The following is a 66,513-nucleotide window of genomic DNA, read 5'->3' as shown; positions in this document are numbered from 1 at the left end:
ATATCCACCCTAGGAGCCATGCTTGGTCTGAAAAGCATGATCTGAGCCTAATCAATTCCTTAAGAAATAGATCTTTCTCCTGAGGAGAAGAGGGACCATAAACCATCATTAAGAAAAATCATTTATTTGTCCCAATGCAATGAAACATCCCTAAAATATTGTGGTGTACTCCGACCCAATCTTGGAACACCATAGAGGAAGGGTTCCATAGAACAACAATCTCGCTAGACACCCCAATTTCATTTATTGCCATGACCTCAATATATTTCCAATAGTGGCAGCATACCTCCTGGAGCTTTTCTATTGCCATCATTGTTTCCTATAATAATACAATGTTTGGTTTGACCTTGTTGATTTTATTTTTCAGTGAACAAAGCTTTCCTTTATTATCCAAGCCCTGTATATTCCATGAGATCATTTTCATTGGTTAAGGGTAAGAGCACGAGGGAAATAATTCGTTAATTGACCCATTTTCCCTGAATTTAGCAGAAATTCTCCCCCTTCTTGGATTGCCTCCTTCGTCGTATTTCTCCCCTTGTTTCCTTTCTCTAAAGAACCCCAGTCTCGGATCAAGAGGGTGGACACGCCTCCTTCCTTACTCCAGCCTAGGGGTCTATGCTCTCCATCTGGTTTTTCCAATCGAGCACACCATTTCCCAAATAGATTCCTAAAGTGGATTAATTGATTGGAAGGGATGTCTTTGACATCAACTTTGATCCAAACCCAGAATAAGTCGAGCATTTTCCTTTCATTAGATCCCAATCTGTTATGATTTTCTTCAAATTCTGGGACCCTGCGTGTGTGGATGAGAACCTCTTTCAGTCTCCAATCTTCCTCTAGATCTTTAGGCGTTTTTCTTTCTAGCGTCGGCTTGTCTATGTTTTTTTATCCTAGTTTATCCACATCCATCACTTGAAGGGCCAATTGAGTGGCCAGTTCCACAGGTTCCTCATATGTTTCTAAGTTCTCTAGAGCCGCGAATGGATTATCATCCCTAGCTTTTGGTGGTTTGGCCTGTTGCTAGGAAGGAGGAGCGGAATCACGTAGCGGGGGGCTCGGATGAGCATTTAGCTAAGGAGGTTAAGGATAAAGCACACGATTACGCCTGTCTCCTATCGATTGGAAACCATATGCATCCTTCTTTGCCTCATTTTGTGCTTCTTCCACGATAATAAAGGGGGCATTCACAAAACATATGGCCATACTCATGGAACCTTCAACACTTGAATCACACACGCTCATAATCAAACAACTGGGTCCAGATGGAGTCTTGATACTCCAAATCTATTAATTCTAGGAGGGGCTGAGAGATATTCATGTGTACACAAATTAGGGCATACACAACATGTTGTCTCCTATTAATGCTTTCTGAGATCTTGACAAAATCACCTATGGCATTCCCAATCCATTCCAGAGTATTTGGCTCCCAAAATTCCTCCGGAAGAGAGAATAAACGAACCAAAACTGGGGTCACCTGAAATTGTTCTTTCTCTAGATTATAGCATTCCTCCCAATAGTGGATGAAGAGCCTAAATTTGTTCATAAAATATGGCCCATTCTCTAAAATTTGCTTTTTGTCTTCCATATCTACAAAGATGACCATAAAGAAACCCTTTCCTCTCAGTCTCAACTCCACCGGTCCTCTGGGGTTCCATTTGGCTTGGATCCATTAGACTATCTCTTGTTCCCTTGGTCAGATTCCCATGAACTTGTAGATCAATGCATGATCTTTCATATAGTGACGAGATTTCTCCAACTTGTTATTGGGGGTTACAAACTTCGGGTTCTTTGTGGCTTTTGGGAGACAGCGGTTGAGCCCTCGAACCTGCTATTGTGCACCCATCACTGGATTCTCTTCTACAGCCAGGCGTACTAATCCATGACCATTCGACACAGATCGAGATGTGCTTTCCCTATTGACGACGTCACGGAAGGAGGAGGGCCCCACCCCCTTGAGAGGGACCGCTCATGGAGCGACCACACCTAGAAACCAATCAAGCTCCTCTAACTTTTGATGACAAATTTCACCAATGATTGGCCTGCAGGGCAAGAACTGTGCAACGGATCTGACAACTCTCTGACAGCTTTCTGTCAAACCCTTGCAGAGTTGTAGAGTATTGTTGGCTTTAAAGTTTTTAATTAAATATATATATATATATATATATATATATAGTCTCATTGTTAAAGTACCTTTGTTATTGAAAAGTTACGGGTTCAATTCTCTCAACACCCTCAAGGTTAGGCTTGTGGTTGAGTCAATGGGAAATGATCCCATTGAGTGGATATGCCTTGTACAAATATTTTGTGGACATAACAGTCACTGATCAAGGTTCGTGAACCCCATATATATATATATATATATATATATATATATATATATAGGTCAAATGGGGTTGTCCAATTAGTTGGGAGGAAGGAATGGAATCCTCCCCCACACAAGTTCAATTCTCTCGACTTAAGATCGATCTACACTAGTTTATTTACTAGCCTAGATCCATCTTAATTTTGAATCTACCAAACGCCGAGAGGGATCAAATCTCTTGGGGTTAAGAGATTTGATCCCTCTCAGCGCTTAGTAGATCCAAAGTTAAGATGGGTCTAGGCTAATAATTGATCATTATAATTAATTTTATTTGTTTTATTTTCTTTTATTTTTATTTAATTTGGCCCTGTCAAAATATTTTAATTAATAGTTTTAATTATTATTTTTTATTTTTATATTTTATTTATTTTTTAAATTTTATTTTATTTTTATTTTTATCTAATTTGACAGAGTGAAAATGTTTACATAACATCACATCACATAACCTAACATAACATAACTTTACAATATCTCTTCCATACTAGGTTGGAGAGCGCCTCTTACCCTAAAAAAAATTGTTGTTAATTAGATTTACTTTGAATAGTTATAAGAAATCCCTCATGTGTTCATCATATAAAATATAAAAATATTTCTCATTTAAAAAATAATAATAAAAACTTTAGCATTATAAACCAAAATTTTATAACAAAAAACAAATAAAAAATTTAAAAAAATAAAAAGAAAAAAAAAAAACTGCCACTCAAACACAATAATTATTTCATAAAAGTAAAACAAAATATTATATTTCGAAAAATAAAACTTTAAAACAATTTAATTATTAAAAAAAAACATCTTTTTCATTACTTCAAATATAGCGTGCCAAAAATAAACGCAAATTGTTAACCAGTGTTTGAGTTCAAAACATCGACCAATTATAAACATAAAGATCCAACCATAAATTTGGAAAGAAGGGAAATAAGTCGTTGAAAATTATAGGCATGGAGAATATCGTGTCGCAGTTGGATTACCTCGACCTTAGCACCCACCAGCAACCGTAACTGTCGCGTACGCCTAATGATTTTTCGTCGAGAGAATTTTTCTTAATCACATTTACTTTCTAAAATAAAAATAACTAGCATTTGCATCGAAAGTTGCAAAGGAAACACCGTAAGTCGATAGTATATATGGAAAAAGAGAATAGCACATATAGAAGAAGAGAATAGATGAAGAAAGAAGTGATATGTTATGTAATCTAACTATAGCCCAATTTGAGTGAAAAATAATTGTTAATGCTAAATATAATACAATAAAACAAAAGAGGCATATGCAAGTATCCCACCTTGTCTATCTTTTACAAGTCAAACAATTTAAATTATTTTAAATTTGAGGGAAAATATCTAAGATGACAACAACCATGATATTGGCGATGACAATAACACAATGTTGATGATGACGATAACAATGTCAACCAGCATGATACAATTACAATGATTATAATAATAACAACAATGATTATAATAATAACAATTTTCAGCATATTACTTTATATTTTAAGAAATATCAATCCCACAAAATATTGTATTACTTGACTTTGGGAAAAAAGAAAAGAAGACTACACCTTTTTAAAATTATCACAAGTTTAATAAATTAAAACCATAAAATTATATATTAAAAAATATAATGATGCAATGTGGCTATGGAGATTGTGAATGGTGTGTGAGATTTGGTTTGCTTTATCATGGGTTCTAGATAAATGTTGTCTTATAAATAGAATGATTGATTTAAATGTTATCATGGAGAGATGCTGCAACTCTAAAGTCTCTCAAGACATGACTATTATACCACGTAGAAGATATTCTCACATGTCCAGATGGGATTCTTCAAGTTGACTATCCTATAGAGAAAGTCCTACTGCAACTGTTATACCACATAGAAGATATTCTCGCATGTCCAAGTGGGATTCTTACAGTTGACTATCTTGTAGAGAAGGTCTCTTACTACTTGTATGATTAAGCAAATTGCTTGATTTGAAATTCCACTACTTTTAATCACATACTATCTATATTTAATCATTTAACAACTTAAATGATTAACAATGTATACAATCACTCTTTATTCAAAAAACTCTTTATTTAAAACTTCATGAATTTATTTTTAATGCTTTATCATAAATGTTAATTAAGCATCATTTATAAAATTACAATATTACTAGGTACAAAATTAATCTAGACCTTTCATACATAATGAGGGAAATGAATTTAATTTGTCTTTTATTTATTTTTTTGGGTGGTTGAAGTAGATAGGATTAATTATGGATTTTGGACCAATAAATGTCCTCAAAATGCACCAATCATCAGTTAGATAAAAGTTACTTAAATTTATTTTATTGCTGAATTCTAATCAATAATATTTAAAAAAAAATAATAATAATAAATGTTCATAAAATTATAATACTATTCAAAGCCTGTAACTGTTGTGAGATGAAGCAAGAGTGGTTACTTTAGCTTTTTAGATACTTTTGAAGATTATCAGCTACATTGTATTTATATTCATTTATTATTGATCTTTAATATGCTCAATTTTTTAACAAATTTTCGAATATTATAAAAAATTTACACATTTAAAAATATGTTTTAAATGCCATAAAATACATTAGAAATTGCAGAATAATAGTAATGGTAGAATAACAATACTATTGAAATTCCAATCCAACCATCAATATGTGTCATTATTTCAAATTCCTCAGCAATATCATTCATATTGGTATGGAAGAATATATGCATTTATCGAGCCTTTGCTTTTACTACTGAGTAACTTTGGGACTCAACCTAACCTTGCCTTTACTACTGAACAACTCTGGGACTCAACCACCAGATTTGTAGAAAGCTATGGGTTTTAAGTAATAGGATTGGGTTTTAAGTAATAGGATTTGATTGGAACGGAAATAATAAATACTATTAAAATACATTAATAGAATGACAATATTACTAATAAACCTTTGAAGTTGTGAGTTGTGAAATGAGGAAAGAGTGGTTAGAGTACTTTCCAAGAATATCAAATATATTGTATTCCGAATCATTTATTATTAGTTTTAGAATGGATGATTTAAAAAAATATTATAAATTATTTATACATTTAAAAATATATTCTAAGCACTATAATTAAAATAAAATTACTGCTTCAATAATTTACAAAATAATAGTAATGGTTGAATAACAATACTGTATTCTTGGCACTATAATTAAAAAATTAAAATAAAATTACTGCTTCAATAATTTACAGAATAATAATAATGGTTGAGTAACAACACTGGGCACTATAATTAAAATAAAATTACTGCTTCAATAATTTACAGAATAATAGTAATGGTTGAATAACAATACTGTTAAATTTTTCAATCCAACCATCAATACTTGTGTGTCATTACTTCAAATTCCTCCTCACTGATCATTCATATGGAGAAATTTATATATGGAAAAAAACGTGCAACCATGATTCTGGACTACATGAAAATAATACGTACCCATAATAATAAGCAGGCTACCAATTAATGAAATGGGGACGTTTTTTCTGATAGTTCCTTCTCACCCCACTGTGCATCATAATAACAGGAAAGAAAATGAAAGTTTCAAGGAGCAATTACGTTAAACATGAGTTAAGTCATGAACGGAGAATTATTTTCATGTTGAGTCATGCACGGAGAATTATTTTCATTTAGGCCATACGAGTTACAATGTTTAGCACATATATGATTTGACTTAGCCATTAACCTTCTGTATATAACACATGTATATGATTTGACGTAGCCATTAACCTTCAGTGTATAACACCTACCAATGGAGGCTTCTAAGTTTGTTTCCACCCACAAACACTTGGCATTGTTCTCAGGATTGACCCTCCGTCTCGAACACCATTCTCTCCAATTGTTGAGAGCATGCTACTGCTCTCTGCCAAAGTCATGACAGAGAAACCACTGGTTCTTGCTCGGATTCAGATCGATGCTTTTCCCACCAGAACCCCAGAACTGACTTCCAGTTATGCGTGGTTCTCCTCTCGACCTTCTCTGCACAGGTGCTCTCATCTGTCACAGGAGGGCCGCACCATCGGATGGTTTCCTTTAGCAATACATGCACCCAGATAAAACGAGGGTTTGATGTAAGGGACGTTTCCGGCTCCTACAGCCTTGGTTTTTATGAGCATTTTCTTGTGTGTTTGCCGGTAAAGTTACAACTCGCGGCACTATGGTGGTAAAATCACAGGGATACTCCTGTAGCATCTTACCCACTATTCGAGTGTTAGTTTTGTTCCTCTCTGTTAAAACTATTTTGACTATCGATTTTTTTGTAACAGGTACCTCTATTTCCCTTGGCTACAACAATGAGGAAAAGGGGTCTGGTTAAGGCTTTGTTTCTTAACAGGGTTTGCCTCTGCTTCCACGTATTTACTCCGGCATCCTCAAGGAGTTAAACTACTTATTTATTCTTGGATTGTTCTATTAGTTTGAGAATGGATGATTTTAAAAAAATGATTATAAATTATTTATACATTTAAAAATATATCCTGTGCACTATAATTAAAATAAAATTGTTGCTTAGAATAATAGTAATTGTTGAATAACAATACTGTTAAATTTTTCAATCCAACCATCAATACTTGTGTGTCATGACTTCAAATTCCTCTTCACTGATCATTCATATCCAGAATTTTATATATGGAAAGCAACTTGCAGCCATGATTCTGAACTACATGAAAATAATACGTACCCATAAGCAGGCTATTAACCAACTAATGAAATGGGGACGTTTTTTAATAGTTCCTTCTCACCCCACCCCACTGTGCATCATAATAACAGTAAAGAAAATGAAAGTTTCAAGGAGATAACAGGAAAGAAAATGAAAGTTTCAAGGAGCAATTACGTTAAACATGAGTTACATCTAGCAATAGTTGCCTGCACAACAGTACAAATGCAAATGCAAGCAGTGACGGTAGCAATCATGAAAATTACATCTATTTGTTTTGTATATTTTTTTAATTGAAAAAATAGCATTTTGTATATTTTTTTTAATCGAAGAAATCGCATTTGAAAGGCATATATAGTCTTGCATTTATAATTTTTAACAAAATTAGACCACAAGATTTTTAAAACCAAACCTCACCACAATTTCAAAATACATATTAAAAAAAAATTCAACCATGATTCTGAACTAGATGAGAACAATATATATTGTCTACAAGAATACAGGCTATATTGACCAACTGATAAAATGGGTCATTTTATGATAGTTCATTCTCGCCCCCATCGTGCATTGTAATAACATGAAAGAAAATGATAATCTCAAATTATGTCTAATAGTCGTTGCACCATTTGCAGCAACATTCCAAATTCTGGCAATTATCCCAGCAATGTGGAAGATTACAACTATGTTGGCAGAATTGACTTCCAGCGAGCAGAACCAAGGTATGAGTGGTTCTCCTCTTGACTATACGTATGAGTGGTTCTCCTCTTGACCATACCCGACTTACTCGCTCTCAGTTTTGGGTTGTGGTTTTTCTGTTTAACTTCTAATTCGACCTTCTCTACACAGGTGCTCTCATCTGTCACCGAAGGGTCCCGCACCATCGGATGGCTGCCTTCAGCAGTACGTGCACCCATATAAAATGTGGGTTTGATGTGAGGGACGTTTCCAGCACTTACAGTCTTGGTTTTTTTGAGCATTTTCTTGTCTGTTTGCAGGTGAAGTGCCAAACTTGCGGCACTATGGTGGTTAAATCACAGGTATACCCTGTAGCATCTTACCCTATATTTCAGAGTTAGTTTTGTTCCTCTGGCTACAACAATGAGGAAAAGGGGTCTGGTTAAGGCCCTGTTTCTTAACAGGGTTTGCCTCTGCTTCCAGGTATTTACTCCAGCACTATGGTTGTGCTTCCAGGTATTTACTCCGGCACTATGGTGGTAAAATCACAGGTATACTCCTGTAGCATCTTACCCTCTTTTCCAGTGTTAGTTTTGTTCCTCTGGTTACAACAATGAGGAAAGGGGGTCTGGTTAAGGCCCTGTTTCCTAACAGGGTTTGCCTCTACTTCCAGGTATTTACTCCGGCGTCCTCACCTCACGATGTAGCTGTACTGTTATAGTTTTCTTGTATAATTGACTCTGTCCACAGACAAGAGAACAATTTATTTCCTATTTATGAGAACAAAGTCTGTTTAATTATCTATGGGACTAGATCTGCACTTTCAAGGTTAATGGTTATACGCTTTTATTGTTATGATAAAGTCCATGTTATATCTGTGTGTTGCAGCATAGTTCCTTTCAAAGATTATTCATTTTTTGGTTATAAGTTATAATATGATCTTCATTGGGTTCTGTTAATAGGATTTGTAATTTCAATAATACAACTGATTCCTCTTGCATGAAACTGTTTGGTATCCAGTCTTATTTGTATGGAAATTAATACTAAGCTCCTTATATGTTGCATGCAGAGTGTTATTCTCTTGAAAATGGAAAACCGCCCATAACTAGGAAAGAATTAGGTTGGAAAAATCTCTTTTCATGCTCTCATTTTATTACTGCACAATATTTTTAATTATAACAATATTTTTGTTATTAAAATTCTCTTTCATGCATCCATTTCATTTCCACATGAAAAAACTTATACAGAAAAAATTTCGTGCATACATTTTATTTTGGCAAGAACAGATTTAAAGAAAATTTTACGCTAATTTAGCTAAATAAAGTTCATAAATTCACCATTTTCTGATCGTTCACTGATGCTGAGGGCTTAAAACAAATATTTTATTTTAGCAAGAACAAATTTAAAGAAAAAATTAGGCTAATTTAACTAAATAAAGTTCTTAAATTCACCATTTCGTGATCGGTTATTGATGCTGAGAGCATAAAACAAAGATTTTATTTTAGCAATAACAGATCTAAAGAAAAATTTAGGCTAATTTAGCGACATAAAATTCATAAATTCACCATTTCGTGATCAGTGACTGATTCTGAGAGCTTACGATTTCTTTTACCTTTATGCCATTACCGTCATTCAACCGCATCGATGATTGTCCTGCAGGTCGATGATTGTCAAATGAATTGCAGGTCAATAATTACATAGCTCCAAGGATCTTGCCACAAAAAAGAAACTCGTTACAACGTAATCAAATATGGAATTGGGTGTTCTGTTTTGTATGCGAAAAGGGAAAATGGGGAACCGAGATGAGATGAGGGCATGAAAATGCCAGCGTAACTAATGGAATACCATGGTGGAGATGTCAAATGAGACATTCCCTGGACAGGAAATCCTCTTTGGCAGGGATACGCAGGAAACTTGCTAGACAGGGACGGAACAACAAGAGGTTTCATGGATGGATAAGATAGAGGAGGACGATATTCTGCGAGGCAAGCCATGGCCATCTACCTTCTCTCAATCATTTGCTACTCCAAGAGGGTTCGCCGCTCCAAGAAAAGGATCATTCGCTGCTCCAAGAGGGTTCGCCCCTCCAAGAAAAGGATCATTCACTGCCCCAAGAAACGGATGAATTTTTTACTGTTATTTTTAATTATAACAATATTTTTTATTAATGGTGGAAAACAGTTTAATCGTCTAACATAAGATCGGATGGATCATGGTAAGACACGTAAGACAAGAGGAGAGTCGATTTCAGAGGGAATGCCTTATGGCGTAATAAAAGTTAGAAGTGGCAATGAGTCATTTATTTATTGGTTATTAGTTTTATTTTTTTAATTTTCCATTTTCAATATAATAAACATTTAAATAATATTTTTATAATAATTAAAATAAACAAATTTTCGTCTTTTTAGACATAGTGGTTTTTTTATATGCGTTATAGCTTGGTTTTCTTAGTTTCCTCGGTTTTTAATTTTACAATATTACGTTGAAAATGTCTATATATTCTATAGAATTTCTTTAAAAATTGTTCATATCTACATAACATATTACATTATTGACTAATTCACTTCAGAAGGGTCAAGGTCTAACTTGTTCTCAGGTGTCACCTATTTGTCACGAGTTGCTCCATTATTTCCCTCCACGCCTGCATCTACAATATCCTGCAAAGACAAAATGGGTTCTAGGGAACCTTGTTTTCCTTCATCCTCTGAGCTCCAAGTCGTCTCTCTCTACCTAGTCCTTAGTAGCATAGTTTTTGTCTCCATGCGAAATCATGCGCTCCATTCGAGCATGCGTCCAATGCAATTTATTGTCCAACATCTTTGCACAATCGTCCCTCTTTCTCCGTCAAATCCAATCTCTTGTTCGACAATTCATACATTCTAATTAAATTCTTAAAGAGCTTCCCTACTACATTCTTCCAGTGACCGAAATCCCTGGGAGCGTTGCAATTCTTCATCACTATTAGAGGCCAATTCTCCATAAGAGGATTCTGTAATATTCCTAGTTAGCCATGGCTAATTGGAATATTCGATTTTGCCCAATTTTTGCCTTCTATAGTTATTTATAAATAAAAAAGTGAGGACGGGGGACATAATTCACTTTAAGAATAAAAAGTTACTTCCTAATAGCACAACGTTGTGACTTAAGGAGGAGCCAAGGGGGGCAAACGGGGACGCAGAAATGGGGCCCATGCAAACACATGGAGAGATTGCGCAGGAGGGAAAGAACACATGGCAAGAGGGGAATCACGCAAGAGGAGGTGAGCATAAGGATTGTGAGAGGCAGCAGCTATAAAATACAGAGGAGCCCCCTCATTTTGGATCATTCAGTTATGTGCATTTTGAGTTAGTCGTTTCGACTTCTAAGCATGCTGGCTGTTTAGCTGGTCTGCAGCACTGTTTAGTGCTATCTCCATTTCGGAGATCTCACCCTTAGCCCCAGGGGACTTCGAGTGCCTGCTCAGGCAAGGTATTTCCTTTGGTATTTCAGCAGTAGTTTTATCATCATTTCAGTAGCAGTTTCATCAGCATTTTGGAGGACTGTGCAGCACTTGGAGAGGGACGCAGTTCTTTTTGGTTGTAGTGCTGGATTGGGGTTTTGTAGGTGGAGTTATGCTAGGAGATTGAGCAGGGGTCCAACTCTTGTCTCATTTGAAGGATTGTTGGTAGGGTTTCAGGCAGCGTTTTAGGCAAAGGTTAGAGGGGTTTTCTATAGTGGCAATGTGGGGCATTGAGGAACTGCGTAGAACCCCAAGAGGGTTTTTTTCGAGGGTCGGCCATTCCAGGAAAGCTTTCTAGGTTTTTCTGGGTTTATTGAGTAGAGCCTGAATCCAAAGTTTTATCTTTTTCTGAGGAGGGGAGCATCCCCAAATCATCATTTGTTTTCTAGAAGCAGCAGCAGCACAGTAGCAACATCCACGTAGAGAGGCCATTCTTGTCATTCTAAGAGTATTTCTTCACTTGCCTTGTGCAAGTCGAGGTGCCATCTGTCTAATCACCTCTTGTACTTATTTTATTACTCAGTATAATAAAATGGCTTAGCATTTCTCGCTGCATTTCTTGTGTATCTGCTTATATTTCCGGTTTACATTGTTATATGCTATTCCACTATTATTTTATCACTTCTGGGTTATTATATCATTTGCACATATTTGGTTGGAGTTTTTGTTGGGGTTTGAGGAATATTCTGGGTTAGGAATATTATAGTGGTATCAGAGCATAGATCTGACTCAGCCTGTGGAGCTAGCAATCTATGACACCAGGGGAAAAACCCTACATTTGTTACAGAGGTAGGAGGTACATAGACACTGGACGTAGGTTGGAGAATACCTACAAGGAGGGAGACTGTGTTCCTGTGGTGGACGCAAAACAGGTAGAGCCTGTGGTAGACGCAGAACAGAGAGAGCCAATAGTGGACGCAGAACAAATGGTCGACAAGGACGGGAAGAGATTTGTGGATATGCTCCTCAAATCAATGCAGGATCTGTCGAGGCAGATTGAGGTGATGGGACAAAGATTCATGACAGTAGAGGCCAAACAGCATGAGAGCCCACGAGTTTTTCAGATTGGTGAGGGATCAGGTGCATCAAATCACTTGCCAGAGCAGCGTGATACTGCGCAGCAAGTGGCATCACATGCCCCTACACGCTCTACCATGCCCACTTTCTTAGGAGCAGACACGAGGGCTGTAACCTAGCAGGAGGAAAAGCCCGGACATATGGGCGATTATTTTGCAGAGTACCAGGACTATGGGCAGGAGTTCAGGGAAGCCCTCTCATTCAGAGATTTTGTTCAGCTCCGGTGGGATAGCAGACCCCGCGACCATCACAGAGGTACCGGCATTACCATGATGGCGACACCCACCGGGCAGCGAGTAGATTCCACTTGCCTACGTTTGATGGTTCATCAAACAACTCAGCAAAGTCTTGGGTGGAGAAGTTGGACATTTATTTCCAGCTTAACCAGATGTCGGAGACAGAGGCCATCAAGGTGGCAACATTGCATTTGGACAGTGAGGCCCAGGATTGGTGGTTTCATGGGATGGTTACACTTGGGCACTCTATAGTGACGACATATGCTGAGTTTACTAGGAGATTGATGGAGCGATTTGACCGGAGGGATCTAGAGCAGCATTTTGTTGAGTTGACGAGGCTCAAACAGACAGGGAGCCCAGAGACCTACATTGCAGATTTCTTGAGGGTCTCCGTGATGGTGCCAGACCTATCCACGACACGGAGGGTCTATATGTATGTTGAGGGGTTAGCAGAGCCACTTCAGGGTTTAGTCCGATTCACTAAACCAACCACACTCCAAGACGCTATCTACAGGACCTGGGACCTACAGGATGTCTTACCTAGGACCTGGACACCTTACCCCCAGAGACAGACTTTCCAATCTAAGGGGAAGGATGTGAGGATTCCACCTCAAAAGGGGAATCCAGGACGAGTGCAGATTGACGATGATGTCAAGAGGGAGCTGAAGAAGAAGCAATTGTGCTTCACATGTCAGGAGCCATGGACACCAGGGCATAGATATGCTGCTGGCAAGGCACATTTCATTGAGGTCTTCTCCGAGAGTAGTGGAGAAGAGGATGACAAGGAGGATGTGGAGGTAGGAGATAGCCATGCCATATAGGGACCTTTGCCACCTCCACCACCAACAGCAGGTGGTGCATATTTTGCACCCACCGGAGGGGCCCTTGCAGCGTTGCGAGGAGTTCCCAAGTATCTGACGCTACGCGTACGAGGGATAGTATGTGGCCAGCGCGTATCAATTTTGGTTGACAGTGGGGCAACCCACAACTTCATCGATGCACAGATGGTTGAGCGGAGAGGTATTCAGACAAAGAGCTTCGATGGGTTTTCAATATTGGTCCTAGGAGATCAAACCATGACATGTGCTCGTTATGTCCCAGAGCTTTCAGTGACGATGGGCACCTACACATTGACTGACCACTTTTTCGTGGTCAATATTCTGGACACCAACATGATACTGGGTGTTCAATGGCTTATTACTCTAGGGAAGGTTACGACAGATTAGGAGACCCTAGAGATGGAGTGGGATGATGAGAAGATAGGGAGGCATGAGAAGATACGAGGACAGCACACATATCCACCTCAGACTGTGTCGGCCCATCGGATGGAGGCAGTCTTCTGGAAGGGAGACATAGAGTGGGTAGTGGAGCTGCGTGCATCAGAGGCAGGGACTACAGGGCAGACGGTACTTCCAGAGATCCATTCCATCCTTGATTGGTATGCCATAGTGTTTGGAGTGATTCCACCAGGACAGCCACCGGATCGGGGGTTTGAGCACACTATCGAGCTTGAGCAAGGCATCCAGGCAGTGATCACCATCCCCTATAGGCATCCCAAGGCCTATCGGGACGAGATAGAGCGGGCCATTCAAGAGTTGTTGGCTCTTGGGCACATCCGACCGAGCACAAGTCCTTTTGCTTCTTCTGTGGTGTTGGTGAAGAAGAAGGACGATACATTGAGGATGTGCATTGACTACAGGGCCCTGAACAAGAGGACACTGAAGAACAGGTACCCCATACCTAGGATCGATGAGTTGATGGATGAGTTGAGAGGAGCACGGTTCTTCTCAAAGATTGATTTGAGATCAGGGTACCACAGATTCGCGTGAGGGAATAGGACATTCCCATGACCGACTTTAGATGTCATTATGGGCACTTTGAGTTTTTGATGATGCCCTTCGGGCTAACCAATGCCCCAGCTACATTCTAGTCTTGCATGAATCACATCTTCTGTAGTCACCTGAGGAAGTTTGTGTTGGTGTTCTTTGATGATATACTCATTTACAGCAGGACGTGGGAGGATCATCTCCAGTGTATTGAGACAGTGTTATGCATCTTGGAGGAGCAGCAGTTCTATGCCAAGCTCTCCAAATGTGAGTTCGGGTTGACGGAGATGTTATACTTGGGACACATCATTGAAGTGGATGGAGTGAGGGTCCACGAGGAGAAGATTAGGGCCATCAGAGATTGGCCGGAGCCGAGAAACGTGACAGAACTTTGAGGATTCATTGGCATTTGTACTTACTACTGGAAGTTCGTCAAAGATTCTCACAGCTTGCTGCACCCTTGACAGATTTGACGAGGAAGGGGGCATTCAGTTGGTCGGATACAGCGTAGCGAGCCTTTGACAAGCTCAAGGAGGTTATGAGCAGGTACCCAGTGCTTGCATTGCCAGCTTTTACGCGACCATGGAGTGTGATGCGTCAGGAGAGGGGATCGACGCAGTATTGATGTAGGGAGGTCACCCTATAGCCTTTGAGAGCCGGAAGCTCCTTCCGCATGAGAGGTTGTATTCTATATACGACAAGGAGATGCTGGCCATCATGCATGCATTGGCTAAGTACCGACAGTATTTGGTGGGGAATAGGTTTAGGGTGAGGATTGATCACAGCAACCTCAAGTTCTTTTTGGAGCAGAAGCAGTTGCAGGAGAGGCAGCAGAAGTGGATCAGTAAGATCCAAGCATATGACTTTGACATTGAGTATGTCAAGGGTAAGAACGACATGGTAGCAGATGCCCTTTCACGTAGACCAGCCACGTTGTCTCTTATGAGCTTGGATACAGACTGGATGGCTCGACTCTTAGTAGAGTACTCCAAAGACAGGTTTGCATGTGAGATTCTGGACGGACAGGTGGCAGATGATAGGGTCAGGGTGATCGATGAGATCATCTACTACAGGGATCAGATCTTCTTGACTGAGGGGTCTTAGCTCAAGAAGAAGATACTCCAGGCATCACATGATTCACCATTGGCAGGCCATTAGAGGTTTACCAAAACCTACAGGGCCATTAGAGAGAGGTTCTCCTGGAAGGGCCTCAAGGAGGACGTACTCTGGCATATCAGGGAGTGCGATGTTTGCCAGCAGAACAAGGGAGAGATGAGCCATCCCGCAGATTTATTGCAGCCGCTACCCATTCCGGAGGGGAAATGGGAGAGCATTTCGATGGACTTCATCATAGGATTGCCCACGGTACAGGGCAAGGATTGTATCTTTGTCGTCGTTGAACAACTGACAAAGTACGCGCATTTCTTTTCCATATCCGCACACTACACAGCAGCACAGGTGGCCGAGCTGTTCTTCAGGGAGATCTTTAGGCTACATGGTCTTCCTAAGACCATCTTCAGTGATAGGGACAGCTATTTTATGGGCGAGTTCTGGCAGGAGCTTTTCCGATTGGTGGGGACGGAGTTGACACCGATTACTAGTTATCACACATAGATGGATGGGCAGATAGAGATAGTTAACAAGTGGCTAGAGGGCTACTTGGGTAACTATGTCAGTGGGAAACAACGAGCATGGTTGAGGTGGCTGCATCTAGGGGAGTACTGCTACAATACTTCACATCACATGTCCAGTGGTATGTCACCATTCTATGCTTTATATGGGTATCATCCTTTATCTTTTGCTGACGTAATGTTTGGTGATAGCAAGGCTCCCAGAGCCAAGATATGGATCCAAGAGAGTCAGGATATTCTCTGAGCTCTCAAGGATAAAATGGCTACAACACCGAACTAGCAAAAGCTTTATGCCGACGGGGGTCGGGTGGAGAGATAGTTCGAGGTAGGGGACATGGTCTACCTACGGTTACATCCATACTGACAATCATCACTAAAGCAGAAGGGGGCTGAGAAGCTTAAGCCCCGCTTTTATGGGCCGTACAGGGTGATACATAGCGTTAGACAGGTTGCATATGAGTTGGAGCTGCCCCAAGGTAGCAAGATCCATAACGTTTTCCATGTATCATGCCTGAAAAAGGCATTGGGGCAGCAGGTGACAGTGACAGATGAGCTACCACCCATGGATGACGAGGGGCATTTGGTATTGCAGCCAGAGGTTATCATTGATACTAGGGAGAGGCAGCTACAGAGTAGGACGGTCCGTGAATTCTTGGTGAGGTGGAAGAATTTTCCGGATGAGGATGCCACTTGGGAGAGTGAGAAGATCTTGCAGCATACATCACTTCAGTTGCTTGAGGACAAGCAACATTTTGTCGGGGGAGACTGTAATATTCCTAATTAGCCATAGCTAATTGGAATATTCGATTTTTCCCAATTTTTGCCTTCTATAGTTATTTATAAATAAAAAAGTGAGGACGTGGACATAACTCACTTTAAGAATAAAAAGTCACTTCCTAGCAGCACAATGTTGTGACTTAAGGAGGAGCCAAGGGGGCCAAAGGGGGATGTAGAAATGGGGCCCACGCAGACACATGGAGGGACTGCACAGGAGGGAAAGAAAATCACGCAACAGGAGGTGAGCCTAGGGATTGTGAGAGGCAACGACTATAAAATATAGAGGAGCCCCCTCATTTTGGATCATTCAGTTATGTGCATTTTGAGCTAGTCGTTTCGACTTCTGAGCACGCTAGCTATTTAGCTGATCTGCAGCACTGTTTAGTGCATTGAGTGTCTCCATTCGGAGATCTCACCCTTAGCCCCGGGGGACTTCGAGTGCCTGCTCGGGCAAGTTATTTCGTTTGGTATTTCAGCAGTAGTTTTATCAGCGTTTCAGTAGCAGTTTCATCAGTAGTTTGGAGGACTGCGCAACACTTGGAGAGGGATGCAGTTCTTTTTGGTTGTAGTGCTGGATTGCGGTTTTGCAGGTGGAGTTATGCTAGGAGATTGAGCAGGGGTCTAGCTCTTGTCTCATTGGAGGATTGTTGGCAGGGTTTCAGGTAGTGTTTCAGGCAGAGTTTATAGGGGTTTTCTACAATGGTAGTGCAGGGCATTGAGGAACTGCACAAAACCCCAAGAGGGTGTTTTTCGGGGGTCGGCCATTCCAGGAAAGCTTTCTGGGTTTTTCTGGGTTTCTTGAGTAGAGCCTGAATCCATAGTTTCAGCTTTTTCCGAGGAGGGGAGCAGCCCCAAATCATCATTTGATTTCTAGCAGCAGCATCCATGCAAAGAGGCCATTCTTGTCATTCTGAGAGTATTTCTTCACTTGCCTTGTGCAAGTCGAGGTGCCATCTGTCTAATCACCTCTTGTACTCATTTTATTTCTCAGTGTAATAAAATGGCTTAGCATTTCTCGCTGCATTTCTTGTGTATCTGCTTATATTTCCGGTTTACATTGTTATATGTTGTTCCACTGTTATTTTATCACTTCTAGGTTATTATATCATTTGCACATATTTGGTTGTAGTTTTTGTTGGGGTTTGAGGAATATTCTGGGTTAGGAATATTACAGATTCAAACCAAGTAACAACCAAATATGCTCGTAATCTACATGGCTTCCCTTATTTATCACTCATCTAGAGATGGATTCTCCCCTTATGCTAGCATTAAATTCTCCTACAATTGAAACATCAAAGAATAATCTTTGGCCATGGGATCAATCCTCGCGCAAAGGGGACACATGATGGCATTAAATAGACTCTCCTCAAATGACTGCAGTTCCCACATCATCTGCGAATGAGAAGACCTTTATGTACTTAAAACAAGTTGCCCTTCTTCACAATTACTCCAAGTGTGAAGATCGTTATGCATGGAATGCAACATGGGTTGGGTATACCGAACTCCCATTTTTCCTCTCCCATCATCCATTCAATAGCGATGTGATTCCATCTGGCATCTAGTGTTTATTCTCCTTAGTTTGATTGACAGAGGGGTTGATTTGTTTGATATCCAAAATATTTTCATTTAATACCTTTAGTTACAAGATTGGCACAATTAAGTGTGCTTCATCCTGGAACACAATGACACCTTGTTCTAGTTGGGAACCCCGCTTGGCTAGGGAATATGCCTCCTCATTGAGGGGTCTGAGGACGTTATGAAGTGTGATTTCCTCAAATTTTGACGCCAACAATGTTATTTTATAGAGAATTGGAGGAAAACACGATGAATTTCCTGTTATCGCCTTAAATACTATTCTTATTACTAGCATTGAATCTTGCAAGATCCTCATTTTCTTGATTCCTTTGTCTCTGGCAATGCCTAGACCTTTTCCAAAGTTCCTAGTACTCAACTTGATTATTTGTTGTCATTCCTAGGCCCTAGGTATAGCTATATTCCTTTTGTTCTTCAGAGCAATGGCTTACCCTTCGTGCTCCTACCACCCCTTATTTTTTTAAATTAATAATAAGAATAATAATAATAAGAATAATAATTTAAAATACTAGTCCATAATGATGAGTGGAGTGTCCACCCGAAACGTCATATAGGAATAACTTCTATGTAATTCATATCTGAAAGATTCAGATAAAATTATAACTTAGTTATTTTATGATTATTTTCTATGTTGATATGTGTGTTTATTTTTAAAAAGAGTTTCAAAATATGAATTTAATTATCATTAATTATTAAGTAGATGATAGGGTTTTAACCTCCACATAAAATTCTAAAATATTCTTAAGAGAAGTCATTTTAAAAGTAGCTATGTTTTTTATCTCATTTAAATTAAATTAATTAATTAAAAAATGTCATATTAACATGAGTTACATTTTTTGGACATTTGGTATTAGTAAACTATATTATTGGCCCATAATATTGTAACAAAGCCTATTTACGGGTTTAAAATATTCATGGTAAAGTGGAGGTGAATCTCCATGGTTAAGAATCTTATTACTTGTTTTGTTAAATGTATATATGTTTAAATCATTCATTATTGTTATTTTTAATTAATAATAATATTATTAATTTAATATAAAGTTAGAATTTAGTTATTTTTATGATGTTTTTAACCTTGGAAATGTGACATGTATCACAAGGTAAATGTTTTCACCTTTATTGAATGTTTATCATCCATTTAATTTATGTGGTTGCACTAATTTTATTTTTCTTCCATGTTTTTTTTTTTTGGTAGGTAAGCATCCACGAGGGATTTGAACCAATGACCTATCGTAAGGAGTGCCTTAACAATGCACCCATTCACCGTCAATCCAAAACCCCGTGGGCTATTTTTCTTCCATGTTATTCATTTTAAATTTTGAAATATTATTGTTAGGTGAAAGCTATAGCTATAACTATATTATTAATAATATGGCATAAATTGATTTACTTAATTGCTTGAAACAAATTTCAATATTGTTGTCAAAACCATTATGTGGCATATAGGAAACATGGGACATGTTGCACTCATTATTACGGACACAATGCTTTCATTGATAGTTATGAGTGTAGGACTAAGAAATAAATAGTGAATAATTAATGAATAAATGAAGAATTCATTAAGAATTACTACTTAATTATAAGTATTTAGGGAGTTTAGATTATTAAGGTAGAAAGAGCATAAATGAGTTTATTAATAATATTATTAATTAATAATTAGGGAAATGTGTTTAAAAGAATATAATAAAGGAGTTTTAAATTTAAGGAGTTTAATATTAATTTATAAAATTATAACAAAGTAATGATAATAATATTATTAATATTATTAATAAAATTATAATAATTTTGAATTTCTCTTTGCAATAGAACCCTTAGTGTCTTTAGTCGTTGCTTTATTCTTGAAAGATTCTTTGCTTCATGACTATGTCATTTGTTGGAATCCTTCTCATTCTACTGCTCCTACTTCAAATCTGGTAAATAAGGGGAAATTTCTTTTGTCATAGGGTTTTTCCTGCGCCCAAGCTAGGGTCATTGCTCTAGATCTCCTACAATTTTTGGTCTTTGCCAAGTCATTCTTTGGTGGAACTTTCTACATTCATGTGAAATATGTTGATCTAGTATCTAAGCTCACTACTCAAATTTAAGATTGGACTAGAGCCCCTTCTAGCTTTATGTGGCTCCTTCATAGAGGTAAGCCCACTTCAGGAGGGACATTCACTCAATGATTATGGCATTGCCAAGGACTCTTTAATCTATCTCATTTCAATTTTAAATGGTGGTGCCATAGGTGGGAGTGCACCTTTTGCTTCTAAGTGTAAGTCATTTAAGGATGCCCTCAAGCCAAGGCACATTCATCCAAAACATAAAGATCGCTTAGGGCATGCCTTCATTGCGGATTAGGCAGAGGATATCCCAACTATCAAAGTGGATTGCCCTCACTCTTACGAATCTAGAATGGATTTTTTTGCAACATGTTGTTATTTTTCATTTTAATGGGTTTTGGACATCGACATCAATGCTTCAAGAATGGGTGAATCAAACTTGGATCTGAATGTAGATCTAGCTTTTTCTTCAAAGGGTTTCTTTGTGATAAAATTTAAGGATCTACAAGATTATGATCAGATTTTTGAAAAAGGATCCTGGACTTAGGACCGAGGTGAGCTTTGCATGAAGCCATGGTTTATGATGGTTTTAACCCTCTTCTATGGCATCTATCGCATGCCATTTTGGGTTAGGATCCTAAATATGCCCCTTCATCTGCTACATCCAGATATCTTAATTGAATTGAATAACTCACTTGGCCATTTCATTAAGGTAGACACAAACATGATTGAGAAGGGAATTGTTATATTTTCCCACATATGTGTTGAAATAAATCTCACTGGAGTGTTCCTAGATAAAATCCTCCTCCATTAGAAGGGTGTGATTTTTTTTGTAGTTGGTGGACTATGAAAATACAACTTTCTCTTGTAGTATTTTTCAATATCTTGGTCATCTTTAGGAAGTATACCCCTCTTCTCAAGGATGCTCTCCTACTCTAGATGCCAATAATAAGACCCAAGGATTGAAAAACCCAAAAATTTCAATGGAATCTAATAAATATACAACAAACGAGGCAGATAAACTCTTAGCACCAAAAAACATTTTCAAATAGATCGAGTCCTTCAACCTCATCTCAACCACATGAAATTTCATATCATCCTTGATACATTGGGGTCCACCCCTCGAATGGAGCTACAAGAGACACAACTATGGACTTAGCTTCATCAATAAGTGGGCACAAGCATTTCCATGAATCAGATCACTCATATAGTGATAAGGAAGTAGCTACAATTGCAAACCACCCGTAATTGGAATTGACTCAAGGAAACACAGTCATTGTACCCTCTCCATATATTCCTGACAACACCTTGGGGTGGATAGGTGTCTGCAAGAAAAAAGTAAAAAGGGATCTTCTGAAAGATCCATGATCATTCTCAGGTTCAATACCCAGGATAGAAGTAAATGTATCGGTTATGTCAATTTTTAGGGTTCTAGTCTTTGGGGTTTGGTTTTGATTGGTTTTATTAGGGACCAAACAATCCAAATCCATTAGTTTTTGTGTAATCTTAGGTTAGCTTATTTCTTTATTCTAGATCTGGTGAGTATCCTCTTGGAACTGATGAAGACAATTTCTCAGTTTGCTTGTACATAATTGATCACAAGTTAATACAATAAAGATAGGGGAGATAAGGATAGATTTAAAATAATAAAGTAAAGAGGATAGGAATATAAGGAAATTAATATTAAATAATATTATAAAAATGTAAGTAAAAGAGTAATAATAAATTAGATTTTAAATTACATTATAAACTGTTAAGGGTCAACAAAGAAATTTGTCAACAACAATATCTCAAATTGTGAAAATCGCTATATTCAAATTTCAATGTGTTGACATACACAACTCTAGTTGAAAATAGTTATACATTTGTCGCCTTTCCAAGCAAACACCACTTTTATGTTTTGGTATAGTCCTATATGCGCATAATTCGAAAAAACTAGTAGGTTCTTTTAATCCATATAAATGTGAAGTGTTATCCAACATGAATGAGTTTGTTTCTGTAGTAGTCTCTATCTACCTCCTAAAAGCTTGTTATAATCAATGCATCAATAATAAGTGTTGTCCAACTTGAATGAGTTTAGTTTTGAAACAACTTTTGTTCACCTCCTCAAATCATGTCATGATGAGTGCCACAATTGTTGGTAAGAAAGACCACATTATGATAAATGTCTCCATGATACTCTTAATTCATCTTTATCCTTATAAAAAAAATTGTTTTTTAAATAAGTAGCAATAAAATTAAATAGAATGGGAGCTTCAACTAATTTCCATTTATATTTTATAGTTGGCTAAAAACATGACCTATGAAGTTCTTCCATAGTTTGTTTAGGAAGGGAAATTATCCCATATAAATGGTTATTTGGTTAGCCTCTTAAAAGAAGTCACTACTATACTTATTTTATGCATGTGTAAGTTTCCTATGTTTAAGCGAAGAAAATTTAGGGGATCGTGTTGTTTCAATTTTTAGATGTGAAAGAAGCGTGTAGGTCGGTGAGATAATGTTCTCACAATAGATAATAGGAGATAAAATGTTAATTTTCACTCTATAAATAGGATATGGAACCACTAAATAGGTGTTGACTTTCTAGTGAGATAAACCTAAATTAGGGGAAATGGACTAAATCTATAAGGGATGTCTTTACCTATGCATATTAAACTAGGTGAAAGAAAGACATGATGAGTTTGGATATTTTGAAAGGATGATGAGAATTTCTAGTTGAATTTCTAATTTATGGAATATTTGATGTATGCTACCATTTGTTTATGAAGGAAGAAGCGACAAATAGTGGCTTTCAATAAATCCTGAAACAATATTAATGAACAAACCCTATTAACAAAGTGTGTGTGTTAATAAAGTCTTAAAATAAAATCAATGCATATGAGTGCATGCAACATGACATAGGTATTTTTATTATCATACCTATAGGTTTAGCAAAAACTATATGTGTCCATGGAGCCAAGCCTTTTGTTAGAAGAAGTAGAAGAAACAACACCCTGAGTCTTCATCTCTCAAATTGAACCATAAAACATACCTCTTTTCCTCTAAGAAAAGAACATCCATTCATGAAAGAAAAGGTAATATTAGTATCATCTACACCCAAAGTCCATGTCATGTGGCTAGAAATAGGTCTCATTTTAGTTATGGCTCTGTGTATAGTCCTAAAAATTCTATTGGTTATCTTACCTTATCTATCTCTACCACCTACACTTCTATGCCCTTTTCCTTTGATGGAATTGACTCAACCCTTACAAACTCTAAAGTGACATTTCCAACTCCTTATGAAGCACATCAATGTATTAATTATCATAGTTCGTTCTATGGTACATCTAATTATTCCCACCCATCCCTTCGTGGTGATGAGAATATGGCCATAAAGGAAAATCATAGAGGCCAATAGAGGCAAGTAGGAACTATGCCAATTTCAAAGCTACACAAAAATCCAAATCAAGAGCTAAATCAAATATCTCCATATCTCATTTGAAGAGAAAATCATGAAAATGTTGGAAGGACAACTAGTAAGTATAACCCATGGAACTATTTTGAAACAAGTTGCTATTTTAATATATAATAGTAATCTCATTTTCAAATTAGGGGAATTTTTAGGTTCAAAATGGACCACCTAAGAAAAATAAAAAAATAAAAAAATTGTAAAAAGATTAAAATAATAGATATAAATTTTAAAGGAAAAGAAAAAAATAACTATTTTTTATTATATTTTTTACTTATATCCTTACAAATTTACTCAAATTTCAATTGTGGCATTCCTTGGATGTGAAATTAGGTTTTGCATTCAAAAAATACCACTTTGCAATTTTTTCTACATGTATTTCATTGTTTTGGAATCCAATTAAAGATAGATGAAAAAAAATGTGTAGAAAAAGTGCAAAGTGGGTACTCATTGGATGTAATATCACTTTTCGAGAATAGAAGACCAACTGACTGATTTAATTATTTAATTTCATCTCTAAGGTGACATTGTGTAATTAAATTAATACAAAGTAATTATTAAGTGACATAAAATGAAATTAAAGAATAAACCTTATAAAAAGGTCACTATATTAAAAGAAGGAAAAGGACCCAAGGTTGTCAGAAGATTCATGGTATTCTGACAACTATCATAATAAAAGGAAGGTAGGGGGGTCAATTGAGGACATGAAGATTTGGTTTATTGTGTGTTGGAATTGGGAGCTCTTCTAGCTTACCGTGTGAGGGGAAAACCCTTGTATAGTTCCCAATTTTGGTGTTGAGAGACACACCCTAGCTGGTGGCGATTAGTTTTGGTGGTGAAAGATTCCACCCTAGCTAATCAAGAGGAAGAACCACTTCAGGTTCTTCAGTGGAGCTTAGTGAGATTTTGGAGTAACTATTAGAAGGCTGAAGTTGCATACATTACAAACGAAGGAGTTCAACCAAAGAAGAATTTTGAAGAAGACTGGGTTTCTCCAACTTATCCATCGCCAGTTTTGTTTTAGATGAATTTGATGTAATTCCCTCTCGGTAATAATAAATAAATAGTTGTGGTTTTTGTAGTTAAATTTGTCTATTTGTTTTAATTCTAATAAATTCTTGGCAAGAATTGTTATGCACATTTTTTCAATAATTTCAAAGAATAATTTCTGAGGAATTAAATAAAATTTGAATTAAGGGTTATTATAATGATATCAAAACTTATCTTTGTGCTAGCCTAAGGGTATGAAGAATAATATCATTGGAGCCAGAAATTCTAAGCGTGAATTGAAGGAATACAGGGGTTTAGATCTCCCAAGAGGGCTAAAATTTAGCATATACGAGGACGAATATTTGCAACCGAGTGGCAGGGCTAAAATCTGGTTGTTACATGGATTGAATCCGGGCCAAATTAGGAAGTAAGAAGTTGAAATCTTATTGAACCCCTAATTCCGATCAATAAAATCCAATTTAATTAGTAACTAGTTCGAGGGGAAATGATTGAATCTGAGGAGCCATGGCCAAATTTTATTAATTACTTGAATCCAAGATCTTTGTTCGAAGGGTCAAATGCATACATAATTTTTAGTATCTTTGTTGTGGTCAAATGTGTTAGCATCAGGTTTGCACCTTTCCCTAAAGGTCCAAAGGCTATTTTTATTAGTTCATTATGTAAAGTCATGGTTATGTAAAGGGCCTATAAAATTTCTTGTGTAAATTGTTATATAAGCTTAGGGACATGTCTAATCAATTCTTTTCACCTAACCCCAAGATTACCTAAGTTTTTCATAGAATAATTAGCCTACCACAAGCCTACAACTGGTGCTATGAAATATTTTTGTAGCGCAATGCTATGCCATATTTTCATAGCACAGCGCTATGAAATATTTTCGTAGCGCTCACCGAACATTTTAAAAGATAGGTTTTCGAGCTGCCAACCCCATCATTTCAAGTGCTTGAGCTTTTTCTCACAAATTCCTACCCCTTTCCATCCATGATGTGACAACTAGCTACATTGTAAAGCATAAGAAGGAAGTTTAAACTGAAACCCTAAATTTCCTAGTTTACCCTAAAACTGTAAATTCTAGGAAACCTAGAAATATGTTTACAGTGTGCATGAAAGCTCTAAAAGTGTTTGCAACATCCAACCAGGAGAATTCAAGACTGTAGATGGATTTGAAGTATTAGAGTTTTTGAAAATATCGGTTGATCTAGTCATGTGAAGAGGTTTATGTCAAAACCGTAGCTAACGAAACAAAGAGAGAACCTAGTAATATCCATGTTGAAGAGCATATTGAAAACCCTATAAAGGAAATATAGGTTAGGGTCTATGAGAGGATAATAAGAAGAAAACAAAACCTAATGTTGGAAGAAGAGGAGGCAAAGCATACAACAACAAAACAGAAAAGGGAAACAGAAAATGGAAACGGGGGATGAAGAAATAGAAACAGATTCTAGGGTTCATTACTTGAGAAAATGATTTATTGTTGAACGTTAGTTTTGTTGTGCTAATTTCTACTTCAGAATTAAAAACAATTACTTATCATTTTCTTCATGTGCACAGGTTTCCTTTATGGTGTTTGTGAATGAACAGGTAAATTTTGTCAAGTTTTATGTCAAATTCATGAGAAAAATAGCATGAAAGTAAAGTGTTGAACAACAACAAACAAATGTACAACAAACCATAAAAATGAACACTTAACACAGTGTTTTGATGAAGGAGTTCACCCCTCCTAGGCTACATCTCCTTGGTCCAGCTTCCATGGCTTGGGCCTCTGTATTATCTCAAAATGTAAAAAGTGTTGTTTATAATGCTCTATTGCTCCTAAAATCTACTTCAATGTGGTAAGAACATCAAAATCATCTAGGAATGCCTTTTTCTGAGCTCAATTTGGTCGAAAATTGCAAAAGTTATGGCCAAAATAGTTTCTCCTAGAAATTCTCCACTAAAATTGGAGGAACGCTAGTTAACTCCGCTAAATCTGGAGTTAGCGCCAAATATAGGGGACCGCCAAATCTTCAGCCAACTTAATCCCACATTAATTAGTGGATAAGTATGTGTTTAATTAACACTAATCTTGTATTTAGCGCTAAGCGAGTGATTATGGTTAGCATAAAATGTTGTAGTGGTCACATGGGAGATTCCTCGATGGTTAAGCTAGCATTATGGTTTGTGTTGGCCACCGGTTCTGAGTGTTTGGTCACATGGGAGGGGGTTGGCTCTCTCCTCCCCCCAACTGCCAACCATTATGAAAACAAATACAACATCAAACCATAGTCTTGGAAGAACTATTGGTGTGGTATAGTGGTAATTCGTTGGATCTGTTAGTTCCAATCTTCACAACCTGTCACCAGGGATCAACATGAGCTCTTACTATGTCTGGTTTTGTTAGATGTTTTGCACATGATGTTCAGCACAAAACATGTCACAAGTGTGTCCATCAGAAGAAGCTTGGAAAAATATTTCCAACGGTATATCACACTCCCATAACCGGCTCCCGGATTAGAAGATATGATCGAAATGAATGAGTGATTCTTGGTTATGCATGTTTTGAGGTCAATTGCTGCACACAATGAAAAGTTTAGTACAAAATCAGTTTCTGAAATAATGTTAAGGAATTTTTCAAAAGTGAAAGAGGTTTTGGTCCATCACATACCAAATAACAAAAACCTCCTTCATTTTATGCACAGCTGCTACTATGTTGGAGATATGCAGTGATATTTGGAGCCTACATTAAAACAAAGCAAAATTTTCATTTATTTTACTGTTTTAGTCATTTTATTGTGGTGCCATTTTACAACAAATGGAAAGTAATTTTGCAAAACTCAAGGAGGTTTTTGTTAACCATGAGCCATATAACAAAAACCTCTTTCATTTTATTCACAGGTGTCATGAATTGGGATATGTGACTAGATCTTTACAGCTCATTTTCATAGATTTAATTTTTTTATTGATTTTCTGTTTTAGAGATGATTTTGTGGCACAGATTTCGAGCAATTGGAAACGAATTTCCAAATTTTGAGAGAGGTTTTTCTCCAACATAACCTTATCTACAAAAACCACTTTCATTTTTGGAACAAGTGCTATGGTTTAAGAGATACGAGTTCATATTTAACACCTATTTTCAGAAATTCGGTCCAAGTTTAATGTAACTGATTCTATTTTGAAGAAAATGGTTGAGCTCAATTCCCTTGGTACAAGGATGAGAAAATGTATATATTTTATGAATTTCATAGTGTAGGAGTTGGAATTTGGCAGAAGGTTGGATTATTGTGGATGCATTGAGCACCATTGTACATCAATTCTGCAGTTTGGCAAGGAAATAAACTAGGGTTTTGCAGCATTTTGTGGGATTCTTGTCGTAATGTGCTTTAGCATTGTGTTCTTCTTTGTAATTAAGTTGATTTATGTTTATTTGTGCCATCATCTCTCTCTTTCTACATAACTAAATGAATCAAGTTTGAAAGGTGGAATTCATTGGTATTTCAGTGCTCTACCTTGGGGTTTGTTTAGTTCTATATGTTTTCTATTGCTTGAAGAGAACTCATGACACTTGCATGCCATCTCCAACTCCTCACTATTATTTAGACTCACCATTACACCCATTTCAAAGTGCTAAGACACTTGCCTGCCTCGCCCCACAAAAACCTTTGCAAATCTGTGTTCATTTCCCAGACCCAAAGCTGCTTTCCCCATCTGATCCAGCAACCAATCATTAAAATCAATCAAATTCCTCTGAGAAAGCATACCTAGCCTAAAATTATTTTTTATATCAGTCATATCAAGCATTTCTTTCCATATTTTCATTGAGATTGACAAAGAGAGAGCCCTCTCCCGACCTGGTAGGGCTAGCTACCAAGTTAAGCATGGTTTGATGTTACCCTAGACCTGCCTTTCTCAACCTAAGGTAGATTTAGGCCGCTAACATAGTGGTGACCATACTAGGGAAGAGGTGACAGATCTTCTCCAGGAAAGATCATTCAAGTTTCAAATCTGATTGCTGATGGTGGAAAACAGTCAGACACATATGAAGAAGGTTGAAACATTCACCTGGTGACTCCAACTCAATCCAGAGATTCCAGTGCTCACTGATCCATTCATGCACTAAAATAAAATGGTAGGGTATGTGGCAAATCTTTTGTTTTTTGAAGTTTTAAAAGAAGTTAGAGATCAGTTAGTGGATATTGAAATTGATGAAGTATTTTTCATTACCGTGCTTCAATGTTTGAGATCTTCGAAGTTTCCTCCTAAAGCTAAAACTGGTATCTTTGAGTTAGTTGTTGAAAAATTTTAGAAGGAGATTCAGTATTTAAATGATCAGATCCAATCATATGAATTCCGAGATCCCAAAAAGTTCTTGGAAACTCTCCCTCCTTCAAAACAAGAAACAATAGAGCTACCCGTGGATGTTTGCATTGATAGTTTGCAGTTGGAGGTCTGTGTTGAGGAGTTAGGGCAGCAAACAGAGTCTGGTTTCTTTGATCCTATTGTCACATATATGGAGTATTTTTTCAGTTTGAATGATAAGTCAGATTGTCTTTCACACAACCAAATTCAGTTTGTGCATGGATGGCTGTCAGCATTTCTAATTGTGTCCTGGTTCGAGCACTTCCAAGCAGCATCCTTGTCATAGTTATTTAATTGGTTGATCTGGCATTACAGCGTTACTTGATCTATCAATTTTGCAGCAAACTAGGTTAGATTTGTACATAAATAAGTTGCTTAAGCCAACATTTCAGTTTTCAGTACTTGTTTATGTACAGGTTGCAGTATGTATATGTTTTTGGATTGGTATGAGTTGTTTTGGGTTTGCAGTTGTTTGACCATCCATGCCCAATGGATGAGGCACTTGGTCTACTATGTTCTTGACACTTCCAAGGAGTTTCCATCCCCAATGGATTCGATGTTTGTTCCAGTCTTTGCAGCGTGTCACCAGGGATCAACATGAGCTCTTACTATGTCTGGTTTTGTTAGATGTTTTGCACATGATGTTCGGCACAAAACATGTCACAAGTGTGTCCATCATAAGAAGCTCGGAAAAATATTTCCAACAGTATATCACAATCCCGTAACCGGCCCCCGGATTAGAAGATATGATCGAAATGAATGAGTGATTCTTGGTTATGCATGTTTTGAGGTCAGTTGCTGCACACAATGACAAGTTTAGTACAAAATCAGTTTCTGAAATAATGGTAAGGAATTTTTCAAAAGTGAAAGAGGTTTTTGTCCATCACATAACAAATAACAAAAACCACCTTTATTTTATGCACAGGTGCTACTGTGTGGGAGATATGCAGTGATATTTGGAGCTTGCATTAAAACAAAGCAAAATTTTCATTTATTTTACAGTTTTAGTCATTTTAGTGCGGTGCCATTTTACAAAAGATGGGAAGTAATTTTACAAAACACAAGGAGGTTTTTGTTAACCATGATCCATATAACAAAAACCTCTTTCAGTTTATTCACGTGTCATGAATTGGGATATGTGACTAGATCTTTATAACTCATTTTCACATATTTAATTTTTTAATAATTTTTTGTTTTAGAGATGATTTTGTGGCACATATTGCGAGCAACTGGAAATGAATTTCCAAATTTTGAGAGATTTTTTTCTCCAAAATGACCTTATCTACAAAAAAAACTTTCATTTTTATAGCAGGTGCTATGGTTTAGGAGATATGAGTTCATCTTCAACACCTATTTTCAGAAATTCGGTCCAAGTTTAATGTAACTGATTCTATTTTGAAGAAAATGGTTAAGCTCAATTCCCTTGGTACAAGGATGAGAAAATGTATATATTTTATGAATTTCATAGTGTAGGGGTTGGAATTTTGCAGAAGGTTGGACTCTTATGGATGCATTAAGCACCATTGTACATCACTTCTGCAGTTTGGCAAGGAAATAAACCAGGGTTTTACAGCATTTTGTGGGATTCTTGTGGTAATGTGCTTTAGCATTGTGTTCTTCTTTGTAATTCAGTTGATTTATGTTTATGTGTGCCATCATCTCTCTCTTTCTGCATAACTAAATGAATCAAGTTTGAAAGGTGGAATTCGTTGGTATTTCAGTGCTCTACCTTAGGGTTTGTTTAGTTCTATATGTTTTCTACTGTTTGAAGAGGACTCATGACACTTGCATGCCCTCTCCAGCTCGTCACCAGTATTTAGACTCATCATTACACCCATTTCAAAGTGCTAAGACACTTGCCTACCCCACCCCACAAAAACCTCTGCAAATCTGTGTTCATTTCCCGGACTCGAAGCTGCCTTCCCCATCTAATCTAGCAACCAACCATTAAAATCAATCAAATTCCTCTGAGCAAGCATACCTAGCCTAAAATTAGTTTTTATATCAGTCATCTCAAGCATTTATTGCCATATTTTCATTGAGATTGACAAGGAGAGAGCCCTCTCCCGACCTAGTAGGGCTAGCTACTAGGTTAAGCATGGTTTGATGTTACCCTAGACCTGCCTTTCTTAGCCTGAGGTAGATTTAGGCTGCTAATAGGATTTGTGCAAGTGAGTTCGTGGGTTCGACTCCGCCGACCTGCCCATAAATTTTTCTAAAGCGCACTGATGCCAGTCCTTTGGGGAGGGACACGTGGCAACCTTTGGGCTTGCCACATGTCCCCTCTTCATTGGTCCTTCCTCCACCAATAAGAAACAATAAACTCACCACACTGCATACAAACCACAACACGCCACTTGGCAAGATCCCATTAGCCATTGACCAACCTTGACCTGCCCAGCCACCTACCACATCAGCAGTACAGACTGCTGACTATGTAGTGACTGTACCTTTTTTTTTTAATTCCTTTATTTGGTAAAGAGGATAGAACACAATATCTTCCTCAAACGAGCTCTGCTTTGAGTGAAATGAGTTGCGCTGGGATCGTATCACTGAGACGGACATGTTCATTCAAGTTTTGAGCAATTCTGAGCACTTTGATTTTTGAGTTAAATATTGATCACCTGATCATTCTTCCCCATTGGTATCTTTTGGTCCCCAAAAGATACTATAAATTGTTCAATAAGTGATGGTACAACTCCCTCACCTTCTCAATCTATAACCATTTGGCCTTAGAAGGATTTTTCCCCTTCAGTCCCACTCGAAGATATTCGACATTCCCTCTCTTTGAAGCTTTGGTTCTTCTGTCAAGTGTGAGATCTTGCTAAAGTTCATCAAGATATTCTCGAGATAAATAATCTGTTGATGGCATTGGAACATTCTCTCTTTGATCATCAATCAAAGGAGGCTCAAACAATCTCAAATTCTTAACATTAACAACAGAGTATATTTGCATATAAGGAGGCAAATCTAGCTTAAACGCATTGTTACCAATCTTTTCCAAAATTTTAAAAGGACCATAATAGATTGGCTTTAGATTTTTACCTTCCCCTTGAAGTATCTCTTTGCTAATATATAACCAAACTTCATCTCCAACTTGAAATTTATGATCGACACAGTGTTTTTCATGCCTTGCCTTATAGTTGCTTTCACTTTTTTCTAGTTGCTCTTGCATTGTGTGATGTATCAATTGAATTTGCTCAATGAACTTCCTTGCCTTATCAATTTCATTGTGACCATCGATGGCGACATATTTCTCAAAGATGAAGTCTAATGGCGATCTTGGAAAGTACCCAAAACATGCCTCAAATTGCGATGTGTTTGTGGAAGAATGCTTTGCCCTGTTGTATGCATGATGTATGTAATGCAACTGTTCATCCCACAACATGGGATGTTTGTTGGAATATCCTCTAAGAAGATGAATGATTGTCCTGTTGACCACCTCGGTTTTTCCATATGTTTGAGGATGAAAGGTTGTACTCTTCTTCAACTTAGTGTCCATCATATCCCACAAATTTGACCAAAAATTCCCAACAAATCAAGAATCTCGATCACTTATAATGGAAGTAGGAAGACCAAAATGAACCCAAATATTTTGAAAGAAAAGGTGAGTTGTTTGTTCAGTTGTAATTTTCTTTTAACATGGTGTTAGAATACAAATCTTGTTGAACCTGTCTACAACTACATACAAGTAATCATGACCTTTCCTTGACAATGGAAGACCTCCTACAAAATCCATTGAGATACTCTCCCATGGACGTGAAGGTACTGGAAGTGGAGTGTACAATCCTAGTTTCCTATTGCTAGGCTTACTTTTTGCACACAAAGAACATCCTCTAATGAAATGATATACATTATCAAACATGCATGGCCAATAAAAATACCTTTGGAGATTCGTTATTGTCTTACCTACATGAAAGTGTTCGGAAATAAATGAAGTGTGCGCCTCCCTCATGATATTGTTTCTTTCTCCCTATGGAATACATAACTTTCCCAAGTGATACAACAAACTATTATATACATGGTAATATAACTCTTCAATTTGGTTTCCTTGCCTTAAGCTTGCATACACATTTTGAAAGTCATTATCATATGCGTATTTCTCAATGTAAATTTCATGTAAAACAGAATTTTTCTTGAGTATAATAGATGTATTTATAATAGGCCTAGAAAGCAAATCAACTACCTTATTGTAGATTCCCTTTTTGTACTTGATAACCAAATGAAATTGTTGTAGAAAACCCATCCATCTGAAGTGTTGTGATTTCTGCAACTTTGAGTGTGACTGTAAGTACTGCAATGGTTGATGGTCAATATGGATAATGGTCTCCTTCCCAATCAATTAGTGTTTCCATTTTTTAACACTTTGTACCAATGCATAAAGTTATATGTCATAAGTGGGATAGTTATTCACAGCACCATTAAAAATTTCAGACTGAAATCAAATGGGCTTACCATGTTGCATAAGAACTGCTCCCATGGCGTAATCACTAGCATCCGTTTGAATCTCAAATGGCTATCTAAGATCCGGAAGAGCCAATATCGGTGTTGAACTGATCTTTTGTTTTAAAGCATCAAATTCTTTCTGTTGTACATCTCCCCAATGGAATACTTTCTTGACACTAGTCAATGCATGTAGTGGAGTTGCAATGTAAGAAAAATTAGCAACAAATTTCCTCCAATATTGTGCTACCCCAAGAAAGCTTCTTACCTCTATAACTGTATTGGGCTTGGGCCAATTCACAATGACCTCAACCTTAGAGGGGTCTATCTTCAGCTCACCTCCTCCGACAATGTGTCCTAAATACACTAAAAAAGTCTTGCCAAATTCACACTTTGACATCTTTAAAAACAATTGTTCTTTTCTCAAGACATCAAGTACTTTGTTCACATGCATGACATGTTCATCTATGGATTTGCTGAATGTGAGAATATAATCTAAGTAAACAATGACAAAATCATCTAGAAATGGTCTCAATACATCATTCATAACTCTCATGAAAGTAGTTGGAGCATTTGTAAGACTGAAAGGCATAACAAGCCACTCAAACAATCCTTTTTTAGTTTTAAATGAAATTTTCCAAATGTCCTCTTCACCTATTCTAACTTGATGATAACCACTTCGTTAGTCTGACTTAGTGAAATACTTTGCATACCTCAATTGATCAAGCAAATCATCAATTCTTGGGAGTGGATAATGATTCTTTACCATTATTTTATTCAGTGCACGAAAATCCACACACATATGCCAAGTCTCGTCCTTCTTTGGCACCAAGACAATCAGAGAACCACATGGAGAAGTAGATGGGTGTATGATACCTTTGTTTAGCAATTCCTGAATTTTCTTCTTTATTTCCATGCTCTCCGTGATCAACATGCGATACATGCCAATGTTTGGAAGTTGAAGATCCTGTTGTAGTTGTATCTCATGTTGAATTCCCCTCTTGGGAGGTAACCCCTTTGGTTCCTGAAACATCTCGCCATGCTTGTTTACCACATCAAACAAATCAGATTTTAACTTATCATCACAACCCTCAAAAGATTGATAATCAATATCATTCTTTTTCTTGATCATGAGAAGCACAAAATTTTTACTTGCATTTACTAGTCTCTTCATTTGCCCTGCATTAACCAAAGAAATGTTTAACTTTTTGCAAAGGGCTCTCACAATATATTCCACTCCATCCTTGAGAAATATATTTTCGTTCTCATGGCGATAAAATACCGCTTTCCTATAATACAAATATGGGCTTCCCAAAATTGTTCCTGAGATGTTAAGTGGAACTACATCTAACTCAACTTCATCAATGAATTTTTCAGCAATGGCAAACCTGAATAAGAATTTCCTTGTAACCTGTAAATTCGCATTATTGACTATCCAACCCAAGGGATATGGCTGATCCGGGTGGATATTGGTGGCCACCTGCCAAGTCCACCTGGACCCCCACCATTGTTTCTCTCAGCATTTTCAGTTTCCTTAATTGTAGCACAACTTACTATTTTTAGCAATTTTTCGAGTCCTGAACTTCCGGAGTCGTTTTGAGGCCCTAAACGACATTTTTTGGGAAATCTGGGGCAACATGGGTCCATGGATTGATGTTGCCTCCCAAAGTGGCAGTGCTCGGATAGATCTTTCTAACGAGCTATTGTACGCGTCAAACGGAGATCGTATGCCAAAGTTACGACCCGGGGAAGTTGGTGTACCAATTTACCCAAACGGGGCCCACAGTTTGGCGTTTCATCTTCTAGGGTTAGGTTTTGGAATGTTAAGGGTTTTCCATTGTTTCTCAATAATAAATAGGCCTTCGAGCCTCATTGTAACACAGTTCAGAGGCATGTAGCCACCACATCTCTCCTCAGAGATAAGCTACCATCGCCCTAGCTAGTTTATTTCCATTATCGTTTGTAAGCATATTTTAGTATTTTACATTAATGAAATGAAGTATTATTTCCACTGCATATCTGTGTTTATGGTTATCTCTGTAATTTGTTGCTTTCCTGTTTAAGTCCGGATCAATGGCTTATGATGAGGTACATTTTCAAGGTTAAGATTTTTTTATCAAGTCTTACGAAATTAATTTTGACTGTGACCCACTATCAAATAATGCATCAATCTTTGTATGATTTGAAATCACCCTTACATGGAACAACTCTATCCTTGATTATTTGTTTTGAGTGTTGTTGTGACTATGTGAGAAACTAGTCCTTGTAGTAGCTTATTTTCCTTTTATGATCATGGTTGAAATATTGGTCTCATCACCAGAATCAGATCCAATATCTTGTTGTGTGGTAGCGGTCGTCTTTTGTTTCCCCTTTTTGTTTGGTTTTTTAGGCCTTAGTTCGGGATGTAGTTTCCAAAAGTGGGTTTCATCATGCCCCGCTTTGGAACAATGTTGGCATACAATTTTCTCCCCTTCTTTCTTACACTTGCATTCTTTTCTCCTTTCCATTTTCCACCCTTCTCTTTCTCCTTACCCTTATATGGCTTCTTCTTACTACCCTCTTCCTGAATGTTCTTTCCTCTTACTTAAATGTGAGTGGCTTGCACACATACCTCAACTAAATTGCTTGGGTTGAACATAAGGGTAGTATGTTTTAAGTAGGAATGTAAACCCCCAATATATTTCAAAAGACTATCTTGGGAATTCAAGTTTACTCCTAACAACAAAACCATTTTTCTAAACTCCTTGGTATAGTCTTGAACTGTTTGGCCCATTAGTTGCCTAAAATTTTTCCAAATCATAATGGATTTTTGCATATAGGCTAAAGGATAAAACTACCTTTTAATTGAAGAAACAAATTCAACCCAGGAAATGGATATCTTACCATGAATTCACATTTCCTCTTGAGTATTTACTTCCCACCAAACTAGTGTTGCTCCTTCCTCAATGAAGCTAATTAGATTTTTATGTCATCTTCTTGAAGGTTCTGAATTCTACAATAAACCTCCAATTGTCTAACTTTTTTGCATTCACCTCACCATTGTACATAGGAAGTTCAAACTTAATGTCCAATTTGAGTAAGGGAATTTTTTCTTTTGGAGTTTTTGAATGAGTATGAACAATTTTTGTGGTGGAAGTGGAGGATGATGTTGTTTGTGATGACGAGGATGATGAAGATGGTGGAGATGGTGGAGATGGAGGAGGCTTTCCTCCATTACCATTTGAATCCTTCTTTTCATCTTTTTAATCTTCTAAGCTTCCCTCTCCATGTGGGGACTTAGAACTCTCTCCAGCTATTCTAGTATTCCTCTCTTCAAAGAGGACTCTAACCATGTCAGTTAATTCATAGCCATCTTTCTGTAATGCTTCCTCTTTTGAAAGACCTTCAGTCTCTTATGCTCCAGACATGATGGCTTTGGATTCAAGCTCAGATTTTGGTACTGCTTGTACCTCCTCAATCTCAATTGAAGGTAAAACTTGAGGTGCTTCAAGTGCAGTTTGGATTGAAACTTTGGGTTGATATTGTGGCCTTGTGGCTCTCCTTCTTCTGGGCATTACCTCGAGATTTGCAACCAATAGTTTTCTTCTCCTCTCTGCAACTTTAACCTTGTAAGCATCACAAATTTGCAACCATTAAAACCCTACTTGCATGAAACTCAAGAAATCAAGCAAATAACCTTTGCTCTGATACCAACTTGAACTGTTGTTGACTGTTAGTTTTGCTATGCTAATTTTAACTTCAGAATTAAAAAAAATTGCTTATCATTTGCTTCATGTGCATAGGTTTCCTTTATGGTGTTTGTGAATGAACAAGTAAATTTTGGCAAATTTTATGTTAAATTCATGAGAAAAATAGCATGAAAGTAAAGTGTTGAACATCAACAAGCAAATGTATAGCAAACCATCAAAATGAACACTTAACATAGTGTTTTGATGAAAGAGTTCACCCCTCCTGGGCTACATCTCCTTGGTCCAACTTCCATGGCTTGGGCCTCTGTATTAGTTCAAAATAGAAAAAGTGTTGTTTACAACGCTCTATTGCTCTTGAAACCTACTACAATGTGCTCATAACATCAAAGTCATCTAGGAATTCCTTTTCTTCAGCTCAATTTGGTTGAAAATTGCAAAAGTTATGGCCAAATAGTTTCTCCTAGGAATTTTCCACTAAAACTAGAGGAACTCCAGTTAACTCAGCTAAATATGGAGTTAGCGCCAAATTTAGGGGACCGCCAAATATTCTGCCAACTTAATCCCACATTAATTAGTGGATAAGTATGTGTTTAATTAACACTAATCTTGCAGTTAGTACTAAGTGCACGATTATGGTTAGCATAAAATGTTGTAGTGGTCACATGGGAGATTCCCCGATGATTAAGCTAGTGATTATGGTTTGTGCTGGCCGTCAGTTCTGAGTGTTTGGTCACATGGGAGGGATCTGGCCCACGGGGTTGGCTCCCTCCTCCCCACAACCGCCAACAATTATGAAAACAAATACAACATCAAACCATAGTCTTGTAAGAACTATTGGTGTGGTATAATGGTAAGTCGTTGGATCTGTGTAGGAGAGGTTGCGGGTTCGACTCCACTAACCTGCCCATAAATTTTGCCAAAGCGCACCTATGCTAGTCCTTTGGGGAGGGACACGTGACAGCCTTCGGGCTTGCCACATGTCCCCTCTTCATTGGTCCATCCTCCACCAATAAGAAACTACCAACTCACCACACTGTAGACCAACCACAATACGCCACTTGGTGAGATTCCATTAGCCATTTACCAACCTTGACCTAACCAGTCACCTACCACGTCAGTAATATAGACTGCTGACTATGCAGGGACTGTACCTTTTTTTTAAAATTCCTATGTTTCAAAAAGCAGACAGAACGCAATATCTTCCTCATACGAGCTCTGTTTTGAGTGAAACGAGTTGCGTTGGGATTGTATTTTGAGCTAAATACTGATCACCTGATCGGAAAACCTCACATTACAGATGCCAACAAGACAGGATAGGATTCAAAGTTAAATTCAATCCTAGTCTAAAAGAGCCAATAGTCATTGCTGAAGAGGAAGATGTAGTACCTTCTAGAGGTGAGAAGAAAGTTGCAAAAACAGGAAAACAGAATCTGAGAAAGAAAGAAACGACAAACCCTAAAAGTTAGAAAATACATTAAAAAAAGTGGAAAAAGGGTTACAAGCTAAAAAATAAACCAAGACAAGTTGAGCATGCTTGCTCAAGTTGCTGAAGACATGGAAGAATAAAAAAAACTACATTTTTGGTGAAGCAGTACTTTGAGCTATGAATAGGGGAGTTTATTTTGTTGTAAAAGCCCTAATTTTAACTAATATATTTCATGAAGTGTTTTTATAGTCTATCCAACATACTCCAAGGCCATATCTTGATTTTCACCAATGGTAATTGCAGTGAACTAAAGGAGTTAAAATGCATTTTTGATCTTTTTCTAAAAGCAACTGGAATGCAGATTAATTCTGGGAAATCACAAGCTTGTATGGCAGATTTTGAAAGAAGGGAAAGAAATCAAATGGCTGATCTATTTCCTTTCCCTAGTCAACCTCTGGAAGTTCCCTTCAAATATCTGGGTTTTTGGTTAAAGCCTGCTGCATACAAAAAAGAAGATTGGAACTGGCTCATAGCAAAGATAGAATCCAGAATATCACACTGGAGCTTTAGATGGCTGTCCAGAGCTGGTAGGTTGACCCTTATTAAATCAGTCTTGTTAGCCATCCCAGTTTACTGGGCCGCACTAACCTGGATTCCTAAAGGAGTAATGGAGAAAATCAGAAGAATCTGTTGCAGATTCCTATGGGCAGGAACAAAGGAATCCTCGGGTTTACCCTGGGTGGCTTGGGATAAAGTGGCAAGACCAAAAGAATGGGGAGGGTGGGGGATAAAAAGACTCCCTGAGTTCAGCAATTCATTAGCAGCAAAATCAAGATGGAGGCTAATAACCATGGAAAACCTGTGGACAAGGGTAGTGAAAAGGAAGTACATTGACCCAATGCCTTTGGAAGAATGGATCCGGAGTCAAAATAAGAAGGTAAAAAATTCTTCAGCAATCTGGAAGGCCACGGTGGATGCCTTCTCAGTGATCGAGCAAGGTTTAGCATGGAAAGTGGGAGATGGTAGACAGATCAGGATTGGTAGAGACCCATGGGTTGGATGCAATGAAGCTTTTGCTTTATCCCCAGGGCTTCTTCGACACCTTGATTCTAAAGGTATTATATCATTAAATCAGGTGGAAAGAGTTGGACAGTCTACTATCTGGGGACAGGCTTGGAAGGATGATGAAGAATTAGGGTTAAATGTAAGATGGAAGAATGAATGGGAGGGGTTCATCAAAGAACTACAACGATCCAATGTCAGGATAAAAGATGAACCTGATTGCTTGATGTGGGCACAAAGCAAATCTGGGGGGTACACCCCAAAAGATGGATATTGTTTTCTAATGGGAAAGAAAGGATGGGGAGCTCCGGAATGGTGGGCCAAAGATATATGGAAACTCAAATGCCCTGCCAAGTCCAGGCTCTTTCTCTGGTGCATTTTAAAAAGGAAGGTCCCAACATGGGAAACATTGCAGACAAGGTTTTTAGCTGGGCCAGGGCGATGCCCTTTGTGCAAATCTGATGAGGAAACCATCAATCATCTTTTCACCACCTGTGTTTTCTCAAGGAAGATATGGGAGGAGGTCACTGGTTTTCTCAAGGTTAAAGCTCAGTGGGGGCAAGACCCCTTGGATGCTGCTTGGAGGAAATGGTGGCAAACCTATCCGGAAGGGAATTTGAGGAACCTGCCCCTTATTTTCTGCTGGGGTGTATGGCTTGCTAGAAACAAGAGTCTGTTCCAAGATAAGGATACACCTTCTTCTGTTATTGCCACTAATATCACAGCCATATATTCTGCCTTGCCTCCACCTGAGGACAAAAAATCTAAAACAAAACAAAGACATATCAATATTCAGGAGGGCATTCCTTGTGGCTTCTTTGATGGGGCTTCCCAAAACAACAGGGCTGGAGTAAGCCTGTGCATACACATAAATTCGGAACATTCTTTAAAAGCTTCTGTCGGGTTGGGTACAGGCAAAAATAACTATGCTGAACTATCGGCCTTACGATACCTTTTATGCTGGCTCCATCACAGAAACATCAACTCTATACAGATTTATGGGGATTCACTAAATGTCATAAACTGGGTCAATGGAATTGCATCTTGTCAAAATCAGATTTTGAAGACAATTGTAGAAGAAATTTACTATCTGAAGACATTTTTTAACAGGTTTTCAATATGCCATATCTACAGGGATAGGAATGAGGAAGCAGATCAGCTATCTAAGGCTGGTCTTCAACAGGATCCGGGCAGCTGGGCAATAGAAGAGACCAGACAGGGGCAGTCTTACAGAACAGATCAGCCTCCATATGCTCAGCATTTTTGACCACAGTTTTTTTTTCTCCTTTTTTGACAGCACTTTTCTCAGATATATTTCTACAGTTTAGGTTTTGTATATAATTTCCTCACTAGTCTTTTTATCCAGCTTATAGATTACAGCTTACAGACTCTTATTATTATTTTTGTTATATTTCCACATGGTTTCAGACATATTATTTTGGTTGTATGGGGTTGTTTATCCTTCGTCGAAGGAGGCCCCAGGTTTCATTATGTTATTTTGAGTTGTGACTATGCATCCTCCCGGGAGGAAGACTATAACAGGTTCTTAAAACAGCAGAACAGCTCCCTGATGGTTGAGCAGATTGTGAACAGTTGAGCCAACAGTATGGCTTATGAACAATATGTATATAAACTTTTTATGGTTTCTTAATAAAAAGTTTTGCTTTTTTCCTCGGAAAAAAACATACTCCAAGGCCAAATGATGATATTATATAAAAAAATTGGATTGTAAGCGCACATATGAAATCCCTATGGTTTTGGTCAAATAGTCAACAAGAAGGAGAAATGGCAACACTCTGTTTTTCCCTGTTTTAGTCACCATCTTCAAACATAGTTTCTGAACAATTGAAAAGGAATTTTAAAAATCCAAAACATTTTCTTTTGGTAATGGGATGATTTAAAAGAAAAAAAAAAAAAAAAAAAACTCTTTCAATTTTTACCCATCTATCATGGTTTGGAAAATACAAAGGAATCTTTGAGGCCTGTTTTCCCAGATTTTGTAATTCTGTTTTTTCTTGTTTTAGCCATTATTTTCAAACGCAGTTTCGGAACAAGTGGTGATTAATTTTAAAAAACAAAAATATGTTTTTGTTTTGAACAAGATTATTTACGAAAACCTATTTCAGTTTTGAAACAAGCTTCATAGTTTGGAATATCCAAATGCATCATTGGACCCTATTGTTCAGGAATTCGCGAGATTTATTTTTCTAAAAATAAACTCATAAACAACTATTGATAAGCCACCTCATCAATTCTACTTGGGGATCAAATATAAACATCTCCTTGATTATTTCAAACAGTTTACTGAAGTTGGGTCAAGAGGTTTTTAGATCCATTTCTTTTGTATCTTGAGGATTATTGTAATTAATAATTTCCACAAATTGTGGATCTAAAACCTATGTAGTATTTATATAAATTAAATGTAAAGGAGGACCAAGGGTTGGTTTTTTTAAGAAAAGATAGATGTTTCCTATGAGCTTAAGACCTTATTCATTTACAATTTTCCAAGATCAATATATTTTGATCAATGATACAAAGATTCATGTGCTGGTATCTCTTAGTCTATATTTTCTATATGTTTCAGTATTTCCTCCTTTGTAATATCATTTGAATAAAATGTCTTCTGATATTTTAATGAAAATAAATCTTGGAGAATTCATCCTTGTTTTTTATGTTGTGTCTTATAGATTTAAATATTTGCGCTCATATCTTCTAAAGCTACTTTAGGATTCATTTAATATGCCCTACTATAGTGAATTGTTCTTCTATTTTCCTCTTTCAGCTGCAACGATGACAAATGTTTAGGATGTGCCATCTACCTTACCTTTGTCAATCCTGATCAAACAACCAGTCTCTTGGTAATTTGCAATAACCCCTATCCTATTGACTCCATTACCCAATATACTATCTCCCTCATGCTCAACTAAACCCTACATCAACACAACTCAACTGAAGATCTAGGCACTGTGTGAATGTACAGTTAGTTGTTAATTTAGTGATTAGACTGTCAGAGAGAGCCCTCTCTGGATTGAAGGGACTAGACTTCAATCTGTAAGATCGGTTTTGAATGGTTACCTTAGAAATTTCTCTCCTACAACCAAGAGGACATTTCTTAGTGATAACAGAATGAAATACTAAAGGGAAAACAATTTTACAGAGCTCATTGTCAAGTGGAAAATCAACATCAAGATAGAGACCAAGTCCACCAGTCAAAGGGAATTTCTATGGGCAAAGAAATTTCTCATATCAAAGGTTAAACTACTATCACTATCACTCAAGGCCTAATTTTGTAGTTGTTAATGAAGGAGTGGTTCAGTAATATCTGTAAGGGTTGTGTAATGCCTCCTCCCACTTTTACCCACTTTCACCAGTTTGCCTAGGATAAACATGAGTTGAGGGTAACTATGATAAGTCTCAACCTACTAAATGATCTTAAGGAAATGGAGTCAACCACTTAAGACCTTACTGACTTCCTTCAGGTGCTACAGGACCTCCAGGAGAAACCCAACCTCTATGGGAGTCCAATCCCTGAGATAACTCTCTTTTTCACTGATCTAAAGCCCCAGTCGCTCCCTTTCTAAGGCATATCAGCGATTATAGCCCTCTAGTCGCACTGATGAGCCTACCTGAGTGTGAGTGCAACCTTTTTTTTCCAGTGCTATTCCAGCTAATACAATATTTAAGGCTATTTTCTAGGGCCAGGACCCAGTCACTGCCCATAACTCATAAAAGACATGAAGAAAATGATTTTGATAAAAATCTTGATCAAGGATGTGACTGGATCTTCCTCAACCGGGACTGACATTATGTCAAACACTTGGTAAACATGCAACCTACAGGTCATGAATGCAAGTCTGAACATAAGGAGTTGAAAACTTATCTGAGGTTTAACAAGAAGGATCACTTCCTTCTCACATTAGTTGTCATAACATCAATTAGGTATTGCATTCATTATTCATTCAATTACAAGTAAAAACATGGAAAGAGCCATGACTAAGAGCTGTCAAATAACCATGCTTATAACCAGCATATAACTAGATAAATAACAATGAGAGAACATCCATTAAATCCACATAATAACAAGTACATTTACTCATCAAAATCAAGAGAAACTTAGCTCTTATTAAACATAGGAAAAATCCAACTAGATTCTGGACTTCCACTTACAACCTGACCATAGATTGGCTAAACCAAATCTTTCTTTCAGCCGATCACCCTCGTGCCATATTCCAAGTGTTATCACTTATAGAAAACCTTGGCTGCGGGAAAAAATCTAAGGTAATCTCAAACCTCTTTGAGATTGAAAGTTAGCCCTTCAACCTGGAGAAGGATCTCTCCCTAAATTCAACTACTCAAGGTCACAGTAGTATAAGGTTTAAAATTAATTCCTATGGCCAAATTTATTTAAGAATGACTAAGTTTGGTTGGACTAGTATGTGAAAATTCCACCATTTGGCATGGATTCTGACCCAATCAGGCTTATATAACAATAATTTTCAATGAGAAAAACACAAAATAATTGTAGTGACAATTCCTTTGACACTTTAAGGAGTTCGTAAGAAAAATTAAGGAAATCAGTGCAGTGGTTAAGTGAAAAAAACAATTGCTAAATTTCTGAATATAAATAAATAGGAGCATAAACATATGATTCCCAATTTCAAACACTCAGTATTTCATATATGAGGAAAATATTAAACCAAGAAGACAAACATGGAATCATTACAAAAGAATTTCTACAAACTGCTCATGAAAAATGCTTTCATTAAAATCTTATCAATAATAAACAAAAGATGTTAATTTTTCCAAAAGTTTCCAACCCTTTTTTCTTCTACAATCACTGCTTATATAGACAATAATTACTAAACAAGTTTGTCTCTAAAATTTAATTACAGTAATCCAAAAATAATAGTACATATATCTTAGATAGATGCATGTAAAAATATATTCTAAACATATATGATTTTAAATCAAAACAACTTGCTGAAATTGGTGCTAAATACAGGGTTGAGAAAATGTATCATTATTATGCCTCCTTCATTATAAAACAAGCCTTGTCATCCCTCGAAAATCGGTCTTCTTGTTGTGTAGCTCCTACCTTCTCGGATATCCATCTTGGAATTCGCTAATAATGTCGTTGTCAATCCTTTAGCCACTAGAATTGATGATTTAGCTAACGAGCCAATCGTTTTCATATTGTTCTCCAAAATGCATTGACAATTAAATTTCCAACGCTCTTCTATGCCTTTCTATGTTAAAATGTTGACAAACACTTTATCAGTGCCAGATCAAAATTTCACTTTGATAATGAAAATACCAAAAAAAAAACCAAAAAGATGGCAACCAACTCTAAGTTAACAATACTAGTTGCTTCCAACAGAACGTCCACCTGAGCCATCCTTTATCTTTTGCTTTGTCTAGTCTCCATGGGGATTTTCTTCTTGGTTGTTGATGAGCCTCCAAATTAGACATAAATTAAGGCCCATGTCTCTAAATTAGACATAAATTAAGGCTCATATGACCATCCTTTAGCACATTAAACCTCTATTTTTACATTAGATAATGTATTTTTAACTTTAATATGTTCATTAGGAAGTTTTATGGATAATTGCATATTTGTGCCTAATATTATTTATTTTTGTGGAATATTGTGAGAATATTGGGCACATTATGAAGATTTGGAGGAGGAGATAATTTAGGGACTTGCTCCCTACTACAGGAGGATCAATATTAAATAATAAATCAAGAAAATATTCTGGAATTATTGCACAGATTGTGGAGCTCCAATGATTGAGAAAATCTAGGAATTTGTTCCCTGCCATTTAATGCAGATTCCTAGTATTGGGAACTAGATCCACTAATCAAGGGATTTTGGTGTCAAAAGCTTCCTCCTTTCATGGGGAATGATTCCTAATCATTGTTTATAAGTAACAAGTCAAATTTTCCTCTAGTGGTGGATTTTATTAGTCTTCTTGTGGATTTTTATTGGCCTTCTTGTGGAGAGAACTCGTATTTTTGTAGCTCCATTGTCATTTCTTGTAGGGATGTAATTGTATTGCTGAAAATAATGAAGATTGGTGTCATGTTCAACTTCTAAACCTTGGTCTCCTTCATAGGACTCTGTGTTTCCTTGGGCTTGGTCGTCCCAGGAGCCCCAGAGCCCTTTTGTATCATTTGTTTTTCTTCTTTTCACTTCTTATTCACATGCATCTCCTATTCTTGTTGCTTTATATTTCTACATTTAGTATTAATGATTTCTTATTGTAGGATTAGGTTAAATAGTTGATGTAAGTTATTTTGTAGGATCAAAAATGTCATTTCATCCTTGGAAAATCTTTGGAAGTTCATATTAATCATTGAGCTACACGGATTAGTTTGCTTATTCCCAAATCTAGATTTCTTGAACCCCTTTGTGGCAAATAACAATAAATTCCTGCTATCTTTTAGAGCATCTTAACGAGCTTCAATCAAGTTGGTTCCACTTGCATTAGATCAAAAAACATTCTAGTTAATAAAAAAAATTACCCCATTGCATTTGCACTTGATTAGGTTAGGCATTTGATAGATTTACTAGCTCACAAGTTCTCGAATTTCTAGATTATAAACTAGTAACTTTCTGTCATTTTTTAGCATGGATTAACAGAGGTACTTTTGAGTGATTCTAATTAGAATGGAGACCTAAGACATCCTAGTCAATAAAAAAATTTATCCCATACAATTTGGATTTGATTTGGTTGTTCATTCGATGAATTATAACTCCCTATAGAAAATTTGTTGTTTCCTGTAGTAGTACTACAGGAAACCCTGTAGCAGTCTTTCAGCGTGTATATATTTGCCTAGATTCTCTCAAGAAGCTTGGTTATGATCCCTTAGGGTTGAATCAAAACCCCTAGCCTCTAAATTAATCATTATGGAAGACTAAATACCACTTAGAACTTGCCTCTTTACCCATGAAAAACATTTCAATGATTTGTGCTAATGGACATATTTATGGATTGGATAATACAATGATGATTTTCTTGATTTCCACCTCCAATGAAATCTGTTAATGGATCTAAACTCTTTGAAATGTAATGTTTTACATTTATTTCATGATATTTATGCAATTAGAATAGTTTTATTTCCTTGTAGTTTCTTCCTTGCAATAGGTTAAGGTTTCCATTTCGAGCATTTCATTTTCTGCAATTAGTTTAGGATATGACTTCAGTACATGCACTCCAATACATCATGACATCAAAGGTAGGATACATTGTATGTTGCACATATAGTGTTGATACCTTTTAATTTTGTACGAACCTCGGGTTGATAATTAAATTTTCTAGCCTTGGGAGTTGCAACATTCTTGTCGCAATATCGAGGCTCATCACTTTTTGGCGTTGTTGTTGGGGAGGTGTCAAATTATGCATTGTTTTCTTCCCTAGTTGATCCATATCTTTTAATTTTTTCAAAAACAAAAAATATTTTCATTAGGCATCTTTCATTTCAAAAACATAAAAGTGCATTGCAATAGTGTTTTCATTCAATCATAAAAACAAAAACAATTATCCAACTCCAACCCACCCCACCATTTGATCACATGGTGCAGTAAGAGCCACATCACCATCCACTTTTTCAGGTACAAGAAGAGATGGCAAAGAATGTAGAAGAAATGGATGGAGATGATGACAATGAGGAATATCCTCTCGAATTTCTCATTCAAGATATTGATGGTAGTATGCACATGAAGAACATCCCTTCATCTTTTCTTCCAAAATTTCATGGTCTAAGGTCAGAGGCTCCAGAAACCTTTCTCTTTGAATTTGAAATCCTATGTAGATCTTATGGTTACTTGTTAAACACTCAAAAATTGAGATTTTTTTTGGCAACATTGAAGGATAGAGTTCTTAAATGGTTCATTAGTTTAGGGACTAATTCAATAATATCATGGAGTAAGATGCAAAAGATATTTCTAGAAAAATATAAAGATCGTGATATTAAAGAAGAAATCTTTAGATTGAATCAAAAAGAAGATGAAAGCCTAGAGGATCTAATAGAGAGGTTCATGTATAATGTTAAGAGGGAAAAACTACATCATTTAGAATCTAACACACTAAAAACCCTCTTACTTAGGACAATTAGGGATGAGTGGATTGATATTCTTGATCTCATGCGTAGAGGTGATGTATACCCACTATCATTTGAACAAATTTGCGAAACATGCAAACACATATCAAGAGGAAGGGAAAGATTAAGTCAATCAGCATCAAGATCTGTAAGTCAATCTAAACTTGGAAGTTTGTTTCTTAAAACATAAATTCTTAGAAATCTAACCAAACAAGTAGAAATGTTAAGAAGACAAGATGAGGAAAAAGAAAATGATGATATTTTTGTTGTCCATGCAAAATCACATGCTATTAAATATTGCCCCTCATTACCAAGGTTGAAGGAAGTTTACTTAGAGGAAAATGGAGCAAGTCAATTGGTAATGTATCTATGTTATGTAGCTCCAAGAGGACCATGGAAACCTATTCAACCTAATATGATGCAAGAGCCTAATTCAAAATTTCAAGCTTATGCACATCCATCTCAAAGTAATTGAAACAAACCCTTTCCTTGACAACATTGGTCATCTCAACCCCAAAACCAATCTTGGCAAAGAACTTATGGGAGCCATCCGCAATATCCTCCATACCCAACTCCATGTTATCCCTACCTTTCACCTCCACCCCAACAAAAACTCCAACCACATCCATCTCAAATATCCACTCCCACTCAACTACCTATACCACAATTTCCAAACCCACACAATGAAGTAGCTCAACCCACTTACAATGTTGAGGTACAACACTTCCAACTATCTTCTCTTGATCTCAATGGTATTCATCTTAGCTCAAGAAGAATATTACAAAAAAGAGATTCGCTTAATGCCATTGAAGGACAACATGCAAAAAAATAAGATTCAAAACAGAAGAGCAAAGAATCATGGGTTGCACTTGATGAAGAGCATACATAAAAATCAAAGATTGAGAAAGCTCCCTCATGTTTACCACCAAATCCTCCATGTATTCAAGAGAATAATCAACAAAAAGAGGAAGATTTGAAGGTCATGGTAGAGGAATACATGAAGAATGATCCAAATAAGCAAGAAAACCAAGGGCATCAAATTTATATTGAGGTTTGGCTCCACAAAATCAACAAGATGGAGCATCACTCTCTTCTTCAACTATGCTTAGTATTGTCAAATTCAAAGCATTAGTCTCTGAAATCTAGGTACATGTCAAAGCATATATTTCAAGCCTACACATCATTTTATCTGTCATCTTGATGGGCACATGACTCCATTGGAAGTATTCTTATACTTGAAAGAGATGTGTTTTTCAAGTAGAGTAGGGTAAAAAAAAAATGAAAAGTAAGAGAAAAAATAAAAATCTCAAGTGAAAACCTCCTTTGTGGCACCTGAGATTGTCCCATTGATTTAAAACCTCCATGAGACAGTCAATGGGTTGGAAAAAAGAAAAAAGAAAAAAAGAAAAAGAAAAGATCTTACTTGAAAACCTCCTTTGAGGCGCCTAGGCATACCTACGAATTGAAAACCTCATTGAGGTGGCTACTAGGTCTAGAAAAAAAAAAAAAAAAATCTTCACTCCATGTATCTCGCTTATGAATGTAGGTGCTCTCCAACATCTGCGAGCAACAAAAACAAGTTGGCGCCAAAGAAAAGAAAAAAAATTGTCAAACTTCTATTCAAAGGAAGTCAAACTTGGACTTTCTCCTTCTTTGCTCAAACGCTCTAGAAGGACCAAAGCCATGAAAATCCATCACCCTCATCTATTTCCACCATCCACTCATCATTCCTAAGCTTTTACCACTCATTTTCCTTGTTGTCCTAAAATACTACAGGAATGCTCTGCTTTACTACAGGAAACAGAAATACATAGAGAAGAAAACTATTTTTATCATATCTTGAAAACCATGCATCCATTTTCCAATTTGTTTCAGGGGGAGATGCATATGGATGATGGTAACATGCTCAAGCGATTTCGGAAAATTCCAGTGCACAATTTTCGAGAAATCGACCTCCATCATCTACAACCATTTTTTAATTTTCTTGATATTCGTGCATCCATTTAAAAAGTTGTTTCATGGGGAGATGCATATGGATGATGGTAACATGCCCAAGTAAATTCAAAAAATTTGGTGCACATTTTTCGAGAAATTGACCTCCATCACCTACATCCATTTTTTAATTTTCTCAATATTCGTGCATCCATTTAAAAAGTTGTTCCTTGGGTTAGGGCCCAACCCTAGCAGCAAATGTTCCTCTTTTTATACATGTATGCTTAGTTTACATTCATAGTTAGCTGTTGAAGTGATTTTGGTTTTGTTAATTTGCAAGTATTTTGATGATTAATTAGTTTTCTTCCATTTGTGGATAGTTAGATCAGTGGTATCATAGTGACAAAAGATACTCTAGAAAAGCTGGTGATAGTGGCTTTCACCTCATCTCCCTTATGGGATCATGACTTGAGGGTTCCATTCATACAGCCCAAAAACAAATTTCTTGCTTTACTACATGAACTATGGTTTCTTGATGTGTAGGTCATTGTCTTTGAGTTTCTTAGGATGATTTACAATTGTCATTTTCGATCTCTTAATTTTTGCATTGGTTTCAAAGCACTTTCATTCATGAACTTAGCCACTAGATAGTAATAACTCATTTTTCTTCCGTTTAATAAATCTTTTCCATGCGTAGATGAATTTGTGCATCAATGAAGACAAGCATGTATGTTGTTGCAGGAGCTTTTAATTTGCAGGGAGACCTCATCTCAATTGCATCATCCAAGCCTTATCCACCTATGTTGCCAAAGCCCACTAAACCCTAAATATGAATTCTTGTTTTGTAAGAAAAATGGTCATTTCCATTGAGAAAATCCAACCATATTGAAGCATATGACTGAGCATTGGATAGTGTTCACCCCCTCCGTGCCTTATTTCTCCATAAGATAAATTTCCCACACTTCGTTCTACCTTCCCTACCATCTCCTAAGCTTTCGGCTTGTTTCCTGTAGTAAAATAGGGCATCCTATAGTAGAACTAGGACATCATGTAGTAGTACTATAGGAAACCCTATAGCAACCTATTTTAAGCCTGAATTTAGAAAAATTACCATATGAACTTGGATTAATCCTCTCCTTGGCTTCCATACCTTTGAGACTAGTCCATACCTCTCCCTCCATACATGTCTCCCCTGTCAAAGAACAAGTGAAGATTAGCATTTGCATTTATAAAATTAAAACATCAAAAAAGGTCTTTTTCTACAATTCCTAAATTAGCACATGCATGTGGAATTCATAATACTTCTTAGAGCATATTCCATGCTCAGTTAGTCTATATCATCACAGGTCATAAACAAAGTTAAACTAGGTTTATTTTGCAAGCAAAATGTGTTAATGAATAGCTAAGGGATTTCATGTCACTTTACAAGCATCTTCCAATTTAGTCTTTCATTCCTTAAAGTAGGTAGCATTTCTTTTCTTTCATTAAGGATAATTTTCCCTTCTCCATTTGGTAGTCAAGCTTCTTCTAGTCAATAGAATACTGGTTTGAGAAACCCTAGTAGTCTATCGACCCAGTTGAAAATTGAAAAGAGTAGACCATTATATATATTGTGTATACATCACTGTCACCTCCAAGTTTGTACAAATCCCGGGTTGATGAAGTAAATTTAGTAGCCCCAAGAGTTGCAGCATTCTTGCTGCAATATTGGCGCTCATCAATTCACCATCAAAATATAACTCAAACTACAGTGATGAAAAGAGGCTTCCAAGAGGTATCTAATCTCTTTCTAGCTTTTGTCCAAGGCCTAAAGATGTTATATAAATGGGAGAAAGGCATGAAAATCAAGTTGAGGGCCTACCCTAGGCTCAGACTATCATTTCTGCTCAAAACAGGTTTAAACAGGGTTTCCAGTAGTACTACAAGAACCACTATAGAGTTTCATGTATTACTACTACAGGAAACAATAGAATTACTACAAGATGTCCTAGTTCTCATCTAAAGGTGTTTTTGAGGTTTCAGAGGTGTCCAAATGGTGGAAAAAGGTAGCAGAAGGTTGGAAAGGGATGTGGAAGACCTTGCCAAACTGAAAAATATTCAATAACCCATCTTGAATAAGGGGAAGAAGGCAGGCTAATGGTCTCAAGAAACACTATGATTTTTTCTATGCACGAATAGTTTTGGAAAATTTAGTGAAAATGGAATGAAGGTTTCAAGGGAGAGGATATGAATTAAATGGATCTACAAGCCAACAGATTTCACTTGAAAAGAGGAAAATTATGTTTTTCTTGCTTGAAAGACCGTTAAACAAACATGAAAAGAACAACTACATTTTTGTGCCTGTCCTTGCAAAACTTACAACCAAGATTCTTAAGAGAATGGACCGAGGAATGCATAAGAGAGAGGCCACCAGGTCCATGAATGAGGCACAATGAGGTCACCAAGTTGCTCAGAGGATGAGCAACACTTTCACCAGTGGGTATGATGGGCCTCTAAATTAGACATAAATTAAGGCCCATCTGACCATCCTTCAGCACATTAAAACTCTCTTTTTTTATTAGATAATGTATTTTTAACTTTAATATGTTCATTAGGAAGGTTTATCGATAAATGCATATTTGTGCCTAATATTATTTATTTTTTTGGAATATTGTGAGAATATTGGGCAAATTATGAAGATTTGGAGGAGGAGATAATTTAGGGACTTGCTTCCTACTATAGAAGGATCAATATTAAATAATAAATCAGCAATATATTTTGAAATTATGGCACATATTGTGGATCTACAATGATTGATAAAATCTAGGAATGTGTTCCCTACCATTTAATGTAGATTCCCAGTATTGGGAACCAAATCCACTAATCAAGGGATTTTGGTGGGGAAAACTTCCTCCTTCCATGGGGAATGATTCCTAATCATTTTTTATAAGTAACAAGTCGAATTTTCCTCTAGTGGTGGATTTTTATTAGTCTTCTTGTGGAGAGAACTCGTATTTTTGTAGCTCCATTGTCATTTCTTGCAGGGATGTAATTGTATTGATGAAAATAATGAAGAGTGGTGTGATTTTAAGCTTCTAAACCTTGGTGTCCTTCATAGGATTTTGATTTTCCTTGGGCTTGGCCATCCCAGGAGCCTCAGATCCCTTTTGTATCATTTTCTTTTCTTATTTTCACTTCTTATTCACATGCATCTCTTGTTCTTATTTCTTTCTATTTCTACATTTAGTATTAATGATTTCTTTTTGTAGGAATGGATTAAATAGTTGATGTAAGTTCTTTTGAAGGATCAAAAACATTATTTCATCCTTGAAAAATCTTTGGAAGGTTACAATAATCATTGAGCTACTTGGATTAGTTTTCTTATTCCCAAATCTAGATATCTGGAACTCCTTTGTGGTAAATAACAGTAAATTTCTGCTATTTTTTAGAGCATGCTAACAAGATTGAATCGAGTTGGTTCCACTTGAATTATATCACAAAAAATCCTAGTTAATAAAAAATTACCCCATTGCATTTTCACTTGATTAGATTAGGTATTTGATAGATTTACTAGCTCACTAGTTCTCGAATTTATAGATTTTAGACTAGTAATTTTCTGTCATTATTTAGCATGAGTTAATAGAGGTATTTTTGAGTGATTCATCTGGAATTGAGACCTAAGACATCCTATTAAATAAATAAAAAAGTCCCATCTAATTTGGATTTTATTTGGTTGGTCATTCGATGAATTATACCTCCCTATAGCATATATGTGATTTCCTGTAGTAGTACTACAGGAAACCCTGTAGCAGCCTTCCAACATGTATATACTTGCCCAGATTCACTCAAGAAGCTTGGTTATGATCCCTTAGGGTTGAATAAATACCCCTAGGCTCTAAAAAAAATTAGGGAAGAATAAAGACCACTTAGGACTTTCCTCTTTACCCATGCAAAACATTTCAGCGATTTGTGCTAATGGAGAGATTTATGGATTGGATAATACAATGATGATTTTCTTGATTGCCACCTCCAATGAACTATGTTAATGGATATAAACTCTTTGAAATGTAATGTTTTACATTTATTTCATGATATTTATGCAATTAGAATGGGTTTCTTTCCTTGTACTTTCTTTCTTGCAATAGGTTAATGTTTCTGTTTCGAGCATTTCATTTTCTGTAATTAGTTGAGGATTTGAATTCAGTACATGCACTCCATTACATAATGACATCAAAGGAAGGACACATTTTATACTACACATATAGTGCTGATACCTCTTAATTTTGTACGAACCTCGGGTTGATAATTAAATTTGGTAGCCTTGGGAGTTGCAACATTATTGTTCCAATACCGAGGCTCATCAGTTGCCTTTGTTTTCTTCGGCCCTTTTGAACTTGTAGCTTTATCCCTGTTTATGATTAGGCATTTTAGTGGAATATTATACACATCTATGACTTCTTTAGAAAGGTCATGGTTTTTCTTCAACTTTATATTCAGTATCAATTTGTTTAAGGGTCTGGTCTAAGGGTTTTTACCTCCTTTGAACCTATCAAATAGGGTGAGTTCTTGTTCAGTTGGAACTTCTTCATCATGATGTTCAACCCTCTTTCTTTTGGTTTTCTCTAGTAGTTGACTTTTGCAGGAGAACATTCAATAAGCGTACCTTCAGCATTAGGGTACTTGGTAGGAGACTTCACATTAGGAGAAATATTTGTAGTGGGAGGAGGGCTTACAGTAGATTGTGCTTTTTTAAGGCCGTCACTTCTTCTAGAATAAACTTTGGGTATTTTAGGAATAGAAGGTGAGGGTTTCTCTTCCTTCTTTCGAATTTTGGTTTGTAGAGTAGAAGTGCCCTCATAGTAGGTTCTTGCTCGAGGGTTCTTGATATTATTTAGTACCCATTTTCCTTCCTCATTTAGACTTAGGGGGCTGGGGTTGAAACCCTCCCCATAACAAAAAACAACTCCATGTTCTTCCATCCTTTGCCAACTTATTTTCAATTAATAATTTAATTAAATCCTTATAATACATGAAGTTTGGAGATGAGTGATGAGCACCAATATTGCAGCAAGGATGCTGCAACCGTTGGGCTACCAGCTTTACTTTATCAGCGGGGTTCGTACAAACTTGGAGGTGACAGTGTTGTATACACAAGTAAAAGTGATGGTCCTGCCTTTTGTCACTGTTCGACTAGCGAGAGACCACTAAGGTTTGCAAGCCAGACTTCTATGGATTCAAAATAAGCTTGGTTCCTTAATGAAATAAATAGAAATATACTCTAAGAGAGCATTGATCTACTGCAATAATGAAAAAGACTGAAATTCAATGCTAAGGCACACCATTTCCTAATTAACTGCTAAGAACTATGCTTTGCAATGATGCCAAATTAACATGAAAAAAATGCTACTATCATAATCATGGAAGTTGAAAACATCATACACAACTATTATGCATGTAAAGGATTATAATAAATCTATTTTGTCTTTTTATGTTTTTCATGAAAAATCAAGTGTGCAAACTAATCTCTTTTGGTGATGTGGCAGGTGGTTTAGGGGTGCTGATGGATAGCTGGGAGGTTCAGGAGATGGTTGGAAGGTTTGGGGGCCCCTTGGGTGACCTTGGGAGGCTTCCTATAGGTTTTCCCTCAATTCATCCTCAAAACAGGCCACTACAGGTAAACCTACATGATGTACTAGAAACCTATAGGATTCCTTATATTTCTACAGGATGCAGCCGTGAGCAAAACGATGGGTGTTGGAGGTGATGGAAGGCTTAGGGAAGGTGTTTGATGGGTGGAATGGAGTGAGAAGAGGCCTAGGATCACTCAGAACCCAAAACCAAGTTTAGGAGATGGTTGGATTTGCTCAAAATGCTTGAGGAAATTTCTATGTAAAATGATGAAATTGGTGAAGGTTTTGATGAAAACGAGGAATGCCTATGGGTGAATGAAGTTGGAAGGTGGTTGCTTGCTATGAGATCTTTGTCTACTTCTGAAGTGCCTTCTCTGCATCAAACATGTGTAATTTCCAAAAATTCATGTAAACAAGAAGAATTCTCATGAACTAGAAAAGCATAATTTAATGAACTAACTGTCTACCTTATGCATGAAGAAATTGTTGAATAACATGGAATCATGGATGAGATCTACTGCAAGAATGAAGATAGAAGAGATGGCAATGAAATCCTACTTTTCAAAACGGATCAAATGCTAGTTTAAGTACAAAAGATTCTAAATATCATGAAAGAAATGGAAATCTATCTTTTTGGGCTGCATAAGGGTCTTTTCCTCACACCATGATCCCAGAAGGAAGAAATGAGGCCAAGACACCTACTAACAGCTTTGTGGATCTTATTTCATCCCTTCTAACCTGCTACTAAAGTAAGGCACAAATGGAAGCAAACTAATAAACAATTAATCAAATCTACATTACTCGCAATGAAATACTTCTAAAAACAGTTTAACCATGAATCTATGAAACTAAGCTAAGCATAAAGATACAAGAAGAGGAGATTTTGCTGCTAGGGTTGGGCCCTAAACCAAGAGCTTCAACCCTCTGAGTTAACTTAGTACTAAATCAAGAAAAATCTCATTCTTATTACCAAAACAGATAAAAAACATAAAAAAGTCTTCCACAAGTCTGGAGCTTGAAAATAGCTAGAGTTTTACAAAAAATTTGAAACCTAATGAGGCTCTAAGCATCTCTACTTATACAACTGAATTCCCCAGCGAATTCCTTAAATTTAGGGAGGCTCAGCTCCCAAACTCAAGATGAACTAACTTTTTATCTGTCACTTGCTCGGTTGCCTTCTAATCTTCATGACTTGGCTGCTTGCACTCCGAGCTGGTGGGATTAATTGAGGAATATTTGAATGGGGAAGGAGTAAATGAGGAGGATTTACCTCTTGCAATCTCTCTCCCTTGTCCCATTCGAGTTACAAACCTTAGTCTTTGCCAAAATTCCTTGATTTTCTCTTCCAAATCTGCATTCAATGCATATTAGTCCACTAGGCATAATATCTCACTCTAACTCGTCTCATTAAATAAAATATAACCAAAACATGTAATAAGTTGTGAGGAAAGCTGGTTTGACTAAGCTAAGAGGTGAATTAAGGCCCATATAATTACCCAATGATGAGGCTCATCATCACCCCCTAATGAAAGTGTTACTCATCCTCTGAGCAACTCAATCAATATCCATGTCCTTCATAACTCTAATGGCCTCCCTAACATCCCATGCCTCTGTTGTTTTCTCTTCTTGTTCATAGAATCCTATTTTCTTTTCTACCTCCTCCCACTGCCTCTTTTCTTCTTCTTCCTTCATTCCTTCTAGCATTCCTAAGAGCAGTGGTGGACTGAGTTTCAATCCAATCCAATTAACTTTAAGCCTTTCCATATATTGCTTGTACATGGGTGTCATGTTTAGTGCTTCTCTCATTCTTTGAGGAGAGTGGTACTCTCTTATCTTTAAACTGTATGGAAATGTGTTCCATCTCCTCAAGAAAGTATGTATGTTGTCATCCCCTAACAATCTGAACATGTCCTCAAAATGTGAAATTGCTTTCTCTTGGACAGCAAGATACCTGGGTGCAAGCTAACGATAATTTGCAATTAAATTATATGTGATGATGAGGACCATTGGATTGGACTGCTCAACTCTGATCATAAGGGGCTTTGTTTGTTCTTTTGCTAATATCTTCTTCATTTCTGTAGCCCTTTCTTCCTCATGGTTCATCCATGATGCTAAAGCCATCAACTGTAAATCTCCTAGCTTGGCATTACGGTCCCATACATTCATGTCTGTTAAGTCCATGTTATGAAAATAAAACTCAGAAATCTTGGCCCTGTCTTCCAATGTGCTTTGATCTCAAAGATCAATGAACTGTCTATAATCCTGAAATGGCATAGTGCTTCTCTGTGATAGGGTCTTGATCTGGAACTACAACCACTATTCCTTAAGGTATATGGCATAGGATTTAGCTGGAATCCTACACTAGATTGCTTCCAAAGAGAGACTGGCCATACATGCCAATTGGTTCCCTCTTTCTTGCAGTTATCCTTTCAACCATGCATTTTCTGTCTCTAAATGATTTCTCATTATGGCATTTCTGTCTCTCAAGCTACTTAATTCTCTGTCCATCTCCTTGAGCTTCTCCTCCATGTGACCAATACCTTCCACCCGCTTGGATTTGGAAATCTGCATCCATTGATTAGTTCTGGCTCTCTCCTTCTCAAGATCAAAGAATAGTGGAATAACATTTTTTTTGTGGAGTGACCCTGCCCCCTTCAATAAATCTGTAGTAGGAGTCAAGGTTAGGTTGGGGGCTAGGTTCCTTTAACTCTGGGTTTTCTTCTTTAGTTTCTTGCTTTAGGCTTCCCTCCTTATCCAATTTTTGAGTCTCCTGTAGGTTTAGCAAAGTATCCTGTAGGATTGCTTCAGCTTCCTATAGACCCTATTGTGTATCTTGTAGGATTGTTTTTCCTTTTGATGAGGTGGATCTAGTTATAGGCCTTCTCACATAGGTGATAGGAGACTTAGGAGGAGGCATTTTCTCCTATTTTTTAGGCAAGTCCTCAATCACAATGGGAATTTTGGTTGGTGTTTGGGGTTTCCCCTACCTTATCCTTGTGCTTTTCCCTGTCCTAAAATATAAGAGGGGTATGCCTCTGTCTTTTTCCTTTCTGTTTGATAAGGGTGCTACGAGCAGTGAGGGAAGCTGTTGCTTCTCTCTTAGTGGCCTCTAGAGACACCCTAGGTGACTCCTCCTTGTTTTCTGCCTCCTCTTTTTCATTGCCCTTTTCCTCTCTGTTTTTCCCCTCTTCTTCTCCTTCTAGCTCCTCATCTTATTTATCAGTCTCTTCTTTGTCATCTTCCTCTATTTCCTCATCCTCTTCCTTCTCTTTCTCCTCTTCTTCCTCCTCATCTGTCTCATCTTCATCCCTCTCTACTTCTTCTCCCTTTATTTCAGTTTCTTCCTCATCCTTTTCACTGACAGTAGGACTGATGGCATATGTGAGGGCTTTGATATCCTCCTTTGTCTGCATATCTTTGGAAATTTCCCATTAGATAGGAATTCTGAGGTTGTGGAAGGAATCTTCTATGATGATTATAATTAACCCATGGTGGGCTAAATGTTGGTGGTTTCCCTCCTGCACTTTTATGCTTGTGTCTATCAGTGATTGCAGAAGGAAGTATGGTATGTTGAGCCTATGGTGAGGAGGTATTTCTGCTCCAAACTTCAATTCTTCAAGAAGCCTAAAGTGATACCATAAACCACACTATACTTACCCTCACATGAGATGTATTTGATAAGGTGTAGCTCACTTCATTCCAGTGGTATGGTAGGCTTTCTCTCCTTACTCCATTTTTGTCCTCAATGGGCTCTTCTCCCTCTAAAAATAACTTCTTCTTAGAAATATGGATATCTCCCTTGTCTTCCTTTCTCCAAGGCACTCCTAGGGGAAGTGTGGTAATTTTTCTTATGAGTTCAGAGGTAAGCTCTATGGAGAGGCCTCTCACCACAATAGTGGCATGAATTCTAGTCAGTGGAATGAGGGAGAGAGCAAAATCTCAGGCCACTTCATCATCATACCCTCTTAAAGTTTAAAAAACCCCATCCAATTATGTCTTGTGAAGATTTCTAACACCTAAGGGTGTTGGTGGATTCTCACAGTATTAATGGGCTCCCTTCTATTAAACCCCCTGTCATCTTTTTGTGAATTTGGAGAAGCTAAGATGGTTGACACAAATGCAGAAGTAAATAACTAAAGAAAGTTGTGGAGACAATTCCCTTACACAGCTGCCAAATTCACTCACTACTAGGGGATTTTCTGTTCAATTCACTTTGAAAAATGACAATAATTATAGAACCTACCTCCTCATAGCATTTGTTCTAGCCAATCCCCCATATTTTCCCCTCTGAAACTCCTCTTGGCCAATCCTGTAGACTGTCTGTCTGTATCCTGTAGGTTTCTTTTGCAATCCTGTAGGATTTCTTGTGTAATCCTGTAGGAAGTCCTGTGCAGGAGATAGATGGAATTTCCCTGTTCTGTAGGTTTCCTAGGTATGAGAGTGACTTTTTTTTGGACACCTAATTCTCTAAGGGTTAGTGTGGAAGCCGAATAGACTAAGGAAGTCCAAGAGACCTTGGGATGTGGAACCCAATGGTCACACCATGTACTATAAATGTATATCATTTGTTAATAATAAATGTACTCTCATGTTTATATTTCATATTCTATTGCTACCATGTGTGTGTTTAACATGGTATCAAAGCTGCAGGTGTATTCCTACTCTGCCTATTTAGTGTGAGCCACCTATTTCTGTGGCCTTTGTAAACCAATGCTCTCCTCCTGATTATACCTTTCTGAGCATTTGTTAGAATAGAGGTTGTTACCTCTATTAGCTCTGCCATTCCTCTGTTGTGAGTAGTCCTGGCCCTCTGCGACTTAGATTCTCTATTCTAAAATCCTATCAGCCATATTTTAGCTGCATTCTCTGCACACACTTCCCCAAATAAAAAAATCCTGGCAGCTCTGACGCTGACGCTTCCACTGGTTTGACATACCTGACGCTTACACTTCCACTAGTCTGACATACCTGCTCCTGTCGCTACTAGATACCTACTCATGCTAAGGAAAATTGTGCATTGAGACTGTTATACGAGCCACTGTGTTGTTTGCACACTGCTCCTCTATCTACGCTCAAAGATTCACAGTCACGCCACCATTACGCATCGTTGTATTCTGTTGAACCCTTTAAATACTGTATCAAAATCTATTTTCTTCATATGTTGTCAACTCCATAGTTTATATACTCCCAATTGTGTTAAACAATACAACCGATGGCTAGTGTTAATACCATTCCATTGAATACTTCCATACCAGTCCTCACCTCCTCCCATACGCTGTTGAATGCTATGATATCTACGTTTTTTGATGGTATAATGTTGCTTGTGTTGGAAGTTGTCCATTACCATTGATACACAGTTTATATTAAGGTTGCCAGATTCTTTCCACGAATGTGTATAGCTATGGTTGATGCCATTTGACTCAATGAAAATTTCTCCTCCGCACCGAATTTGCAACCTACTGCAGCTAATTCTTGGTGATGTATTGCCTGCAACCTTGTTTTGGGAGACTTGAAGATTTCTTCCTATCATGCTTCTCAACCCTCTGCCCTCCACACTGTCTCTCGCTACTCAACCCTCAGCCTTGCACACTGCGTTGCTGCTCCAATTGATATGTTGTGGGAAAGTTACAAGCTCTCCATAAACATCGCCTCTGCATATACATGGGATATAACACTGTGTGGCCACCACCGCTCGGACCATATAGTCTCCTCGACCTCCCTCCTACCATTGGCCTATGTTCTTGACCCGTACTTCCATGTTACACTCTCGGTTTACATCGTGCTCCAAACCACCTGATAGTCATACCACCATATATACTATTCCTTTAATACCTCCCTCCATGGTAATACAACTCTGCTCCTGCATGTTTGTTGGTATTAAACAGTTGGCCTCCATACATAGTCGACCTCCATACATAATCGACTTTTGACTCTTCCCCTTCGTTGCTCCCATAATCAACATTCACAACTATATGTAGAGAACTAGCCATTGAAAACACTGAGACCAGTAGGAGCAACAACAACGCCACAATTGGCAATGTTCCATATTGTTCCACTGTGAAATCAAGATCAAGAACTCGAACTCCATATGTTGTTTACTTCATGGAAGTATGAATCTTGAGAAGAATTCGTTGAGCGCAAATGGTGGGGTTTTCCATTCCACTTCCTACAAGGCATCCACCAGGCTTGAATTCGTTGAGATGGATCTATTTTGGCTACATGGGTGATACCTCTGTAATGTTTACTGTAACACTTTCCCTTCTACCGACTCTCTATGTTCATCTTCTTACTTTTCTGCAAGCGCAATGTGTTGTTTAAAGATTTAGAATTTTAAGCTTATTTACAATAGGTTTAGATTGTCCCTCCTGGTTCAATCCCTGTAACAACAACTGAAGGAGAAGAGCTGAGGAAACAGATTGGGGCTGCTTCATATATAGAGTGTAGCTTAAAGACCCAACAGAATATTAAATCTGTGTTTGATTTAACAATAAAGGTTGTAATTCAATTACCAAAGCAAAAAGAAAAGAAGAGGATAAAGACACACAAGAATTGCTCAATATTGAGCATTCTCTGTGGCAGGAACTTTTCTTGCATCGAATAGCAGAGAATTTTCCATACCAACAAAGTTTTATTTGAAAAACAACATTTTTGGGTATTATTAAGTTCAACCACATGGATATAAACAAATGGATGACATCGTCTATTTTTGTGAGGTAATGCCAATTGAGATGTAGGATGCTATAATTTTTTGTTGAGGAGAAGTTTGGGCCTAGTGGATAATAAAATTTAGAATTAATAAGTTTGATGACTCTGCTAGTTTCTTTTCCCAACAGGTCACATTAGGCAAGAAATGGAGCATTGAATTTATAACTACTAACAGTAATACAAAACCACCTGTCCATTGATGTTAAATTTATCCCGTGGATAAATTATGGTTTGGTTATGGTGGGTATGAAAACCTTCATGCTCCTTATATGGCATTGATTAATATATATTTATGTTATTTCATATGTGTTGAGTCTGAAGCATGTATGGTTAATATATAATGGAATATGAAGCTTATATATGTTGAGGGATAAGTTGCCATTGCCTATCTATTGGAACAAATGGTGTTGGTTGAAATCTTGACATGAAACCAAACACAACTAAAATCGAGAGCCATCACTATTTTTGAAGACAATTGCAATCTGTTGTAAAATCCAATTGTATTGACATTGTATTGCAAGTGAGTGTTGATTATTCTCTACAAGTTCATAGTTGTGATCAATTTTAAGTGTAATTTTGACAATGAATAAAATAGCCAGAATTGGTGAAGTATTGGAGTTCTTAAAAACTCTGATACATTCCTTTGATCATAGTATAGTAAGAATAAGCAAAGCTTCTCTTGTTGACATTAGAACCTGTTTGCATAATGTACAAGAGAATATTGAGTTTTTGTAGCTTGAGACAAAGCTACAGCAAGAAGAGTTACAACAGAAAAGACATCCTTCTGAACTTGTTCAGAACAATCCCTTATTTGACTTTGAAACAAGAACCTATCAACAACTAGCAAGTCAGCAAGTCAATAATGTTACAGTTCATTCAGATTTAGTACCCAATGAAGCAGCAATTGTACATGCAGATGCAGAAATTCAGTCTGCACTTCCCAAGTCGTTCATCAGACCTTAGGAAGAGCTTGTCAGCAACAAGCACAGAACTGGTCTTGGATATGATAAGGACATGTCCTTTCACATTCCAGACTACTCAAATCCCATTCAGTTTTAGAGTGTTGGATTCCTTCATGAAAGTTCATCTCCAGCTATTCCAGATTCTGCTCCTCTTCCACGACAACAACATATTGTGAAATTCCAACGTTGTGACCAAGTTGGCCATCTGAAAGATAATTGTTTTGATCTTCATCCATGTAAGCACTGTCATAAAACCAGTCATTCTTCAAAAAGATGCTTCAAAAACAAACCTCCTGCAAGAAAAAAGATTCATCTTGGATGGATCGCTTCTTGACAATGGGCATCAACAACCAAGAAGATATTCCAGTCATATGTCAAAACTTGTTCTAGAGTATTGAATAGTCTTGCAGTTGAGTTTTCTCCATCATGTCACCTTGTATCTGACAGGGGGGGAAACAATGGTCATCTACAAGCTTCAAAGCCACATCAAATGAGCCTGAGCCACAACCTACCACACCAGATTCAGAGTTGTAGCCAAAGATAAATATGCCACTAAGCATGCCTTCAGTTGGTGATACCTCTTCAAAGAATTGGGGACAATTCCTCTAGAAGAAGACTTCATCTTCTTGCCAGTTTTGGAAGAGTTCCAGGAATTGCATTAAGCATTCCAGAGTTGTTGGTCATCCTTAAACCATCATAGGATGAGACCTCCATTTTCAGGTTGAGGTTCTCCTTTTTATGCGGGGTGAGACCTCCCTTTCATAGTTGAAGGTTTCCCTCTTCAAAACATCAGGAACACTTCCTCTAGTAGAAGACTTGAGCTTCATGCCAGAATTGGAAGAGTTTCAAGAACTGCACTAAGCATTCTAGTGTTGGTGGTCATCCCTAAACCGCCACCCTTTATACCAACATTTCAAAGAGCACATTCAGCCTAGTGCTGCCATGCATTTTTGCACATTTTGTATTACAGCTCTCTTCTTGGACTCATACATAACCCTTCGGATTAAGGGGGGGAATGTTGGACACCTAATCCTCTAAGGGTTAGTGTTGGAACCGAATAGACTAAGGAAGTCCAAGAGACCTTGGCATGTGGAACCCAATGGTCACACCATGTACTATAAATGTATATCATTTGTTAATAATAAATGTACTCTCATGTTTATCTTTCATATTCTGTTGTTGCCATGTGTGTGTTTAACACTTTTGCAAGAGTGAGCCTCGAGGAAATGCATGCATGAGTGCATGGGGATCAACGAATATTTATTATTATGGATGAGTTATGTGAGGTGGTGTGTTATCAGCAGAGTTACGTTTTCTATTTTTGGACCATTGGTCCCCACTACCACCTCATCATTTTCCCCTCCTCGTAATCATCTCCTAGTTCATGCCTCCGTAGACTTAACTATTTTTTCCTTCTCTTCTCCTTTTTTGACTTGACTACTGCCACATGTGGGAGGACTAACTATTTTGTCTTCATCGACTAAACGAAGGTGGCCAAGTTAACTGTCCACCTTTCTCTTATAAACCAACTTACTTGTAACCTTTACATCTTTTGACTACATTATGCAAATGAGAGAGTGAGCGAGATACTTAGCTATGGTGCTAACCCTTGCTGCAGTTGTTGGATACTAGAGGTGCTTGCTATGTGTTGGTTGCTTGCTATATTTTCCTCTTTTTTTATTTCTCTCTGATGATTCCTTTGATGCGCAGGTACCTGGTGTTGAATATATTGGTGTTGTTGCTGCTTTGGAGCTCCTTCTGCTCTTGGATCGTCATGCTGGAAGCTTGCTGCAATCATGATTTGTATTTTGAGGGATAGGCTGCTACAAGATTACCTACAGAATGTCTTGTAGCTGTTTCTCCCTAAGAACTCTTAATCATACACTATGCTGGGATTTTGAGGATGGTGACATAGATTAAGAGGAAGACTAGGAGTGTGGAGAAATGAAACATACTCAAATTTTGCTCCCCTTTTCTCTATGTTTCATGTTTTTTGTGTTTTCTCTGGAAGACTATGAAAAATATTTTTTTTTTAAACTAATTTTTTTAATGGTGAATGCAGGGGTGATGAAAGTGGACATAGATATGGTAATGAAATAGTGATGTAGGGGTGTTATTTCTTTGACATAACAAGCCATTTTTTCACCCTAGGGTCAGTTCCTGTATGATTCCTGAGCCATTGTAATTCCTACAGGATCATCCTGTAGGTTTTCAAGGGATCCTGTAGGTTTACAGGGGATCTTATAAAAAACACAATCCCCTTGTAAACTGAAGCAAAGGAGTGAAAAAAATGAAAAAAATGATGGAGTGATGAATGACAATGAGTGGAAAAATAAAAATGTGAGTGAAATAGGTCCCCTTTTTTATCCTCCTTTGTTCTCTAACCGTCCTCCTTGCTGACCTGAAAATAGAAATTTTCATGATTTTTCTCTTCTTCTTTTTTTGAAAACAACTAGGTTGCCTCTGAGAGGTTTTCATCCTAGTTGTTTGTCTTGGGCGCCTCAAGAGAGGTTTTTACCCAACGATATTATTATATCTTTTTTTCCTTCTTTTTTTGAAACCATTGGGCCGCCCCAAGAGGTTTTCAACCCAATAGTGGGACTCAGGTGCCTCATGGAGGTTTTCACTTGAGTCCTTATTTTTCTTTTTTCTCTCAGTGATTTAATGAGGCGGGAGCTGAAACTTGCTCCACCACCATCATTGTTTTATTGATACCATCAATGAACTCTTGCTTTGAAAATGGTCTTTTGTAAACTTTCAATCGGTGTCCATTAACAAGTAAAGGAATTGCCACTTCATATATGGTTATGATCTGCACTGAACCATTATCATGACATCTTTCTATAACATAAGATCCTAGCCATCTTATCCTTAACTTGACCTTAAAGTCTTTATGTCTGGAATCATATAATAAGGCCCAATCACCTTCTTGAAATTGCTTATCCTTGATGTTCATATCATGCCATATATTCTTCTAAGGTTGGGTTACCTCTATGTGTAGGAGGGCCTGCATTTTGAACTCATCTAGACCATTTAACTGAAGCAATCTCTCTTTTTGTGCACTGCTAATATCTAGATCTAGTTGGGTTTCCATCCTTAATGTGTTATACACAAACTCAATGGACAAAAAGGCCTTTTTCCCATAGACCAGCTCATAGGGTGTGAATCCAGTGGTGGTCTTCCAAGTGGTATTATAGGCTCAGGTGGCCTCAACTAGTCTATCTGCCCAATCTTTCCTGTTGTTGCTCACCACTTTGGTCCAGATGCTCTATAGCGCTCTGCTAGTCACCTCCACCTACCCATTAGCTTGTGGGCGATAGGGAGTGGAGGTCCTATGCTTTATCTTGTGCTCGCTAAGTAAGTCTTCAATCATGTTGGAGCTAAACTAGCTGCC

General features: G+C 37.3%; 1 protein-coding gene across 1 annotated transcript; it reads left to right on the top strand.

Annotated features, from left to right (window-relative positions):
• Positions 1-7,644: 7,644 nt before the first annotated feature.
• LOC149223414 (uncharacterized) lies at positions 7,645-41,078 on the top strand. The gene is made up of 5 exons (XM_089387904.1): positions 7,645-7,760; positions 7,888-7,945; positions 8,037-8,078; positions 8,181-8,267; positions 39,111-41,078. Exons 1-5 carry the CDS (start codon positions 7,645-7,647, stop codon positions 41,076-41,078), a joined length of 2,271 nt encoding a protein of 756 aa, XP_089244030.1.
• Positions 41,079-66,513: the final 25,435 nt, after the last annotated feature.

Source organism: Pinus tabuliformis, chromosome Q (genome assembly GCF_031772625.1).
Source record: "Pinus tabuliformis cultivar Carrire ecotype Pingquan chromosome Q, CPIR1, whole genome shotgun sequence".
NCBI lineage: Eukaryota > Viridiplantae > Streptophyta > Pinopsida > Pinales > Pinaceae > Pinus > Pinus tabuliformis.
Note: the sequence above shows the minus strand (reverse complement) of the source record. Positions and strands in the feature narration are given on the sequence as shown.

What these genes read in the sequence shown, in the direction of transcription:
- LOC149223414 (XM_089387904.1), top strand. Translation starts at nt 7,645, where the DNA reads ATGTCTAATAGTCGTTGCACCATTTGCAGCAACATTCCAAATTCTGGC. An exon ending in ATGGCTGCCTTCAGCAGTAC is followed by an intron (nt 7,946 to 8,036) that starts GTGCACCCATAT and finishes GTCTGTTTGCAG; the next exon opens with GTGAAGTGCCAAACTTGCGG. An exon ending in CTATGGTGGTTAAATCACAG is followed by an intron (nt 8,079 to 8,180) that starts GTATACCCTGTA and finishes GTTTCTTAACAG; the next exon opens with GGTTTGCCTCTGCTTCCAGG.